The sequence below is a fragment of the Dendrobates tinctorius genome, unplaced genomic scaffold, assembly GCF_039654945.1.
Source record: "Dendrobates tinctorius isolate UK_male_01 unplaced genomic scaffold, ASM3965494v1 ptg000116l, whole genome shotgun sequence".
Classification (NCBI taxonomy): Eukaryota; Metazoa; Chordata; class Amphibia; order Anura; family Dendrobatidae; genus Dendrobates; species Dendrobates tinctorius.
In genome coordinates this window covers 25,984,679-26,056,767 of record NW_027361784.1, presented here as the reverse complement: position 1 = coordinate 26,056,767, position 72,089 = coordinate 25,984,679, and the positions used below count along the sequence as shown (strand labels likewise).

General features: G+C 44.0%; 2 protein-coding genes across 2 annotated transcripts; both read right to left on the bottom strand.

Moving 5' to 3' along the window:
* Positions 1–3,551: 3,551 nt before the first annotated feature.
* On the bottom strand, positions 3,552–19,960 carry KLHL38 (kelch like family member 38). The gene is made up of 4 exons (XM_073590285.1): positions 19,659–19,960; positions 11,497–12,964; positions 9,376–9,481; positions 3,552–7,288 (listed from the first exon to the last, which is right to left on the bottom strand). The coding sequence occupies exons 2-4, from the start codon at positions 12,844–12,846 to the stop codon at positions 7,005–7,007; spliced, it is 1,740 nt and encodes a 579-aa protein (XP_073446386.1). The 5' UTR covers positions 12,847–12,964; positions 19,659–19,960; the 3' UTR covers positions 3,552–7,004.
* A 3,966-nt stretch (positions 19,961–23,926) lies between these two features.
* Positions 23,927–70,005, bottom strand: ANXA13 (annexin A13). The gene is made up of 11 exons (XM_073590284.1): positions 69,914–70,005; positions 53,932–54,007; positions 48,672–48,766; positions 45,695–45,865; positions 44,568–44,601; positions 44,406–44,485; positions 39,267–39,335; positions 37,348–37,449; positions 37,121–37,196; positions 25,986–26,098; positions 23,927–24,174 (listed from the first exon to the last, which is right to left on the bottom strand). Exons 1-11 carry the CDS (start codon positions 69,926–69,928, stop codon positions 24,055–24,057), a joined length of 951 nt encoding a protein of 316 aa, XP_073446385.1. The 5' UTR covers positions 69,929–70,005; the 3' UTR covers positions 23,927–24,054.
* Positions 70,006–72,089: the final 2,084 nt, after the last annotated feature.

The window sequence follows — 72,089 nt, the reverse complement described above, 5'->3', positions numbered from 1 at the left end:
ATACATTATACTATTTGGAGAACTATGGGGTGCATTATACTGTATGGAGAACTATCGTGAGTGCATTATTTTATATGTAGGAGTATGGGGAGTGCATTATACTATAGGCAGGATTATTGGAGGCAGTATACTATATGGAGGACTATGGGGCCCACTATACTTTATGGATGGCTATGTGGGGGCTATAAAACAGTATTTAGAGAGCTGTGTGGGGACCATTATACTGTTTGGAGAGCTAGTGGGGGGCGATTATACAGTGTGGTGAGATGTGGGCCCATTATACTGCATGGAAGGCTGTGTAAGGGTCACAGTTGAGGGATCATACTGTTTTCGGGTCATCATACTTTGAAGGGGGAGTTGAGGTGGGGTACGGTACGAGCATCATACTGTGCATGTAGAGGGTACTGTGGAGGAATTCACTGTGGGGTATCATACAATATTTATGTGGCTTTTTTTTGCATCATACTTCATGGGTGCAATGAAAGGGAAATCTAGTACTTCAGTAGGACGAAATTTAATTTATAAGGACTGCAATGCAAAGTTGTGAGATATGCTCTTCTGTAACCCTACTGAATATTAAGGGTTTTTTTTGATTGGGGGTGTGGAGCCCATGATTTCTATGTACGCCCCTGATATGAATCTATACATTTGATATCACCATAGTCTTACTAACCTGAAGAATCATATTGAATGCTGTATAAACCCCCCCAAAAAACAATGGTAGAATTGCACTTCTTCTCCATTTTATTCCACTTACATTTTTTCCCATTTTCTTTAGTATATTATATGGCAAAATGAATGGAGTCTTTCAAAACTACAACTCGTTTCTTAAAAAAAACAAGCCATCATATGGTAATATTCATGGAAAAATAAAAATGTTTTTGCTCTTGGAGGGGAAGAAGAAGCAAACGTGACAGCAAAAAAAAAAATTAACTCTTTAACCCCTTAAAGACCACTGATACGCCTTTTAACAATGGCAGTTAAGGGGTCTTATTCCGTAGCGTGCTTTTTAATAGCGTTGAGTAATGAGGGGTTATAGTGCCTCCAGCATAGGAAAATCTCCGGACTCTCGGCTACTGGGACCAATGAGAACATGACCAAGGCTGGTTTTTATGGTCCCCTGTTACGTGATTCGGTTAATAACAGTGATCACAAAAAAGTCTGATTTACAATTCATTTCTCTCTCCTCTGATATGATCTAGCATATCAGAGAAGAGAGAAATTGGGTCCCATACCTCCACCATCGCCGGGCCCTCCTGCTCTGTCCCTCGGCACTCCACGTCATCTTCCTGGAAGAAAATGACAGTGCGCCCACCGAGATCTGCCGGCTGGTATCCTGCAAAAATAGGAAATTTTTCCTATTGGTTCTTTTTGATCACTGAGATAGACCCTATCACAATGATCAAAATAAAAAAAAAATAAAAATCAAATCCTCCTTAGTCACTCCCTTAGTTAGAAAAAAAATATAAAATTATTTTTTTTTATTTTTTTCCATTCATTGCAGGTAGGGTTAGAGTCGGGGTTAGGGTTGTGTTAGAGTTAGGGTTGTGCTAGGGTTGGCTTTAGAGTTGGGGTTAGGGTTGTGTTAGAGTTAGGGTTGGGGTTGTATTAGGGTTAGGGGTGTATTAAGGTTAGGGCTGGGGTAAGGGTTGTGTTAGGGTTAGGGATGTGTTAGGGTTAGGGTTGTGTTAGGGTTGGGGTTGAGTTAGGGTTAGGGGTGTATTAGGGTTAGGGCTGGGGTAAGGGTTGCGTTAGGGTTGTGGTTAGGGTTGTGTTAGGGTTGGGGTAAGGGTTGTGTTAGGGTTAGGGGTGGTTAGGGTTGGGGTTAGGGTTGTGTTAAAGTAATTTTTTTGTGAATAAGTTAAATGCTAATTTTTTCCTTCCACATTGCTTCAGTTCTCATAAATTTGCCAAATTTCCGTTTTTTATTTCAAGTGCAATATGTCTCGAAAAATAATCTAAGAATCGGTGGGATCCATTGAAGCATTCCTGAGCTATAACCTCATAAAATGACACTGGTCATTAAGGTCCATTAAGGTTAAAGGGATGAATTCGGGAATTGTTTGTAGTGTAATTCCTCGATATTATAAGCAGAATTAATTGAAGATGGAGCTTCAGATGGCGCAGGATCAAAATATGAGCAAATAGTGGACACTTTTGACCTGACGACTGTGGAAATTACATATTTTTATCTAAGGGCTAAAGTCATATTTGAAGAATGTACCTACTAAGAATGGTCACTGGATGCGTGTACTTCCCGCTGCTACTCGGCGTCAGTGCTTTGGCTGCGGAGGTGACATTATGTTGACGGTGCACATCACCACAGAGCTCTGCGGCTGTGCCGAGGTATATGACGCAAACTGCTTAGCTTAGTGACTGGCTACAGTGGTGATGCGCGCTTTAGACGTGCCGTCACCAATGCAGCCATAACACCTAAAATAAACATTTTTGCAGTATTATCGGAGTGTTTAGGACAACTTTCCTAAAAATGGAAAACCCTTTACAGTGTGTAATGACATTGTTGTGTCCTGATGGGTGTGACATGAGCATCAATATTCTGCCAGTTGCTGCCTCCTTTACAGATACGGTCTAATATTACTATAATCTTCCTGTACTGGGATTTGTGATTTATATTACCAGTTCAAAACAAATGTCAAACCAGTGTTTGGACCAAATTCTAGCCAAAGATTACTGTTCCCACATCTGGGGGGATATAAGGGTCACAAATATGAGAGCTGCACTTATCAAGCATTTAAGTCATATGCGACAGACATGTCACGACTGCTTAGAGGGCTTTTCCATATTAGAAAATTCCTATTGGTTATTGGCTTTTGTTAAGAATACTTGGCAGTAAGTGTTACATTTTCAAACAGCGCCCCCACAGGGCAAATTAAGTAATAAAAAGTCACTATTCAGATCATATGTGTAATGAAGGACAGGACAGGTCCTCTACTCCTATTCTGTAACTGTTTCCCCAATGTATATAGTTCAGGTAATATTGCCTAATTTACTTGTTCCTTTATATCAGAAAATTCTTGGATTTTTTTTCTCTTTAGTTTGGTCATGTGGTAACATGGTGATTCCTTCCGTGGTAATTTTGTGTCTTATGTTCTCTGAGAGGGGTCACCATCACCAATCCAATCAGCAGAAGTTCCCGTATGATGAAACTGCATGGACTGTAATGTGAAATTCACCATAGGGGATCAGAAACTTCTATCACAGTTACTGATGATGATTAAAGGGGTTGTCTCATTTGTTAATAAAGGCAAACCCAGCAATCAAATTATCCCTATCAGTTAACTCTAATGCTCAGTTGTTATTGCTGTGAAGGAGGCACATCAAGCCATTCATCTGCTAATGGATAGCCATGTAATAAACAGCCTGGCTAGGTCCACTAGAGCAAAGTAGCAGACCCCCTATAGAGCCTATAAAAGATGAAAGTGGTTATTATCCTTGGACAGTATATGATCTTACATATCACTTAAATTAGGCTCTTAGGGTATTATTTAAGGGGTACAAATACCTAGAATAAAAAATAAAATACAATGATCTTTTTTAAAGATATTTATTGATAGAACCAATTTTGGGGGAAATTGCAGACAGATAAAATGACGATTGTCGCTTAATAAAAGAGAAAATAGAGTTTACCAGAAAAAAAATCTTTATTAAAAATTCAGTACAATTTTTACCCTTGGTTGATGCTGATGAGCTTTTTTAGATAGTTGATATGTGTTATGTAAATTGAAAAATGTACTTTCCGATTTGTTAATGCATTGATCCAGAATAAGGAACACCAAACTTAAACTAGATGTGTATTTCCTGAAGGAAGTGCAGATAGTGCTTTGAAATGGTGCCCGGGCTGCCCCTTTAAGAGAGACTTGCCTGCTGCCCCAGCAAGACTTTCAACTCAGGATCTGTTTTAACTGTGGGTGCCTCTCAGGGGCCACTTTGGCCTCAGGGTCTGATTTGGTGGATGGGGCCCCTCAGTATCCGACTCGGTGGCCTGGGCTTCTCAGGGCTTGAATTGGTGGCCGTGATCTCTCAGGGTCCGATTTTGTGGGTGTGGCCCCTCAGGGTCTGATTTTGTGGGTGTGGCCCCTCAGGGTCCGATTTTGTGGGTGGGGCCACTCTGGGTCTGATTTGGTGGGCGGGGCCATTCAGGGTCCGATTTGGTGGGCGGGGCCACTCTGGGTCTGATTTGGTGGGCGGGGCCACTCTGGGTCCGATTTGGTGAGCGGGGCCACTCTGGGTCCGATTTGTAGGCCAGGGTCGATCAGCCTCCGATTTGGAGGCCGGGGTGGCTCAGCCTCCGATTTGGAGCCTGGGGTCACTCAGCTTTCGATTTGGCGCACCGGCCCTTTAAGACTCATTTTGGTGCGCCGGCCCTTTAAGAATCACTTAGGCGCGTCGGCCGTTTAAGAGCCAGTTTGGCTCACTGGGCTTCTAAATCCACTTTGGCGCACATTCTCTCTCAGGGGCATGCGTCATGTGATGAAGCTAGATTTGCATTTGTGCTGTGGGTTTCGCTTTAAGAGCTGATATTATCTGCCAGAATCTGTGTCCTGGGGGCGTCATGTGAAGTTCGTAGGCATTGGCATAGTAACTGGGTCTGCCTGCGCATATCAATGAGCTTAACTGCCATTTGAATCGCCTCAGGGCATGTTTTGTCTGTGGCAACATTTTCCCATTGAAAAGCATTGAGACAGTGCATTCCAATGACGGGAATTTTTTTTTTTCTAACGCAAATTGCGCAAAAACTACAAATCCGATCGACACGAAAAATACTCAGCACACTTCTCGTGGACGCTGGCTTCGAAACGACACCTCAACGGAGTCTGTGCGTGTAGCGGTTCGGGCCGCATTAATTGCGGAAATCAACTGAATAATAAGAAGAAGTTAGCAGCGTTCGGATTACAATATAGTGGTTTTTTCAAACCACTATAAAAATGTACATAAGTAGAAATGCTGACAAATTAATGGCATTGACATGCAACTAAATGGAGTTAATATTTTTACAATAACCATAGTCGTACAATTTTAGGGCAGCAGTGTTGTGTGTATGTATGTGTGTCCAACATGGAGTTTTGTGATACCTGGAAGCCTGTGGGGACACAGGATCATTCACACAAAGACACCACTATTCTGTGTGTTAATTTCCAGACCATCTTGTTCCAGTAAAAAGCAATATGAAGAGTTTGGTGCAAAAGTGGCGGAACACAGGACCCATTACCAATGCAAAACCATAGACACTATAGGTGATGGTTGTTGCACATGTCCAGGCGAAGATTATGAGAAGCCACGAAAATGTGCATAATAATTCATCATAATTCCAGCAAGAGCACAACAAAACAACAAGTCAACATGAAATCATTTCACCTGGAGCCTCAAGTATCAGCTTGTGCAAGAGTTCAAGGAGGGGGATACACAGAAGACTCTGGAGTACTGTAATTGGATGGTGGATATATTCATAGAAATTCATTTGGACCCGTCACAGTACATCATGTACGATGAGATGTGGTTCCATCTAACTGGACGTGGTAATTCACAGGATAATAGGTAGCGACACCAACAGCAACTCCATGATCCAAAATATTGGCTTTGGGTACACGGATTACGGGTCCAATATTCTTTGATATAAATGTGGACACAGCCATTTACTGGACATGGCTGTGACCCTCCATGCTTTTGATCCCTCTCATTCACTCGAGAAAACACTAGAAATTTTGTAGCATCAGCATAAAAAAACAGAGGTAGGGTTGATGCGAATCGATTCTCACAACCCAGTCCATCGGCCGCATCAGTAAATCTTTGGCCGATGGACCGGAGCAGTAAGAACCGGCTCTTACCTGATGGCATCCACGGCTCCTCTTATTAGCCGGTCTGATGCGACCTCACATGTTCGCCACGCCGCAACGATGCCTTTGTGCCAGATCGCTAATCAAAACAATGCAGATGTCGTCAGGTAAGAGCTAGTTCTCACGGCTCCACAGAAATAACTCGCATGGCCGATGGGCCGGGTCGCTCAAATCGAATTGCACCAACGTTACAAACAAGGAAAAAAGTAAAAGTTCCACAAAAAAGTTTTTAAGTGGTGTGGTGTGTGAATCTTTGCTATAGGCCGGGATCACACTACTGTGTGTGATGAGAAACTCACACGAGTGCATCAACACCCGACACAGCCGCCAGCACTCAGGACTCCTGTATTTCTATGCAGCCGCAGCTCCGGTCCTGAGTGCTGGCGGTAGCTCCGGGTGTTGATGCGAGAGACTCGTGTGAGTTTCTCGCATCACACACGGTAGTGTGATCCCAGCCATACTGTGTTTATTGCTCCACTACCTCGAATAAACAAGAACAATAATTTGTATAAAGCTTGTTACCGTTGCTATTATTTTTTTATGGTTGACTTTGCCCCCTTGTGTTTGCCTCTTTCCCCTTTTCTACTTTTGTGTAAGCAGAGCCGCTGCAGAACTTCTTCAGCGTTACTTGTGGCTTTAAGGCTGAAATCAGATGTCCGTGAAACACAGTCTGAGTACGGACCATGATGTGATGACTGGCTGTCGGTCTGTCGACCCGAACTCAACAGTCAAATTTGGGTCTAGCAGACAATCCATACATCGCGGCCTGTGCTCAGACCGGGACATCCTCAATGAAAGGGCAGGTAGACACATGGACAATTCCCAGACACCTTCTACCTCCTCATAACTCCAGGATCAGACTACAGACTGAGTTTGTGTGTAGTCGGCAACCATAACAACTGTAGTCCCTCTGTCTTGTTGGCTTACGATGGTGAAAGCCTGTGTAGGACTCTCCTCCGTAGGGGAAATGCAAAATGGGAAATGCTCAAAGCCTTGTGGAAAGGGTAAGAGGCGCCCTTCTCTCCTAGGTGGAAAAACAAAGCATTATTTTGGAGCAGCAGTTTTGATCTTTGTTATGTTCTTTCTATAAACGCCACTACTTGTCCCATAGCTCCTGAAGTATTTTTGGACTATACCAAATGACAGTACTTAGTGTAATTGTGTAGGGATACACTGCAGAGTGAGACAGCCATGATCAAATAACCTATGGGGCAGTTTTCCCTTTGAAGTCCATGTATCAGTATTGGGGTCATAGCAGTCAAAGGAATCAGAGTCCTCAATGGTGTTGTCCACAGTCAGACACCGGCCGCCTGTTACGTAAATTTTATTCTGCAGGACGGTGGCGCCATGGTGCATTCGTCTGTCTTTCATGTCGGCACATTTGGCAAATGTATTTTGCGTCATATCGTAGGCAATAATTCTTCTGGTGTAACCTGGAACGAAAAAAAATCAGATCAGATCTGGTGAAAAGTTAACTGCATCAATGGTAATAAAAATGCTGTTACATGGAAATTTTGATTTTAGATTGAAGCTTTTATGGAGTCATTTTCTACTACTGATGGATCGCCCGCCAGGGCAGTGGGGTACTCGGTACCGGGCCGGTATTTCACTGGGAAGTGTCACAGTAGCGGTGACCCGGTCCGTGGCCCTGGGCGTCCATGCGGAGTGAAGTGATGGAATAAAGTTTATGAATAGATGATTCGTGACGCCACCTGTGGTGTTCGGCAATGAAGATGTTAAGCCGACGCTGCAGACAGATCCTCTGGGACAGATGGTGTGGTGCAGCAGTGATGTTATAACCCTCCACAGGCAGGGCTGTAGTCCCAGGGCAGTGTAGATGGGTGTTGGGAAGGAAGGTGCAGTGTCAGGCACAGAGATGTAGCAGTGCCGGGGAGGTTGCAGCAAGAAGGCAAGGACACAATAGGTTGCAGTTTCTTTACCTTTACTTGGCACATGCAGTCCAGGGTCCTGAGTACAGATGGCACAGGAGCTGGTTAGCCTGGAAGCAAATCAGGAATCACTCTGGCAGTTGGGTTGTGCAGTCTCCTTACTAGCGCTCTCTATGAAGTACTCCCAGTACTGAGTTACACTGGAGTTCCTCCTTTCTGATGTTATCCACACTCCACTCTATGGCAGACAGCTGTAGCCTTCTATCTCTCTTGGCTCACCCGTCGCTGTTGTGCCTCCGAGGATTATGTGGGAATAGAGCAATTACAGCTTCCTATTCCTCTGGTTTCTGGTGCAGGACCGTTAGTATCCATACACCCGTGGAGACCAGGCTCCAGATCATGCGCTATCACTGGGACTGAGCCCTGCACTTTCCTCAGTCTCCCCAGCTCTTCTCCTCCACATGTGCACACAACCCCTCCTCACACTAACTACCCACTCCTTCCTGGCCCCCAGAGACAGCTCCTCCCCTCAGTTCTGGGTTCAGAGCTCCCTCTGCTGGCCCGGAGTGGGAACTGTGTTGCATGCAATGGTTAACTGCCAGAGAGACCCTTCATTGCTTCCAGGCGTGACATCACTCTCCCTAGGAAGAAGGCAATGCCACTGTAGCAACCATACTCCTGGGGGCTCCACACTGATATGATATATTTAAGTCACATCTGAAGCTGAAATTATAATTCCACCTATATAAAATACTCTTTACAGCCAATGATGTAGTATGGACAGCTGTGAAATGCAATCTGGAGAGCTTTTGTGAAAACAAGCAACTTATTAAAACCCTCTCCATCCTAAAGAGCAAAGGTGTTTTTAATTCTATAGTGTGCTGCTCATTGCCTGAGTTAATGGCCACCTCTGTAGTCTATCAGAAGTGGCTGGTTTCCTAGTCAAGGAGTCAGCGCTTACAAGCTCTTTGCTATAAAGCTTGCATGCACTGCTCTGAAGCTGGATGGATCACTGGATATGGCTAGCTTCAGTCCCCCTGTGCCCATGACAGTGCGACAAACACCCGGTGTTCGTGGGGCCAAACCCAACAGTAGCACGGACTTCCTGGTGAAGTCCGTGTTCGGTGTCCGTGCCCGAATAGCAGGTGTTCAGTATGGATGCCAAACTTTACTGTTCGGGTTCGCACAACTCTAGTCCTGTGACCTTAGTCTCTGAGCCATTCCTTTACTTTGTGGAGGGCAGGAGGCGCCATTGGCTTCATCTGCCTAGGGCACCATAATACTTTGTCCCGGATCTGAGTACAGGTGCCATAATTTAATCTTTGACCACAATATTTATCTTTGCCTGTGTGAATGGAGGCATTATACTGGGATGGGTTGATTGGTGGCATTATTGTTCATGGAGGGCAGTCTACAAGCAATGAATATAAGAGGCATCCCGCTAGTACTGTATTATGGCAGCATTTTTCTTGCACGCTTCCTGAGGGGCAGTCTGATTGGTGCAATTGAGGTGCATAAGCTACCATTACGGGGGTTTAATTTGTACTTCTGGAGAAACATATTTTGACGCTTCTCTTCTGTGGAAACTCGTTTTATAGTCATTGTGCTGAAACCTGCCATTAAGAACTCACCTCCGATTATTATAATCTTTTCCCCAACAACAACGGCCGGGGCGCAGACGTTTTTTACCATTCTGGTCTCCATCCTGAACCACATGTTTCTAAAAACATGATAGACCTAAAATGTAAGAACGAGAATTTATTATTACATGTTCACTGTGTGTATGTATATATCTACTATATAATCGTCTAATTATGCCTGTCTGTCTGTAACGGAAATCCCGCGTCGCTGATTGGTCGCGGCCGGCCACGGCCAATCAGCGACAGGCGCAGTGCGCAGACACAGTCCGGAATTCGAAGGACGCACGCTACCGCTACCATTGGGAGATCAGTGGCACTCGCGCGGGTCATCTCCGGCCGCAGTGACGTCAGCGGCGACGCAGCCGGGAGATGGGAGACTCCTCTGGACCCTGGGTACCATAAACCTGTAAAAAACAGAATTAAAATAAAAAATAGTGATATACTCACCTTCCGACGGCCCCCGGACTCTTTCCCTCCTCTCACCATGCACCCGGCATCTTCCGTTCCCAGTAATGCTTCGCGCGAAATACCGCTGATGACGTTGCGCTCTCGCAAGAGTGTGACGTCATCCCCGGTCCTTCGCACAAAGCATTACTGAGACCAGAAGATGCCGGGAGCGTGGAGAGGAGATTGGGGACCGTCGGTAGGTGAGAATAACCTTTTTTAATTTTTTTTTCATTTTTTACATTCTATGTTTTACTATTGATGCTGCATAGGCAGCATCAATAGTAAAAAGTTGATTCTAGAATACCCGATGCGTTAGAATCAGGCCACCATCTAGTATATATACTATATACACACACTATCTCTAGTTATGTCTATAATGTCTTAGAAGATGGAATCCAATTTAAAAAGGTATTTGGGAGGAGAGCTCTGTCAATCAAATGCTTCCAGCCAATTAGCATTGATGAGAACACTCAAGTCAATGCTCATTGGCTTATAGGAACAGACTCATAGATTATAGCTCCTCCCTAATGTTCTTTCCAGCTGGATGCTAGACGCAGAATACAGCTCCGGAAGGTCTAGAATTGGATTTATTATCCCTACCACTTATTTAGATTGGTCTCTGATTCAAGGAGTTTTTTTTAAGATTACAAAAACATGGCTGCTTTCTTACAAGCACAGTTCCAAACTGTTTGGTATTGCAGTACATCTCCGTGCACTTCAGTGGGGCTGAACTGCAAATACCACTCAACCTATAGACAAGTGTTTTGCTGGAATTGGAAGGAAGCAGCCATGTTTTTTTATCATTTGGAACAATCAAATTAAATCTTTATAAAGTAGGAAATATTCTGTTTGGCTGATCACAGATACTGTAACTTTACGGTCACCCAGAATATATTCACTGCGGATTTCATGCCAGGGATTTGCTGCACATTTACCCTCTTCAAAAAGTCTTTAGACCACCTGTAATTGGCTTCAGTGGTCACATGAGACGAGACATCATTACAGGAGGCTGGGATTTACAGGGACTGGCTGGGAACCAGGAAAGAAGCTCTGGAAGTATATGGGGCCATAATATAGCACTTTGTAAAAATCTATGGGACTATACTAAACTTCTTAAAAGTTTTCAATGACAGCAAAGTCATAAAATCGAGAATACCCCCATAAGGCAATGCAATATAGGGTTACTATACAGCAGCATAGTCATCGGGGAGGGTCACAGCCAAAATTCTGGTCTGACTTTGTGTGTATCCGGAGAAACCATATAATTCAAGCAGTGCCAGTAACAGGCATGGACCCGGCCCGATGGCCAGTGTCTCTTTTTACGGCTCCTGTTTAAACCATGTTTTATACAAAACATACTGTAAGTGTCTACAATTCAAATTTGACAATGGGAAGCCATCCTGACAAAAGAATAAGACAGTCCACACTCAATTCCGGCACTGCCACTCCAATAATATTGACTTTCCAAACACCAGTATCCTGACCTTGCAGAAAATCAGTGGTCTCAGCGGTCAACTCACTGGTGGCTGTGAAGTCATCACTTCTGGTCCAGTAAAAACCGTCAGAGCGGCGACAATGGACAGAAGGTGTATTTCGGGGGTAAGCATGGCCTCTTTTACTCTTTGTGGCGCATTTATTAGGTTCCATAGGAATTCCATGAATTACCTGTATAAGCCGGACTGGATTCTGCATTTCATCCTCTCCACCAAAAAGATATATCCTTTCATCTTTGGCAGCTACTGCAGGATGGAGGACAGCGACTGGCATACTAGCCATTTCCTCGCAAGAGTTATAAATGCTATCAAACCTCTCCACCGAGCTAAGAATGTGTTGTTTTGCTCCAATCCCTCCTATTGAGAAGATATAGTTTCTGTACCCAATACTCTTGTGAGAGTATCTAGGAACAAGCATGGGTTCACCTTTGCGCCACTGATTTAATTTCAGGGACAGTATGAAAACACTTGATGTGACCGTGTTCTCTTTGTTGCCAATGGATAGCCCACCTAGGACATACACATTACCATGCAATCCAACTGCCGAAGCCTTGTGTAGACGTGTTGGCAACTTCGCAAGCCTCAACCATTGATTGGTTTTCTCATTATACAGCAAGACGTCTCTTGTTGTCTGTTGGTTGTCCTTTCGGCCTCCTATGTTGATGAGGAATTCTTGATGAGAAAATCGACGCGGGACATGACATATTGGCTTGATATCGGGGGAGATGGATGTGTTATGAGCAAATAATACTCTACAGGCTGATTCTAACATTCTCCGACAAGACAGTGAAGACTGAATCAAAGGTTCATTGGCAATGAAATGGAAAAGAAAAGTTGGATGGACATACTGGAGCCTGACTTTCTGAAATAATTCTTGTATGTAGCACCTTCGACCATGTTCGTTGTGTCTTATCCAGGTCATTAGGGCCTCAAACACTTGTTCTTCTTCAGCACAAAGATCATCATCTCCAATATAGTCCAACAGTTCCGAGACACCGAGATCCTTCAGATCTTCAGAAATGGACACGTCTTTGAAGTATTGCAAAGCCATTCGTCTAGCCTTCTCTTTGAGGTTCTTACAGCTAAAGAATTCAGAAAGTCTGATCATACTTAAACAATTTTGAGGAGTCATTTGGTCCTGGAGGAATTTCGAGCAAGTTCCCAATAGTTTTTCATACTGTAAAAGTGAAGCACCTTGAAAGATACTGAAGACGTTGTCCAACGTTATGAGGATCTCCCCCGTGTAGACGTAAACGATGATCCGATGAAGCGTGTCTGAATCTATGCCCATCAGAAACACCTTGTCCTGGGTACTTTCCTTAAAATTATTGCAAAACATTGCCTTAAAGTATGGACTGCTGGAGGCCAAAACATTCCTATGGCAAGGAAATTCGCAGTCATCGCTACAAATGGTAACGTCAGTAAGCAACCTGGATTCTCTCAAATTGTTCAGCTGCCTCAATAAGTCGCTGGAGAAGACTTTATCATGAAAGAGTAGGACTTCACTGGTTTTGCCATCCATATTGCCCCAATTATTCCAATTAGAAAAGTTCCCAAGAAATGAAACGCAATAACTTGTGTTGGACAGACGCCATGTCAGCAGCCGCACTGGAGCAGAAGTCCTCTTATCTTCTTCCAGCCTATAAAAATAAAGTAATATTCTGAGTCTCATTCATTATAAGATGTGATTTCTAGTTGATGAACTTAGAACAAGTCATAAAATGTGAAACTTCTCACAAAATCTTCGGCTATGGGATTTTATAGGAAACAATCCACTTTCTTAAGTTTCAGTAATCATTAGAGCTATGGACTGGATTTTTCTTCTTCGAGTAACTTTATAAGGGACCATAAAAGTTTTACAAGGCATATTAAAAAGAACGAAAGCTTTTGTGATTTTGGAATTTCAACTGTGGTTTGATCTTAGTTTTCCTCACAAATACGAACTTACGAGGGGAAAGCATGCACCTGCATAACGATTTTCTTCATAGTTAATTGCTTGTGTGGGTTTATACCTTGAAGGCAAGCTATCATCAGAATTTCCCCTCTTTGCATGTGTTCATACTGAGTCTTTTTCCTGAGTTTTTTGGAGCAGAAACTGAGCAGGAAACTCTCCAAAATCCTCCTGAAAAAAACTAAAAAATTCCTAAATATTCTTCCAATTCTGCTCTAAAAATTCAACATTTTCATGGTCATTTCCTGAACTTTTATTTTTGCATTTTTCCAGCGTCTTTTTTAAAAACCTGATGCTTTTCCCGATACCATTTTTGTGTACATATGTTTTTTGATAAAATTTAATTGAATATTTTTGCGGACGTGGGGCAAGAAATAAACAGCAATTCTGTCATTTTGATTTTTTTTTTCTTTTTTATGGCTTTTACAGTATGGGTTAAGTTATTTTTATATTTTAATAGAGCAAATATTCATAGATGCCGCAGTACAGATTTTTATTTTTAATGCAGGAGAAAGGGCTTATTTAAAATTTTTAGTGCTTTTAATTTGGAAATTTTTTAAAATTCTTTTACAATGTCTTTAATGTCTTTAATAGTGTAGGACTAGGGTGCCAATGACCCATCCGTAACATTGATTTTTGGGGCTCGAGGTTCTGCTATGCACAAATATTACATCACCCTCATTCACAAATGTATCTATATAGTAATAATAATCTGGGTAGTTTGGAGGATGAATGATGAGATGCTGATTTGTCCTTACGTAGAGAATCAAATATATTGTGCCCATTACTGCTTATACATAGGGTAGAGGCGCCACTCCTTACAGGGGTCCACTGGCAGGGCCGGCGTTGGCGGCAGGCAGAACAGGCAGCTACCTAGGGCCCCCGCTCCCCCTGGTGCCACCAGCTAGCGGCGCATCACACAGCCGGGAGCAGCGCGGGCACGAGGTGAAGTGAGGAGTGTGGTTTTTTTAATGTACCAGTAGTACTTGACTGTGGAGCCATGCTCGGGGGGGGGGGAAGGAGTCATATGCTATGTGGTACTGTTCTATATACCATGTGGTGCTGTGCTATATACCATGTGGAGCTGTGCTATATACCATGTGGGGCTGTGCTATATACCATGTGGGGCTGTGCAATATACCATGTGGTGCTGTGCTATATACCATGTGGTGCTGTGCTGTATACCATGTGGGGCTGTGCTATATACCATGTGGGGCTGTGCCATGCCATATACCATGTGGTACTGTGCCATATACCATGTGGTACTGTGCCATATACCATGTAGTACTGTGCCATATACCATGTGGTGCTGTGCCATATACTATGTGGGGCTGTGCCATATACTATGTGGGGCTGTGCTATATACCATGTGGGGCTGTGCTACATACCATGTGGGCTGTGCTATATACCATGTGAGGCTGTGCCATATACCATATGGAGCTGTTCCATATACCATGTGAAGCTGTGCCATATAACATGTGGGGCTGTGCTATATACCATGTGGTGCTGTGCTATATACCATGTGGGCTGTGCTATATACCATGTGGGGCTGTGCCATATACCATGTGGAGCTGTGCTATATACCATGTGGTGCTGTGCCATATACCATGTGGTGCTGTGCTATATACCATGTGGGGCTGTGCCATATACCATGTGGGGCTGTGCCATATACCATGTGGTACTGTGCCATATACCATGTGGGGTTGTGCTATATACCATGTGGGGCTGTGCTATATACCATGTGGGCTGTGCTATATACCATGTGAGGCTGTGCCATATACCATATGGAGCTGTGCCATATACCATGTGAAGCTGTGCCATATACCATGTGGGGCTATATACCATGTGGTGCTGTGCTATATACCATGTGGGGCTGTGCCATATACCACGTGGAGCTGTTCCATATACCATGTGGGGCTGTGCTATATACAATGTGGGGCTGTACTATATTATATCATGTGGTGCTGTGCTATATACCATGTGGGGCTGTGCTATATACCATGTGGGGCTGTGCTATATACTTGCTATATACCATGTGGGGTTGTGCTATATACCATGTGGGGCTGTGCTATATACCATGTGGGGCTGTGCTATATACTATCCGGCTGTGCTATATACTATGCGTCTCTGCTATCTACTATGTGACTGTGTTATATACCATGGGGTTACATTATATTCTATGGTAGAGGCTGTGTTATATAATATGGGGGGGCTACATTATATTCTATGGGGAGGTGGGCTGTATTATATTCTATTCGGGGCTACATTATATTCTATGGGGGGCTGTATTGGTGATTGCATCATACTCTATGAGGGGGCTACATTATACTATATGAGGAGACTACTAGTGATGAGCGAGTATACTCGATGCTCGGTTTTTCCCCAGCATGCTCGGGTGATCTCTGAGTATTTTGTAGTGCTCAGAGATTTAGTTTTCAATGCCTCAGCTGCATGATTTACGGCTGCTGGATAGCCTGAATACATGTGAGGAATGCCTGTTTCTCAGGCAATCCCCTCATGTATTCAGCCTGTCTAGCAGCCGCAAATCATGTAGCTGTGGCGACTGAAACTAAATCTCCAAGCACTACAAAATACTCAGCGATCACCCGAGCATGCTGGGGAAAAACAGAGCATCGAGTATACTCGCTCATCACTAAGAGGCTACATTGTATTCTATGGGGAGGCTGCATTATATTCTATGGGGGCTAGATTGCTAGATTATATTGTATGGGGGCTTCATTATACTTTTTGAGGGGGCTACATTATATTCTGTTGGGGCTGCATTATACTATATGAGGAGGGCTACATTGTATTCTATAGAGGAGCTACATTATACTATATAAGGGGGGCTGCATTATATTCTATGGGGGGTTACATTATATTCTGTGGGGTGGCTGCATTATGCTCCAAGGGCTGGCTGCATTATACTATAAGAGGAGGGCTGCATTATATTCTATGGGGGGGTTACATTATATTGTATGGCGGGGCTGCATTATATTCTGGGGTGGCTGCATTATACTCTTTGAGGTGGCTACATTACGCTCTATGGGGTGGCTGCATTATACTATATGTGGGCTGCATTATACCGTATTGAGGATTATGGGGAATACATTATACTATATGAAGAACTATAGGGTGCATTATAGTATGGGAAGTGAATTGTACTACATGGATGACTGGCGGTGTATTATACTATATGGAGCACTATGTATTATACTACAAGGAGGACTGAGCAGTGTATTTTAATATCTGGAGGACTATGGGGAGTGTATTATATGATATGGAGGACTGAGTAGTGTATTCTACTATATGGAGGACTGAGTGTATTTTAATTTATGGAGGGCTATGAGGAGTGTATACTATATGGAGGACTATAAGGAGTTTATTTTACTATATGGAGGACTATGGGGAGTATATTATACTATATGGAGGACTGAGGACTGTGTTATACTATATGGAGGACTATGGGGCACATTATATTATATGGAGGACTATACGGAGTGTATTATACTATATGGAGGACTATGAGGCACATTATATTATATGGAGGACTATGGGGTGTAAACTGTAGATGTGCTGCTGATAACATGATACTGTATGGTGATCTGTTAGTGATCCATTAGTGATTGTTCTGTCCCCATCATTCTTTCTCAGACGGTGTAAAGAGACCGGGAAACAAGTTGTTGAATGACTTCAATATTGTCGCACACACTCATTTAGCGGCCTGAACTCAGCGCATATAAATGCAATTGAAATGCTTCTGTGTGATGTGCAATATGATAGCACTTGGGGCCCCATTTTAAACTTTACCTAGGACCCCACTGTGCCTAAAACCGGCCCTGCCCACCGGGGCATTCATCTGTTGTCCGGTGGGCCAGTCCAAGTCTGCCCATTAGGTTATTAGGGTACTTGAACCTGAGATTGTCTGATTTCTTCTTCTGTATAAAGCAATACAACTGAACTGTGGTATAGAGCAGGGGTGGGCAATTAATTTTCCCGAGGGGCCACATGAGAGACCATGACTGTTGTGGAGGGCCAAACCTATAGCTTGAAATTAATTCTACTCAATATTCATTTATTAATATTAATTGTATCACTTAATATTGAGCAGAATTAAGTATGCTGACACCCCCCCTATATTTCTATAGACCCCCACAGCCCCTTCTATACAGCATGAGCCTCACACAGTCTACTACATATGCGGCATGAGCCTCACACAGCCTCCCTATATACAGTACATCATGAGCCCCACACAGCCTCCCTATATACGACCTGAGCCCCACACAGCCTCCGTATATGCAGCATGAGCCACACATAGCCTCCCTTTATACTTTTGAGGTGGCTACATAGTATACTGATTGAGCCCCACACAGCCTCCCCATATACTGCATGAGCCCTACACAGCCTCCCCATATACAGCATGAGCCCCACACAGCCTCCCCATATGCAGCATGAGCCCCACACAGCCTCCTTATATACGGCATGAGCCCCACACAGCCTCCCCATATATTGCATGAGCCCCACACAGCCTCCCTATATGCAGCATGAGCCCCACACAGCCTCCCCATATATTGCATGAGCCCCACATGGCCTCCCTATATACTGCATGACAGTATACAGCCTTCCCCATGTGCAGCACGTCACCCCCCCATAGAATCCACATGTTCTCCCCATGTTCTCTCCCACCATATTAATACACATGAAAAAAATTAAAAAAAACCCCACCACATACTCATCTCATCCCGCTCCCAGGCGCCCTGCATCTGCCTCTGCTTCCGGAACGCTGACTCTCCGGTGATACATGACATAATTGTGTCAGCTGTTTCACACGCTGATTGGTGGAGGAAGTGGCCGGAGGAGCTTAGGCCACGCCCCCAGCAGTCACATGCTTCAGGTCCTGATAGTCTGAGGCACGCATCGTCACCGCTGCTGTCCCGCTCCACAGGTATCTTTGAGCACTGTTTTTGTACTCAGGACACACGCCCTGGCTCAGTGAGCAAGTGCAGTGCGGTGTTCCTGACACCACCTATGCTGACAGCGGGCGGGAGACAGCGAGTGAGCGGGCAGGCACTTTGCCCAGGTCTGGTATAGAGCTAAAATGACCGCCTCCTATGAAGCCCAGCCTGTGTCTGTGCTTCCCAGGAGTGCCAACATGGCAGTCACAGGGCCTTCAGCGGGCTTCTAGCTGTCACGTCAACCTATTCGTACCCCTTGATCAAACTGCAGGGGAAGCTCTGGGCACCCTGAATGAGAAGGAGCTAAAAGCAGCAATCCGATCTTATCTGCAATTGCCGCTATCAGGGCGCGTTCACACATTCAATGTTTAGCCAGTATTTCACAGAAAAAAATGGAGCGGAACAATCAGAGGAAAAGCATAATAGAAACATGTCACCACTTCTGGCTTCATCATCCAATCCTGGTTTTGACTTACAAATACTGATGTAAAATACTGACCAAATACTGAACATGTCCTTAGGGGAAGCATATGTAAGCAGATCTCTATACAGGATATAACAAGGGATAATTTAAATAATTTATTCACAATAGGTGATGTCACAGCTCACCTCCTCCCTCTCCTTATATAAAGACTGATAAATTTATATACAGTAGATAACACAGGATCCACCATTCACAATAGGTGATGTCACAGCTCACCTCCTCCTCCTGTACAATGCCTGATAGCACCTCTATATACATTTTTTTCTCATAGACTTGTATTAGCAACGGATTGTGACGGATGGCCGCACGTTTCAGCCGTCATTTGACAGATGTGTCATAAAATCTTTGTCCGTCGGCCGGAGACAGCGGACAAAGTAATGTTTTTTGTGTACGTCGAAAAGTCGGACTGCGTTGGATCCAGCGCCATCCGTCGTTGGATATAATGGAAGCCTATTGGGCGCAGGATCCGTCGCTGTCCATCAAAAGACGGAATCCGGCGATGGATTTCGTTTTTTAAAACTGAGCATGTCCGGAATCATTTTTTTTTTATTTAACCCCTACTTCAGATTCTGGTCTCTCTCTCATAACATAATAGTTTAATAATAGATAGATAGATAGATAGATAGATAGATAGTGGTAGATAGTGATAGATAGATGGATAGATAATAGATATAGATAACACATAGATAGATAATAGATAGATGGATGATAGATACATAGATAATAGAAAGTGATAGATAATAGATAGATAGATGCCGGATATAGATAGTGATAGATAGTGATAGATAGATAATAGATAGATAGATACATAGATAGATAGTGGTAGATAGTGATAGATAGATAATAGATATAGATAACAGATAGATAGATAATAGAAAGTGATAGATGATAGATAATAGATATATAATAGATATAGATAACAGATAGATAGCTAGCTATGTTACCTGGCTCCATGTTCCTGCAGAGCTGCGCTCGTCTCTGAGGTTTCGGACCTTGTCCTGTCCAGAGCCCGGTGTTCTCCTCTCGGCAGGAGGACGGCGGCGGAGCAGATGCTAATATTAGCTGTATCTGGCCTCCGGTGTGGTCACGTGGCGCTCCGCTCGGCTCCCGGCCTTGTTTTTCCAGTTATTGTTGATAGACACAAGGATTTATCTGGAGTGATAGAAACTTCTCCGATCTCCGTCCCACAATAGCTGCAATAGGAGCCGGTGTAAACAGGGAGGATATTTATGGCGCAGGATGAAGCTCTTGTTTTCGTTTTGCAATGACAGCGATAACTGCTGACTGCAGCCGGATCTGTGGATTGTCAGGACTGATCCAACCAGGGGTTAATCTAGGAATAAGGGCCTGTGCATACAGTAAGCATTTGTTGTGGACATTTCTGCGTCTTTTGGCAGGAAGAGCGCGGCGTAGAATAGCTGTGTTTTTGCCTCGTTTTTGCCTCGTTTTTGCCTCGTTTTTGCCTCGCACTTTTGCTGCTGATTTCCCCGCTCATTACTGCGGCTGACAGACGCACGAGCATTCAGGAATCTCATTCACTTTGCTGGAACTAGGAAATCCTTCAGGTTTTGTGACAAAACTGCGCAGAAAAAAAAATGCAACAAAAATGCAATGTGTGCACAGGCCATGAAAGGGCCGCATACAATAACTAAATCGGGGACTCGAAAACAAAACTACAAGACACCGGGGGTCTTTCAAGATTTGTTGAACTGGAAAATGCTTCAGGAAACTCGATTTTTTGCTGCTTTTTCATTCGACTGTTCCTCGTTTGGGGAAAGATCCCATGTGAACAGGAAAGTGGATTTCCTATAGAAATGATTAGGAAAAGATTTCCAAGTGTTTCTTAATGGTTTTTGAAGAGGATTGATTATTGGGCGCAATTACCAGAAATGTTTCTACATATTATTTGTAACCTGGTTGACTAGGTGATGGAATAGGTTAATGGAACAGATTTGGAATTTACAGCAGTGAGGGGGTTAATTTTGACATTCCTCTTGGGCTAGAGTGGTGAAAGTGTTAATGGAGACATCTTTGGCGGTCTAAAGCAGTGCAGGGGTTCATTTTGAGATCCCTGGTGGTCGAGTGTAATAAAAAGATTATTGATTTCATATCAGATGGCCAAGAGCAGAGTAAATCTTTATTGTAAAATCCCTGATGGTCTAGGGGGACTGCAATAATTTAATAGTATAGTGTCTAGGGTAGTGACGGGATTAATAGTATAGTCCCTGGTGGTCTAGGATAGTAAAGGAATTAAAGTACAGTGCCTGGTATTCTAGGATACAGAAGGGCTTGGTAGTGTAGTGTCTGTTTCTAGTGGTCTAGCGTTATGAAGGGATTAATAGTATAGTCCCTGGTGGTCTAGGATAGTAAAGGAATTAAAGTACAGTGCCTGGTATTCTAGGATACAGAAGGGCTTGGTAGTGTAGTGTCTGTTTCTAGTGGTCTAGCGTTATGAAGGGATTAATAGTATAGTCCCTGGTGGTCTAGGATAGTAAAGGAATTAAAGTACAGTGCCTGGTATTCTAGGATACAGAAGGGCTTGGTAGTGTAGTGTCTGTTTCTAGTGGTCTAGCGTTATGAAGGGATTAATAGTATAGTCCCTGGTGGTCTAGGATAGTAAAGGAATTAAAGTACAGTGCCTGGTATTCTAGGATACAGAAGGGCTTGGTAGTATAGTGTCTGTTTCTAGTGGTCTAGCGTTATGAAGGGATTAATAGTATAGTCCCTGGTGGTCTAGGATAGTAAAGGGAATCAAAATACAGTCCCTAGTGGTCTAGGCTACAGAAGGGCTTGGTAGCATAATGTCTGTCTCTGGTGGTCTGGAGTAGTGAAAATTTGAATAGTATAAAACCTGGTGGTCTAGGGTAGCGAAGGCCTTAGTAGTATAGTTTCTATCTTTTGTAGTATATTTCCTATCCTTGAAAATACCAGAGAACAAGGAGCTTGCTGTAAAATGTATTTATTTATTTTAAATATTTATTAAGGACACAATACATTATAAAAGCACACGGATAATACAAAGACATGATACATGTTTCCAGGAACGTCCCAAAGTACGGGGGTATCACCCTCAGATCCCCTTGAGAAAGCTGCGTGTTAGGTCAGCGAAACGCGCGTTGTGGCTACATCTGCCGTGTGGGTCCCCTCTCTTAACCCTTCAGCACTCGGTAAGCTCTTCCTGCCCTTGTTTGTTTACTTTAAAGTACTTTTTTTCTGCACACTTTGTACTCTGGGCATCATATAGAGCGTCATTACCATGTGTTATGGAAGCCTTTATAGATGGTGTTTACAATCCTGGCGTTATGAATCCATAAACAGGAGCTGTTTAGGTACCTCTGTCTGAGGGTGAAACCCCCGTACTTTGGGACGTTCCTGGAAACATGTATCATGTCTTTGTAATATCCGTGTGCGTTTATAATGTATTGTGTCCTTAATGAATATTTTTCAAAAAAAAATTTTTTTTACCGTAAACTCCTTGTTCTCTGGTATTTTCAGTTGTATTGTGAGTAGGTAACAGGTGTTTGGGTAGTTTTTATTGTGCAACCACCCTATAATACCAATTATGCAGCTGGGTTGTCTGACATATTTCCTATCCTTGTCTGGTCTAGGATAATGAAGGTATTAATATGACAGTCCCTGGTGGTCTAGGGTAGTGAAGCACATAAAACGTTACTCCCATTTTAGAAGAATATTTAGAATTGAGAGTCCTCAGTGGTTGATACCTTTTAGTGGCTGACTGAAAAGATGGTAACACATTGCAAGCTTTCGAGACTACTCAGGCCTCTTCATCAGGCATCCCATTTTAGCAAGTTATAACCTATCCACCTATCCGTGCCCCATTTCAATGGAGTGATGGCCTCCACTTAGTGTCTACGGGACTTCCCGAAATAGCTTATTGCTTCATCCCCATTTTCAAGACAAGCAGGGGGTCCCCCAGTGAACAACAATAAGTGATAACTTTCTAAAATGGGAATAACCTTTTAATGGTATAGGGCCCAATATAGTGAAGTGATTAAATAGTACAGTCCCTGGTGGTCTAGGATAGTAAAGTGATAAAATAGTATAGTTCCTAGTGGTCTGGTATAATAAAGTGATAAAATAGTATAGTCCCTGGTGGGCTGGGATAGTAAAGTGATAAAATAATACAGTTTCTAGTGGTCTAGGAAAGTAAAGTGATAAAATAGTACAGTTTCTGGTGGTCTACAATAGTAAAGTGATAAAATAGTAGAGTTCCTAGTGGTCTGGTATAATAAAGTGATAAAATAGTATAGTCCCTGGTGGTCTGGGATAGTAAAGTGATAAAATAGTACAGTTCCTAGTGGTCTGGTATAATAAAGTGATAAAATAGTATAGTCCCTGGTGGTCTGGGATAGTAAAGTGATAAAATAGTAGAGTTCCTAGTGGTCTGGTATAATAAAGTGATAAAATAGTACAGTCCCTGGTGGTCTAGAATAGTAAAGTGATAAAATAGTACAGTTCCTAGTGGTCTGGTATAATAAAGCGATAAAATAGTATAGTCCCTGGTGGTCTGGGATAGTAAAGTGATAAAATAGTAGAGTTCCTAGTGGTCTGGTATAATAAAGTGATAAAATAGTACAGTCCCTGGTGGTCTAGAATAGTAAAGTGATAAAATAGTACAGTTCCTAGTGGTCTGGTATAATAAAGTGATAAAATAGTATAGTCCCTGGTGGTCTGGGATAGTAAAGTGATAAAATAGTACAGTCCCTGGTGATCTCGGATAGTAAAGTGATAAAATAGTACAGTCCCTGGTGGTCTAGAATAGTAAAGTGATAAAATAGTACAGTTCCTGGTGGCCTAGTTTAGAAGTGATTAATAATACAGTCCCTGGTGGTCTAGAATAGCAGAGATTGAAAGTGCAGTCCCTGGTGGTCTAGGGTAGTTAAGGGATTAATCGTATAGAGCTTGTCTCTAGTGGTCTAGGAGTGCTCTCCTCACTATGTTCCCTGGGTAAAGCCCACCTTGCCTCCCCAGCATGCTACCCCTGACTCGGAGGCAGATATCGTGCGCTGTGACGACTTACGCGGACTGCAGTTGGAGAGTCGCAGGATCTGTCAACTCCGTCTGTACAATGTATATCTGTACGATCGGCTTATTTGTGAATTGTATCCTGAATTATAACAATTTACCAGTTGTATGGAAGCGTCTGTATAACTATTGAGAATGAGGAGGAGTAAAATGAGCCACACCGTGATGGAGGAAAGTGTTTATTCAGTCGCTGTCAGTGTTTTCTTTTGGGTTTAGCATATGGAGATAACGTGGAGATTCCGAGAAATCAGCGTCTCGTCTTCCCTGGACGGAGAAAAATCTACAAAATAGGGTTTAATGCAGAAGAGCGAGGAGCAGTCTGCAGAAGTCTCCCGACGTGTCTGATTTAATGGCGTCAGCTAAAGTCTTCTTGTACAGCTCCTGGTATCTTTGTTTGATTGTCTCAAGGTCAATCTGCGAAGAAAGAAATTTGTAAAATTTCCAAAATTGCAACTTTCTGCAATAAACCGATCTAACGAAAACAAGAGTAAATAGTTCACACAACTAATACAGTATAACTAGTGGTTTCCACTGAGCCACCACCATGCTTTCCAATAGGTATTACCGAGTCACTGCCATGCTTCACTGTAACCACTGCTGAGCTAACACCATGCAAATCACTGAGTCACTGTCATGCTTCACTGTAACCACTGATGGGCCACCACCATGCTTTACTGACCTCACCGCTGAGCCACTGCCAAGCTTCACTATAGGCATCACTGTCATGCTTCACTATGGTCATCACTGAGCCACCACCATGCTTCACTGTAGTCATCACTGAGTGACCACAATGCTTTTCTGTAGCCATCACTGAGTCACTGCCATGCTTCACAGTAGCCATCGACGAGCCACCGTTATGCTTCACTGAAGGCAGCATCGTGCCACCACTATGCTTCATTGTTGTCACCACTTAGTCACCCCCATGATTTGCTGCAGATATCACCAACCCACCACCATGCTTCACAGTAGGTGATCTATTTAGCGTGTGCTTTATTCTTCCTCTTCCAGACTTATCTGATTCTTTAGCCCCAGAAGTTCAATTTTTGTTTCATTACTCCACTGAAAACAATTCCAAAACTTCTGACTTTTTTTTATGGCTCTTAACATACTGGAACAAACTTTTCTTATGCTTTTGGGTCAGTAGAGATGACACCTTGAAGCTCGAGTAGTTAGTCAGTCGTGAGTTTTTGATCACCGGCCTCCTCAGGAATCTGATGGCAGCCAGTGCCGGCTCCTTCTTTCTATAGTGAAGTCGGTGTGGATATAATTTTTTTGACCTTACAAACTCTGATGCTACTGTATCTCTAGGAACATTCAATGTCTTTTGTATTTTTTTTTCATTTTTTGCACAGGGCAGTGATCTCTTTTGGTAACTTTTTGGACTTCTCTTGAGAACCCAAGTAAATATCTCTGCCGCCCCCTTGTGGTCAACTAGGAAATAGACACTCAAAATAGATTCCACAACATACACCACATAATAGCGCTGTTTATCAGCAGCAATGATAAAAGACTGTGAATGGACGTAAAAAAAAAAAATAAATAAAAAAATTGAATTTTTTAATACGCTTTCCTCACCCTCCCCGGGTCCAGCTCTGTGTCTCCACCGCTGCTTTCGGTGTCTGTTATCGTCTGCAGTGCTGACGTTTTATCAACAGCGTTGCAGCCAATCCATGAGCCTAGCGGCTCTAAGCGGCTTGTGCTATCAATTCGGGAAGAGCCGCTGAGCCCAAGGATTGGCTGCAGCGTTTTCACAACGTCAGCACTGTACACAATCATTGAGCCCAACGAGTTGACGGCAGAGGGCCCCTTATAGCCGCTGAGCCCACTGATTGGCTGCAACGTTGTTGACTTGACGACAATACCAGACGCCGAGACCGAGGGAGGATGAGTCGGGCACAGTTTGTTTAAAACGATCTGCAATCCAGGGGACGGGAGCTTTTCTTAAGATGAAAAACCCCTATAAAGGCACTTGGCCACAAAAGAAGACACCACCATTACAAATGGCGCATATTCGTTCCTGTTTCGAGCTTGAGGTGTTGCAATATCTCATCTCTAGTTTTGTGTAAACAGCGCCACTCTCATCTATAGGTTGTGTCTGGTATTGCAGCTCAGTCCTATTACTGTACTCTGTGTATATGGCCATGATGCCGGATGCGGTAAGATTCCTCTGGCCCCTGTAAAGGTAAATTAAGAAATGAATCAACCCCAAATACTCGGTCTCGTACCTCTGCCCTGGTGACAAGGATACGGATCAGCGTGTCTTCATCTGTTCCAGCTCCCTTCATGGCTTTGTAAAGTTTCTTGGCAAAATATCCTTGTGCATCCTTAGTGCATTGTGCTGGAAATGAAAAAAATAAATCACATTTGGTTCATTAAAGGGGCAACTCGGTTTTTATCAGATTTTTGTTCCCCTGCACATTGCTTGGCTGCATACGGACGGAGCTTACTGACTGATGTCACTCTTTTATATGTCTTTTTTCTGTTCTCCTCTGTGCGGATTTATGACCACAGACCAAACAACCTGGTCCTGCAGTGATAATCTTCTGCTGATAAAACTCTAATTGTATTGAACCTACATCACACAGACACACAGCCCCAGTAAGTGACACATCGCTGGAATCAGGATCTCTTCCCCTACATCATGCTTCTCTCAGATTACATAGCAAAGACTTTCTGACGGATTTCATTTAAAGAATGGCATGTTTATCCTTAATATTCACTTTTGAGTAACAATCTACACCCCTCATTCTGAAACATTAGAATTGTAACACCGGGAAGGAATATTGGTGGAATGATGGAGATCACAGGATGGACAGAAATGTTACTGATCTGCACATGATGAAAAAGTAAGACTATGGACATGCTGGCCACGTTTCCCCCTTATAGAAACGGGTTTGATTGTTATGTGAATTGTGTTCTGCGTCTTTCGTAAATATTGTGTAGTGTTAATAGTATTGTGATGTAATGTGAATAGGGTCACCCTTGAATGCGGCACTGCTCACATTGGACTCTCAATCCTCTCACTCAGCACTGCAGATCCTATCTGTCTTCTTAGCACAAAGCACCAAGCAGTTACTTGCCCTTACACTAGCCCCTCCCACTGTGGGCTAGTCACAACCATTAACGCTTAACTTAATAGTTGTGACTAGCCCACAGTGGGAGAGGCTATTGTAGGGGAAAGTGACTGCTTGGTGCTTCTTGCTAAGAAGACAGATAGGATCTGCAGTGCGGAGTGAGGTTAGAGGAGGCCGGGTTTTTATAAAGCTGGGAAATGTACATCACCTGGCCTTTCCTAACGATGATAGTGAACAAACCATAACCCTAACAAGCTAATTATGGTCTGAAACCTCGAAGGACGCCCAAACTTTTGCATCGGCCCATTTTCCTTTTTTAAATATTTAAAATGTAAAAAATTATAATAGATAATATTTTATTTTTTTTTGCCTAAAATACAAAAGGTATGTGTCATCTGTAACTTTAGGCCTTTTAGCGATCATTTCAACTTGCTTCAATGTGCACAATAGCAGTAATTTTGACCAGGAGTGCCCAAACTTTTACATGCTGCTGTATTTATATCTTTAACACCTAAAAATCTGTAATTTCTATTCTGCATTCTATTCCGGACACGGACTTTACACGGATGTCACACATGGATGTCACACGGATAGTACACACGCATGTCACACGGATAGTACACATGGATGTCACATGGATTGTACATGGACTTTACTCAGATGTTACAGAGATGTCACATGGATAGTACACACAGATGTCACACGGATAGCACACATGGATGTCACACGGACTGTACACTGTTGTGAACACTTTTGACCTGGATTCTGAGTTTGGGCTCCCTCTGGTGGTTGCTGCGGGTAATGGATGTGACATCGGCGGTCGTGCCCGCCGATGCCTCATCAGCGGCGGCACCCGCCGCCGCCTCCTCTCACCTGCGCTCCTCCATCAGCGCGTCCTCGCTCCCAGCCTCCCGCTCTGTTGCAGATCTGCGCGCCGTCCTTAGGCCGCGGGTGCGCGCCCGTCTGTTCTCTTCATCTGGCAGTGTGCGTCGCTGATGGGCGGGGCTTGCGACCTACTTCCTGGCAATAAGGTATTTCAGGCGTCCTCCCTATGGGGAAGACGCCTGATGATTGTGTGGTATCCCCGCGCTGTTCTGGCCGCTATAGTTCCACTATAGTTCACCTGCCTTGAGTTTCTCTCGGTTCCTCCTTGCTTAGTCTCTGTCCCCGTCCTGTCGTCGTTCCCCCTGTCTGCACTCCTTCGCCTCGTCCTGTCCATTCACCCCACTCAGTGTCTCCCTGCCTATCATCTGGTATACTTTCCCCTGGTCCGTCTCCTCCCTTCCTGGGTCTCCTGTCCTCTGCTCGTCCGTTGCTATATGTTCCCCGGGGGCTTCCACGTCTGCACTCCTTCGCCTCCTGTGGCACTCTCCTGCTGCCCCTACTGGTAATTGCTGCCTGGTTCCCTCCTCATCTGATACCCCCGTTCCGGTACCCTAGTCTCTGTTCGGTGTCCTTCCTCTGGCCTTGCTAGTCCTCCGAGCTGTCCCTCTTGGTACCGGCTGTCGCGGTTCTGACCTCTGCGGTCCTGCCCCTAATGATCCCTGTATAGGGGTCAGTCATCACCTGGCGCGCTCGGCCCAGGGGCTCCAGATCCGCGACCCAGAGGGTCCACTCTTGGACGTTGTCTGTTCCTGAACGTCACAATGGAGCTGGTCTGGTTGACAAAAGTCAATCACCTGAAGAGGATGATTGGAGGTCAGGTGTTACAGACTGGGAAGATTTAAGTGAGCAACCTTCCTTCAGTTTTTGCTGGTGATTTAGTTTTCTTCCTGTGCATTTTGGAAGTCTTCTTGCCCCCTGCTTGGTCCTGCATCGTTCAGATAAGTTATTTGTTTGGTGGAATCTTTTTGCATTTGATCCAGTTTTTGCTTTCCTCTGATATCTGCTTTGCTCGCGTGGGTTTAGCCTTGTTTCCCTGCTGGGACCTGTGCTGGACCCTGTTCCATATGCCACAGCTCATGTCAGTCTGTACTGTATCTCTAATCCCCTGTTATATCAGTATCTTTGTTTTGCTTCCAGTTCACACCAGAGTTCTGATTTAGTGGGGGAGAGGTCGTGTGGCCTCAGTATTTTTGCATATCAGACGTGTTGGATTTTTCTTAGGGATTTTTGCGTGATTGCAGACAGTATCTTTCCTGTCCTGTTCTAGCTAGACAGTTTGGGCCCCATCATTTGCTTACTCTACTTTCTGCCTGCGTTTTGTGCCTCATCTTGTCTTTACACGGATGTCACATGGATAGTACACATGGATGTCACACGGACTGTACATGGACTTTACTCGAATGTCACAGAGATGTCACATGGATAGTACACATGGATGTCACACGGACTGTACATAGACTTTACTCGAATGTCACAGAGATGTCACATGGATAGTACACATGGATGTCACACGGATAGAACACACGGATGTCACATGGATAGTACACACATACGGACGATCAACAGAAAATCACAGGGATAATAATAACAGACCGTCTCTTGCGTATGTTTTGTGAAGGGGGCCTGAGTTGAAGAGACCGGTAACCCTCAATTACTGTAACAACTACTCCTCCCATCATGCCCGCGGTTCCTTATCATACTTGCATGTATCACACAGTTACTGACACATGTAAATATTAGGGTTTCAGTAACTACAGATAATATAAATTGCACCGGTACTGATCGCAGACCGGAGACTTCACCAAATGATTTCCACATTAATGTGATTATCAAGTCTCAGACATTAGCAGAGCTGCGGAGGGAGACGGATCCGGGTCAGGACAAGGGCAGGACATGCGTGAGACTGCACCGACATCCCAGCAAAATCCCCCTTCCCAAAATGGAATTCCTGGCCCATGTCTGTGTATGAGTCATGTGTCAGCGGGTACAAGGGGTCTGTGCCCCGCCGCCCCCGCAGTTTGGACTGTGTGCAAATAGTTTATTATTGTAAAAACAAGAACATTTATGTGAAAGAAATTCACATCCATGCAGCTAATAATGTAATAAACTCTATTAAAGGGGCTGTGTAATTTGCAGAACCCCTTCTCACATTGTGAGGTTCTTCACTGATTCTAGGTGGCCTTGGTGCTGGGAGGTGTCACAGACTGCAGGGGATTGAAGCAGGAATAATTTGTATAGCACTCCCGCAGATATAAAGAGGAATTGCAGGGGACGTACAGATGATGCCTTTTTTAAACTAAAGGTGAATAAACAGTGAAAGATTAACGTGTCATAATGATCTAGTTATCACAATAAGTGTAAAATAAGTGTAAATAGGTTGTGTGACCAGGATTTGCCCTGTCGATAACTATGGCAGCCTCTGTGCATTGAATGATCAATTACAGATCTACCACAGATCGCTCAGAGCACATTGTTTATCGCAATCCATCAGTGTAAACATTTATTAGACTCTGGCCTCCACCATATCTGCCTGTAAGTGTTGTGTTCTTTTATTTGTAGGCCTCATGGTAAACAGTAGAATGATGTGCTTTACCAAAAAGCTCTATCTTAGTCTCATTGATCCACAAGATGCTTTCCCAGAAGGATTTTGACTTTCTCACATACATTTTGGCAAACTGCAGTCTGGCATTTTTATGTCTCTGTGTCAGCAGTGGGGTCCTCCTGGGCCTCCTGTTATAGTGTTTCATTTTGTTCACATATGGATGGATAGTTCACACTGACATGGATGCACCCCGAGTCTGCAGGACAGCTTGTTTCTTTTGACTGCTTATCCACCATCCGGAGCTACAGTGAGACGGGTTGTAAACTTCTTGATTATGTTGTGCACTGTGGACAAATGAACAAGATCTCTGGAGATGGACTTGTAACCTTGACATTGTTGATATTTTTCAACAATTTTGGCTGTCAAGTCCTCAGTCAGTTCTCAGACCCACAATGCAAAGATTAAGTCAACTTCTCCCATTTCATCTGGTTCCAGCTGGGTTTTTTTAAATTGTGCACACCTGTTACTTGCCAGAAGTAAGTTTGAACAAGCATCACGTGCTTGAAACAATTTTTTTTTACCAACAATTTTGCCTCGCCAATTTTAGGGGTTTTGTGTGAAATTATGTCAGATTTACCTTTTTGGTCTTTGTATGTATTGGAACAACACAAAAAAACAAAGGAAATAACTATATATTACAAATAAGAGAGAGCTGTGGGAAGCACAAGTTCAGTGCACGTGTGTCATGGCTGTCGCTATGCAGAGTGCAGCAGTCAAGGACATAGGCAGAGACCAAGATGACAAAGTTCACTTCATCCTATAGGCAGCCAAGTACCACTCCAAGAAAAACCAGATAAGTGCAGTGGAGTTCTTGCTCATTTGACAGTGGCGGAGTGGGATAATTTTGCTTCCCATAAGATTTGTCACCTAGGTCTCTTGCTCTTGTGTCTCCCCTCCCACTGTCACTATATAGTGCAAAATTATCCCAATCCCTCAATGTCAAATGACCAAGAACTCCACTTCATTAATTTGGTTGTTCTTCTTTTCCGTTCTTCTTGGAGCGGAACTCGGCGACTAATGACCAATGAGATGTCAACGCTATCAGTATACTGAGGTGAACTTTGTCATCTCAGTTGCCGACTATGTAGAGAGCAGCAACTGATGACAAATGATTTTGATTGCTGCACTCTGCATAGGTAGTGCCGGTGCTGAATCATGTGCCCTGCATTGGGCTGTACTGTGCTCCCCAGCAGTTCTCCGCCTCATTTCCCATTTGTTATATCTACTTATCTAGTGATCTTTCTGTGTTAACTACAGCTGAGAGTCTGGCGCAATTGATGTATCAGGAGGATTGTGGATTTTTTTTAATTCTGTGATAGAAGAGATAAGAACCTGATGGGAGAGCTGTTTCATATTTTTAAAAAAGTGTCCTCTGTATTAAAAAAAAAGAACAAAAAAAAACATTATAATATATTTTATGGGCTAGAGCTGGTGTTACTGTTAATACTGTGTTAGGATTAGGGTAATAAAATAGCGACAGAGAAAAATATCTACCGCTATGTAACAATGGATAACTTAATTAATACATTTTTAGTTTCAGCAAAAAAAAGCAGAAAAAAAATTCAAACTATATTTCAATTTGTATTTTCCTAAATTACCATTATTTTGCTTTGGGGATAAGAGGTTCAACACTGGTAAGTTGTGGCAAAATACTTGCTTTGGCCCGTGTGCTGGCAATTCATGGGGACGCTCCTGTATACATAGGAAAATGATGATAAATAATAAAGTGTCTGAGATCTGTGTGAAATTATCTCCGTGCACAGGGTTATGTGAACCGAGCCAGCCCAGAGTATAGCGGTAATTATGTCTTCTGCCAGAAAAAGACAAAAACCCACACATAAGTGTGACCACAGACAGGTCCTACCGACGTTCTACCACGTTCCCGGAACTTCTTGTCTCCCAGGAATTACAATAGATTATTAATATTTAACTTATTCCCCAGAGCTGTGATATTCCCCCGGGCATTGTGTGCAGGCACACCCCTAAATTACAGGGGGGACGTACATTCAGATATACTGTATATATGTCAAAGGCAGAAGAAAAGTTATAGGTTTGGAAATCATTGTACAGGAGGAGAAGGTGAGCTGTGACATCACCTATTGTGAATGGCAGAGCCTGTGTTATCAACTGTATATGGAGGCATTATCAGTCATTGTACCGTAGGAGGAGGAGATGAGATGTGACATCACCTATTGTGAATGGTGGATCCTGTGTTATCTACTGTATATAGAAGTGTTAGCCATTGTACAGGTGGAGGAGGTGAGCTGTGACCTCACCTATTGTGAATAGTGGATCCTGTGTTATCTAATAATAATAATAATAATCTTTATTTATATAGCGCCAACATATTCCGCAGCGCTTTACAGTTTAACAGTTTCAAAACACAAGTCATAAGTAACCGTTAACAATACAATAATTAAAGTAAAATAAGATGACCCTGCTCGTGAGAGCTTACAATCTACAATCTACTGTATATTGAGTTGTTATTAGTCATTGTACAGGAGGAGGAGGTGAGCTGTGACATAACTTATTGTGAATGGTGGATCCTGTGTTGTCTACTGTATATAGAGGTGTTATCAGTCATTGTACAGGAGGAGGTGAGCTGTGATATCATCTATTGTGAATGGTGGATCCTGTGTTATCTACTGTATATAGAGGTGTTATCAGTCATTGTACAGGAGGGGGTGAATGGTGGGTCCTGTGTATTATCTACTGTATATAGAGGTGTTATCAGTCATTGTACACGAGGAGGAAGTGAGCTGTGACATCACCTATTGTGAATGGTGGATCCTGTGTTATCAGTCATTGTACAGGAAGAGGAGGTGAGTTGTGACATCACCTATTGTGAATGGTGGATCCTGTGTTATCTACTGTATATAGAGGTGTTATCAGGCATTGTACAGGAGGAGGAGGTGAGCTGTGACATCACCTATTGTGAATGGTGGATCCTGTGTTATCTACTGTATATAGAGGTGTTATGAGTCATTGTACAGGAGACCTACATTCATGGACTGGGAGGAACCTTATATGGTTCAGAAAGAGTAAATATATTAGAATGTAATATATTAAAAATGAACATTTTACTCAAACTTTTATGAAAAAATACCTCAAAGCTTTTGGCAAAACATTCATAGAAGTTTTACAAAATCTATATTCTAGAGTGGACTTCCATCTATTTGTGGTGATATCTTGGTTAGATCCACACAGATGGGAGATCTTAGCCTTCCAGACTGTAGAAAATATGACATGGTGTCCGTCCATGCTAAAGTTTGTGTTTTTTCCCCACGATCAGCAGTCTATTTGCTCAGAGGCACTGACCAGTCTCCCCCGATGCCCCCCCCATTCCCGTCTCTTAATCACATGTCGTTTAGCACATATTTCACAATTGTGGTCCTGAGACATGGCAACACGAATATTTCTCTGATTGACCCCTTCTTACGCCGTCTCTTCTGGCCTCGATAACTACCTCATCTGGTAACAGACCGTTGCATTGATCTGACTGGGGAAAAGGATTGGGGAAAGCTTTTGATGACTTGCAATGGGCTGAATGTTTTCAATTTGCACATAAATGTTCAATTGCTACCAAAGCCCAAGAAATTTCCACCAAAATTATTTCTAGATGGTACCGTGTACCGGTGATGATACATAAATGGCACTCCGCGGTATCGGACAGATTTTGAAGGGGACGATGACAAATATGGTGGAGTCGTCCTATAATAAAAAAAAAAAATTGACCCAGGAAATCCTACTTATCAAGAAGGTGACCGGTCTTTCTATAACTAAGGCTACTTTCACACTTACGTTTTTTTGCGCTGCACTGCGTGCGCAGTGCAAACGAGCATAAAAAAACCCGCATCATGTGTTTTTATGCTTTTTTTTGTTTTTGCGCATGCGTTTTTTTGTGCTGACGTGTGCATGACCATGCGCACGTCAGCGCACCCATAGACTTTAATGGGTATTTGGGTGAATTTTGTGTGCATGCGTTTTTTTTGAGACAGGTCGGATGCCCCAAAAATGCAACAGGATGCATTTTGTTCACCCGGGCGCACACTACAAAAAAACGCATGCGCATACAAACGCATGCCAATGCGCACCCATGTTATTAATAGGATAAAACGCATGCGCAACAACGCAGCGCAAAAAAACGCAAGTGTGAAACCAGCCTAACTCCTCCCGAGGATCTTCAGCTTTTTATGGTTAAAACTAGTCTCATTAGGTATAAAAGGTCCTTGTTAGGTTACCTCATACAGGCAGCTAAAAATATTATTCCTTGTCTTTGGAAGAGTAAGGTCGGGATTACACTACTGTGTGTGATGCGAGAAACTCGCACGAGTCTCTTGCATCAACACCCAGCACTGCCGCCGGCACTCAGGACCGAACCTGCGGCTGCATGTATTTCTATGCAACCGCAGCTCCGGTCCTGAGTGCCGGCTGCAGTACAGGGTGTTGATGCAAGAGACTCGTGAGAGTTTCACGAATCGCACACGGTAATGTGATCCCGACCTAATTCTTCCACTACCATGGAGGAATAGTTCTCAGAGATCACCTTGGAGGAATGGTTCTCTGAGACCGCCTTGGAGGAATGGTTCTCTGAGACCTCTTTGGAGGAATTGTTCTCCGAGACGTCCTTGAGGAATGGTTCTCTGAGACCTCCTGGGAGGAATGGTTCTCTGAGACCTCTTTGGAGGAATTGTTCTCAGAGATCACCTTGAAGGAATGGTTCTCTGAGACCTCCTTGGAGGAATAGTTCTCTGAGACCTCTTTGGAGGAATTGTTCTCAGAGATCACCTTGAAGGAATGGTTCTCTGAGACCTCCTTGGAGGAATAGTTCTCTGAGACCTCTTTGGAGGAATTGTTCTCTGAGAACTCCTTGGGGAATGGTTCTCTGAGACCGCCTTGGAGGAATGGTTCTCTGAGACCTCTTTGGAGGAATGGTTCTCTGAGACCTCTTTGGAGGAATGGTTCTCTGAGACCTCTTTGGAGGAATGGTTCTCTGAGACCTCTTTGGAGGAATGGTTCTCTGAGACCTCTTTGGAGGAATGGTTCTCTGAGACCTCTTTGGAGGAATGGTTCTCTGAGACCTCTTTGGAGGAATGGTTCTCTGAGACCTCCTGGGAGGAATGATTCTCTGAGATCTCCTTGGAGGAATGATTCTCTGAGACCTCCTTGGAGGAATGATTCTCTGAGACCTCCTTGGAGGAATGATTCTCTGAGACCTCCTTGGAGGAATGGTTCTCTGAGACCTCCTTGAAGGAATGGTTCTCTGAGACCTCCTTGAAGGAATGGTTCTCTGAGATCTCCTTGGAGGAATTATTCTCTGAGATCTCCCTCCTCAATAGGAGGGAACACTATCACTTGTTCACTTGCAAGTATAGATAGATACTGTGTGATATGGAGAGATTGGATTGAATTCCAAGAATCTGATGCTTATCACCTCACTCCAAACTCATCTACTAAAGGTACTGTCACACTTAGCGATGTACCAGCGATCCCGACCAGCGATATGACGCGGTCAGGATCGCTGGTACATCGCTAAGTGGTCGCTAGTGAGCTGCCACATAGGCAGATCTCACTAGCGACATCGCTGGGGACGGGGATCGCTACTTACCTGTCACACTAGGCGATCCTGCGTCCTCCCGCCCGGCTCCACGCGTCGCTCGTCCTCACAGCAGGAAGCGCCGCAGGAAGCTGACGACGAGAAACAGTCCTGAACGTTCTCGCGCGTTCAGCGATAAGCAGCGGGGGAGCCGGTCGCTGGTAAGTATCAGACACAGAGATATCGCTAGCAATATCGCTATAACGTCACTAGTTATAGCGATATTGCTAGCGATATCTCTTAGTGTGACATGCCCTTTAGTCTCTTTCTCCGGGACGTGATCTGGCTTTGTCAGTCCTGCGCCGCTTTGGGAAAACAACCACATGAGGTTTGTAAATCTTCTGTATTGGAATGTTGATGTAATAGCCTCCTCTCTCTCTTCTTCTTATCCATTCTCCCTCTTACCCCATTTATCTCACATTATTTTCTAATTCCATTTTAGAGTATATATCTGTTATTAACTGATTTTCTATTTTACCTTCTGTCTTGAAAATGTCATAATCCTTAAATAAAAATTGAATTTGAAAAAACCCCAAAAACATTTACATAAAAACCTAATCTAAACAATAGATCATATTCTAATGGTTTATTCTCTTTTAAAGCAGCACTTCTTCTCCTCCCATCAACATTTGTATCCTCTTATTATATTGTGATCATATTATATATCATTGTGCACTTACAATTGCTCATTTTGCCTTTCTCCCCAATTCTTCTCTTTTCGATCAGGTCTATGACATCACGCGGTTAATAACTGATGAGCTGAATCCTTGTATGCTCTATGTAGAAACAGGAGGTCAATTTTCCCTGAATGAGTCATAAGTCACTGAAAAAGACAATGGCGGGGAGGAGGAGCGGAGCAGCTGGGTCAGGAGGTGAAGAGGGGGATGATAAATGCAGGGACAAGAGACTTCCTGTTTCTACATAGAGCAGAGAAATGAGAAGAATTAGCCGACTAGAAAGGAAAAATGAGCAGTTGTAAGTACACAGTTCTATATAATATGATGACTGTGATATATCAAGAGGATAATAACTTTGATGGGAGGAGGAGGAGGAGAGCTTCTTTTAAATCTGGGGGTTATATTCTACATTCAATTATGTCCAAATCTGCGAGGATGAGCTTCCAATGAGAAGTAACCATGTGGTCTGTATGAATCTGGTGAAAAATGAAGAAATAATTTCCATAAATATTCTAATCACACATACCAATTGTCAGATAAGCTTTTTTCAAGTCTCCAGATGTTTCACTTTTGATTGCATCCTCAATGTTTTTTCCATGCAGCTACAATAGAAGCAGAAAAAAAAAAAATTATAAATATTTTAGGGACAGACCCGGTCTCCTAAATATTGTGCTGTTTTAATGGACCTTGAAACATCATACATGGAGGAAGTCTTTATGGCCGACCCAAGATATCGACCCCCTTGATACTTACAATTTCATATGCTTTAAATGTGGCTCTTAGCTGCATGTAATTCCTTGTTGCCAAGATAACATTAAACTCCGACTCTTCTGTGCCCCATCGAGCTTCACCAGCCTGGGAAAAGAGAATTAGGAAAAATAGGCAAATATTTTCTGGTACACCATTGTATACAGTGTGTGCAGAATTATTGGGAAACTTGTATTTTTGACAATTTCATTATTGAAGATAAGGGCCCAACAAAGAATAGTATGAAAGGCTAAACAATTATACCGCCACACAGTGCTTGTACCACAACCATAATTTTCATAGCATGACCACTATGTGGCCATTCCTATAACTACACTGCTCAAAAAATAAAGGGAACACTTAAACAACAGATTATAACTCCAAGTAAATCAAAACTTCTGTGAAACCAAACTGTCCACTTAGGAAGCACCACTGATTGACAATCAATTTCTCATGCTGTTGTGCAAATGGAGCAGACAGCAGATGGAAATTATTGGCAATTATCAAGACACCCTCAATAAAGGAGCGGTTCTGCAAGTGGGGACCACAGACCACATCTCAGTACCAATGCTTTCTGGCTGATGTTTTGGTCACTTTTGAATGTTGGTTGTGCTGTCACACTCGTGGTAGCATGAGACGGACTCTACAACCCACACAAGTGGCTCAGGTACTGCAGCTCATCCAGGATGGCACATCAATGCGAGCTGTGTCAAGAAGGTTTGCAGCGTAGTGTCCAGAGACTGGAAGCGCTACCAGGAGAGAGTCCAGTACACCAGGAGACTTGGACAGGGCCATAGGAGGGCAACAACCCAGCAGCAGGATCACTATCTCCGCCTTTGTGCAAGGAGGAACAGAAGGAACACTGCCAGAGCCCTGCAAAATGACCTCCAGCAGGCCACAAATGTGCATATGTCTGCACAAACGGTTAGAAACCGACTCCATGAGGATGGTCTGAGTGCCCGACGTCCACAGATGGGGGTTGTGCTCACAGCCCAACACCGTGCAGGATGCTTGGCATTTGCCACCGAACACCAGGATTGGCAAATTCGCCACTGGCGACCTGTGCTCTTCACAGATAAAAGCAGGTTCACACTGAGCACATGTGACAGACGTGACAGAGCCTGGAGACACCGTGAAGAGCAATCTGCTGCCTGCAACATCCTTCAGCATGACCGGTTTGGCAGTGGGTCAGTAATGGTGTGGGATAGCATTTCATTGGAGGGCAGCACAGCCCTCCATGAGCTCGCTAGAGGTAGCTTGACTGCCATTAGGTACCGAGATGAGATCCTCAGACCCCTTGTGAGACCATATGCTGGTGCGGTTGGCCATGGGTTCCTCCTAATGCAGGACAATGCCAGACCTCATGTGGCTGGAGTGTGTCAGCAGTTCCTGCAAGAAGGCATTGAAGCTACCGACTGGCCCGCCCTTTCCCCAGACCTGAATCCGATTGAGCACATCTGGGACATCATGTCTCGCTCCATCCACATTGCACCACAGACTGTCCAGGAGTTGGTGGATGCTTTAGTCCAGGTCTGGGAGGAGATCCCTTAGGAGACCATCCACCGCCTCATCAGTACCATGCCCAGGCATTGTAGGGAGGTCATACAGGCACGTGGAGGCCACACATGCTACTGAGCATCATTTCCTTGTCTTGAGGCATTTCCACTGAAGATGGATCAGTCTGTAATTTGATTTTCCACTTTGATTTTGAGTATCATTCCAAATCCAGACCTCCATGGGATATTAGGTTTTTGATTTACGTTGATCATTTTTATGTTTTATTGTTCTCAACACATCCCATTATGTAATGAATAAAGATTTGCAAATGGAATATTTCATTTAGTAATATCTAGAATGGAGTATTTTAGTGTTCCCTTTATTTTTGTGAGCAGTGTACATAGGGGCTTCATATTTTGGTTACTCACTTCATATAGTCTCTTGGCATCCTGACCGGCAAGATCCTTATCAACATCCAGACCTTCATCTCGGTTTGCCTAAAATAAATAATTATATGTATATATACTGTATATATAGCACATTGGAGGTCCAGATCTTCATTGTTACTAAATTTCAACATATTTAGGAAAATTAATGACCTCTATAATTACAAATGACCCCCTCCCCTCCTCCACTGCCACATTTGGCCGACTACATACAATGCCGGTGGTGTCCTGTATATAATGATAATTTTGCCACTTCTTGTCCGTAGGTCATTAACTATGTTTGATTTTCCAGCTTCTTCCCGCCATACCCCCTGTGACTGACCGGTCTCTCCCTGTGTGTGTGTATAGAGGTAGACCTGTAACTTCTGCAGCCAATCAGCGAGAGACCTGCCGCCGACATTGCCAAAACATCGACTCTGCAGGAGGTTAGTATCTGATTTTTTTTTTTTTTTACGTTTACAAGGGGGAGTACTTCTTTTAAATGGGGCTGTCCAGGTAGTTTGCAACCCCCTTTAACACCTCTTTGATCTATTAAAAAGATTTTCTTATGTGGACATTCTCTACTTTTTAGAAGTCTCCCTCAGGAAAAGCTTATTCTCACTGGGACATCCAGTGATCAGTTGTAAGTGTTCAGTTCCCCTGCAGCACTCCAACAGGAGAAAAAAGGTTTTGCATGATGCCTTCTTAAAGAAATGGTTGTATCTCAAATGCAGGACACGACAGGACCTCCAGAGCGAGAGACCCTCTTTATAACCATTTTCCTATCTGATCAAGAGATGTGGTAGACCCCATCTATTCACTTCTCCAAAGAGAGTATATGAAAATGGTGGTTCTAAGCTGAGCTCATTCCATACACGACAGGTGCCGTCTGCGTCGTACATCCAGCATCTGCCTCCAAGAGCAGCGATCACAGCGAATGAAAGCCACTGTCAACCTCTGACAGCTGCATATATGTGGTGCGATCCCGATGCATTTAAAAGTTCCCTTAGGGGACTTGAAGCTGTGAACTATGAACGTCAGCCACTGGCCGACATTCACAGGAGGGTCGTAATAACAGGCATAGGAGTCTTCAGCAGATCCCAGCTGTCATGGCCACCTGTCGGCGCCCTGCGATCACATCATGGGTGCGCCGATGGGAACGTGGAATAACACGCCACCTCCTTCTGGCACATGTTAAATTCCGCTGTAAGATATTGACAGCGGGATTTAGCAAGTTAACTGCCACAGGCGGAACCAAAAAATTCTGGGAATTAAGGGGTAGAAAAATGAAAACGTAAAAATGGAATATCCCACTCGTCATAAAAGGGTTAGGCGTAGGATTTTATAACACCCTGATGAAAGCAGATGCTGAAACGCGCATCAAGGTGAATGCATCCAAGGGACAGTTCTCATTTGCATCAGGTATTATTTATATTAACACTCCTTACAGCAGCAGGTCACCTTTACCATAATTATCTTTGTTTAACTATTAACGTCATTTTTGTTGCCTCTGATCCACTTTATATTGCCTGCTGCTCCTCAGTCCTAGGCACCATTTGCACATGCACTTTAATTGCCTGTACATGCTTGTTTCATATTACTTTATATGTTTTTGCAGCAATTCGTCATTGTTGGAAGATAACATGGACGATCTATGTATCATAGGAATCACTGAACTCTATATTGAGTTTTTGAGAGCTGAAACCAGATACAAGACTGTGTACCTGAGAAGGCCTATGTTCTTGTGTGTTGTCCTTTTGTTTTAGACATAAGATAAAAGTGCATCTGCATACGAAATGAATACTGGCCTTCCAACATAATAGAAGATACAGGTGTAAACTGTGGAGGTCATGAATGAATAGCCTCAATCCTGTTGTGACCTATTGTTATCTACATAAGTACACAGCTCCTGTGGGTTTCCATTATGAACCAGTGGTCCTGAGATAGACATCATGTCTCCGGTCTATGGATATTTATATTGATACACAATGTCTGTGGTGCTTGGATGATAAACTAATGTTCTTCAGATGGACATCTAGTCTTGGCCTAAACTGAATACCCTCAGGCCTTTTGACACCAGGACTTTATGCTAAATACAAGGACGCCATCTACAGGAAAGTGTTGAATACTGCAGCCAATGACAGTGTTCCTATTACAGGAAGATGATTGGATATTTGCCACAGAAGATACCGGAAGAAGGGTGGAGTCATGGGTTGTATGTGGGTGTGAATGTGAAATCTGGGTATAAATGAAGGAAGAATCAAGGCAATCTCTCTCTCTCTCTCTCTCTCTCTCTCTCTCTCTCATTATTGCCATGAAGAACCATTGCTAAGTATACTTGTATTGCATAGATACTTGTATTGGTATTTATCTAATTCTAGGACATTGAAGAAAGGTTTTATTGTTATATTATTGTTTGAATTGTCTTATTACTATTTTATTTTACTTGTCATTAAATATCTTTGTCATTCTCCCAAACTTGAGTTATTGATTATATAGGAAATATTCAGGAAAGGAAACCACCTCCAACAGTCATTAACATGTTATACTGATACTATCAGGTTTTGTTTCCAATCATGCACATCGGCACTTTATAATTTGTGTTTACAGTTTATGATGTCTTTAATAACTTTGCTGCTATTATTCATATATCTATTAATATGTCCCTTGTGTATTGTGTCCGCTTTTTCACTGGTTATTCTTCCTCACTCCTACCTTATTTTTAGTGTTTCTTATAATATGAATACATTTGTAATTCTTTCATCTACTTTGAGCTCTTAAAATCATTTTTTTCTTTGTTTTTTTAATGTAGGATTCTATAAGGCTAGTGTAATGGTTTTTTTAGTTGTATATTAACCCATTGTGACCAAGACATGTGTACAACTGCTACCCCCCATAAGCTTGTGGTTATGATATTTATGCATAGGTGCAACTTGAAAGTTTCAAAGACCGGACGTCATATGCACATTGTGATACTTGCAGATAGTGATGGTGTACTGGAGCCATGTTGGATTTTTAAGGTACAAGAGATATGTACATGCCCTCCCAGACAAGACAAGCATGCAAGTTAGTTGTGTGTTTAATGCTTGGACAAAAAAGCAAACAGTAGTTGCATTTCTTTGGCCCATTCTGATGGCTGGAATGGCATTGGGGCAAGAGGGATACCCAATCATTTAGGCGAGCTTGCATAGGGCAATTGCAATACCATGGCTGTATGTACAGGTGGATGTTCTGGAAATAGGAAACTAAGGAGCCCTAGTTAGATCGTTGTACACCATAGTACAAGAGTACATTAATTGTGTCAGGTTAAAATACTGGAGCAGATCTGAATTGAGGTCAGGTCTCACTGGTTTGTCATAGTGAAAAAACAGGTCCTGTAGATTAACGGAGACCCTTGAGATGAGAGTATAATGATTGTAGGTCCATCTAAAACCTGAAGTGCTATTCATACACCCAGTGTTACTTTCAAGGGAAGGACCCATTGGGTTAATTTTATTGAGAAAATTATTCAGGAGCAGAGTTTCGCAGAGATGTTTCCACCTCTAGTGTGCTGCATGGGTGAGAAAATCTGGTGAGGAGTAGAGTTTCGCAGAGATGTTTCCACCTCTAGTGTGCTGCATGGGTGAGAAAAACTGGTGAAGAGTAGAGTTTCGCAGAGATGTTTCCACCTCTAGTGTGCTGCACGGGTGAGAAAAACTGGTGAGGAGTAGAGTTTCGCAGGGATGTTTCCACCTCTAGTGTGCTGCATGGGTGAGAAAAACTGGTGAGGAGTAGAGTTTCGCAGAGATGTTTCCACCTCTAGTGTGCTGCATGGGTGAGAAAAACTGGTGAGGAGCAGAGTTGTTTCCACCTCTAGTGTGCTGCATGGGTGAGAAAAACTAGTGAGGAGTAGAGTTTCGCAGAGATGTTTCCACCTCTAGTGTACTGCATGGGTGAGAAAAACTAGTGAGGAGCAGAGTTTCGCAGAGATGTTTCCACCTCTAGTGTGCTGCATGGGTGAGAAAAACTGGTGAGGAGTAGAGTTTCGCAGAGATGTTTCCACCTCTAGTGTGCTGCATGGGTGAGAAAAACTAGTGAGGAGTAGAGTTTCGCAGAGATGTTTCCACCTCTAGTGTGCTGCATGGGTGAGAAAAACTAGTGAGGAGCAGAGTTTCGCAGAGATGTTTCCACCTCTAGTGTGCTGCATGGGTGAGAAAAACTGGTGAGGAGTAGAGTTTCGCAGAGATGTTTCCACCTCTAGTGTGCTGCATGGGTGAGAAAAACTAGTGAGGAGTAGAGTTTCGCAGAGATGTTTCCACCTCTAGTGTGCTGCATGGGTGAGAAAAACTAGTGAGGAGCAGAGTTTCGCAGAGATGTTTCCACCTCTAGTGTGCTGCATGGGTGAGAAAAACTGGTGAGGAGTAGAGTTTCACAGAGATGTTTCCACCTCTAGTGTGCTGCATGGGTGAGAAAAACTGGTGAGGAGTAGAGTTTCGCAGAGATGTTTCCACCTCTAGTGTGCTGCATGGGTGAGAAAAACTGGTGAGGAGTAGAGTTTCGCAGAGATGTTTCCACCTCTAGTGTGCTGCATGGGTGAGAATGAGCTTATTAAAGTTCATTGTGTGTTGCTTGCATGTGGACTCCACTAGACTTTGGCCCCTTGAATGGACACATTAGGGAACCCTTTAAGGCTTCCATAACTTAAGACAGACCCATCATGTCAACATCAATAGAGAAAAACAGTGAGAAGTAGAGTTTCGCAGAAATGTCTCCACCCACTGCTTCTTAGGTGGGAATTTGTATGTGACATACACTAGACTTTGGCCCATTTTGCATTCTTTTAAGGCTTCCATACCCACAATCGTTCGGACGATAGTAACCTCCCTCCTACACATGAACATTCGCTCTCCAATGTTCTCTATGAGAGAGCCACTGCCAAACTCCTCTGGCAGTGGCTTATATCTGCTCGAAAAAATAAGGATCGGCCATTGGAATTTCCAACATGCTCATTCTTCTCTCTCCCAATGTCTGTCCATGAGCATAAATTATATGTAGCAGATGCACTTCTCATCAAAATGCACCGGCTCCCGTACATCCTAATTTCTGGTTTCCAACATGTCTTATCCCCGGAGGTCAATATTCCAAGACCTATAATAGAAGTACCTGCAGCAATGAGATGAGTATCTTCCGGAAGTAACCACTGGTTTCACTATTCACATCAGCCTCCAAATCTCGTCCGAACACTGAGATACAGACACATATGAATGTCACAGCTGCGGGCGGCATCACTGCCTGGCATTACTGCACGGGAGCGATAATACTTACATTTCTTGTACGACTCTTTTATGTTTCGAATTTGCTGAAAAACAAAGATGGATATAATGGAGGATGGCGACTTGTAAGAGATCAGTCACAGAGTCACCTCGCTTCTGTAGAAACGCACAATCCCTGCTTGGTCCCTGATACTTATTTCATGCAATAAAATGCAAATTAATAATGTAAAAACCATACAATGTGATTTTCTGGTTTTTATTTTAAGATTCTGTCTCTCACAGGTGAAGTGTACCTACGTTAAAAATTACAGACCACTCCATTCTTTGTAGGTGGGAAAACTTGCAAAATCAACAGTGTATCAAATACTTATTTTCCGCACTGTAATATAATATATATATATATATATATATATATATCACTATATCTTGAAATACTGTAGCATTTACAGTGCCCAGTAGAGCACACAAAATAAGCTGATAATTCCTGTTTTTTTTGCAGTTTACTTGACAGCTTTGCTGTGTAGACTGGGACAGAATCAGCAGAGAATTTAGGATTTCATTACAGCTTTCTTGTACTGCTGTCATCTAGATAATCCAGCATTGGATATGCTGTGAAGTAAACACAATGGACCCTTGTTATTCTCTGATCTTTAAGGGAAGGGCTGTACTTCAGCACCAAGTCTGTGGACAGACACTTTTCTGTACATCATCTCCAATTCATACTATACTATGCTGCACGGTTTATACAGACAAGCAGGAGTAAACTGTATATAGTCAATATTTTTCCCTAAAGAGTTATTAAAAAAAAGAATAGTATAATAAAACTTTAAATTATGTGTATACATCTCCTATGCAGACCTGTCTGTCTCCTTGATTACAGACATCAAATGAACCCTGTCCAGTCTAATCTTGAAGCCATTTATTAACCAATTCCAGTACTCTTTTTAGCAAAAATAAGTCTTAGCTGGCATGAACACACAACTGCATTTTTAGAATAATTGCAGTGTTTGTAGGCTAAAACCATGGAGATACATAGTTCTGCATATGGGCTGCATACATCTGTCATCACGACTATTTGAAAGTTGCTAGGTAGTGTATATTATTTAGCTGCATAAAATGGTTGCAAAGTTGGATCCATTCGAAAAAGCTGCACTTGAGTAATCTAAGGAGACGTTGTACCAGGTTGGCTCTTGTACAAAGGATTTGGATCAGCAGAGATTCGTTGGTTCCTGCCCCTTTCATGGCTTTTCTCAATTCTTTTGCGTCAAATTCACAGGGACGATCAAGCAACGCCAGGGCAGTCTTCTCAAAGTGGCCACTCAGTTCACTTTTTAATACACTATCTAAGTCCTGGAAAAAAAAACACCAAAAAAAATAAACACATTTAAGGCAAAACATAGAAAACCGCTTTAGTGCTTATTCACACATCAGTATTTGGGAGATTTTGGATAAGTGTTTGTATAAACCAGCAGTGGAACTTATAGAGAAATGATCCCAGCATAGAGCAAACAGATGAACGGCAAACTAGGGCACAGAGATCACCACATTACCAGCGGAGCTACTTATCTGAAGTATTGCAAATGCCAGAAGGGCCTGTCTGGTTGTGGGCTGTTTTATCTGCTACATTGTTAATAGAATCAGTGTTCTCAAGACAGCCATATGTGGCGCCCCGAGGAGTATGGTCGCCACAGTGGCTTTGCCTTCCTCCGGGGGACGGTAATGCCAGGCTTGGAGGCAATGATGGGTCTCTCTCGCAGTCAATCTATGCATGCAACACAGTTCCACTCCAGGCCAGCAGGGGGAACTCTGAACCGGGATTAAGGGGAAGAGTGCTCTCTGAGGGCCAAGAGGAAGGGGTGAGTAGTGAGTCTGCAGAGGGTGAAGTGTGCAGACGTGTGGAAGGAGCGCTGAGATAGAGCTGAGAGGAAGAGCTCATCTCTGGAGAGAGCGCATGAACTGGAGCCTGGTCTCTACGGTTGTACAGATACTAATGGTCCTGCAACAGACACCAGAGGAGTAGGAGGCTGTAAATGCCCTGCTCCCATCTAAGACTTGAGGGCACAACAGCAGCTTGGATAGTGAGCCGGGACTCAGGAGAGAGAGGGTCCCGAGAGAGGCTAGAGCTGTCTGCCGTGCAAGTGAGGTTCTTGAGAACATCGGACAGGAGGAACTTCAGTGTAACTCGGTACTGGAGATCCCGCAATTAATCGCTAGTAAGGAGACTGCACAACCCATCTGCTGAGAGAGAATCCCTGAGCTGCTTCCAGGCTAGCTTGCTCCAATACCATCTGTAATTAGGACCCTGGACTGCATTTACCAAGTAAAGGTACAGAAATTGCACCCCGCTGGGTCTTGTCTACTTCCTACCTTTCCGGCACCGCTACATCCCCGTGCCGACCACATCTACACTGCCCTGGGACTACAGCTCCGCCTGTGGGAGCTTTTACTTCTTTGCTGCACCATACCATCAGTCCCAGCAGATCTGTCTGCAGCGTCGGCTTAACATCTCACTTGCCGAACACCACAGGTGGCGTCACGAACTATTCATCTAACTACATTCCACCATTCACATCTCCCTATTACTTGGGCGCCCAGGGCTACCGCTGCTGTGACACATCCCTCTGATACCGGCCCGGTACCGAGTACCCCGCAGCCCTGGGAGGGCGACCCACATACTGTTAAGAGTTGTGACTGAGCACAATGTCGCTGACTACTCCAGCAGGCCATGGGTATCATTAGAAATATTGATCTTGTAGTAAATCTTCCTTTCCTCCACCCAGGGTAATATTAGTAATATATCCGCATCTAGTGAATTTTAGTTCCAGTCCGTACCTGGTGTTTGCGCTCACTCTCCCCGGAGCTCTCGTGTGTTGTTGTGACACGTGACGCCGGCATCCAATCAGCGCTGGCGTCACTGTCTCTGCCTTCGGACAAATTGAACATGAAGAGGAAGTCCGGGCTGCAGCTGATCTTGGACTTCCTCTTCCTGCTCAATTCGACAGAAGGCGGAGACAGTGACGCCAGTGCTGATTGGTGCGCCGGCATCACGCGTCATAACACCATGGGAGCCTCGGGGAGACCGAGTGCTGACACCGTGGGAACGAAGCCCGCACGAGAGGTGAGTATAGGCTTTGTTATTTTATGGGGGCCAAGTGAGAAGAAGTGAACAACTTTAATGGAGTGAAATTCGAGAATGCGCAGTGCGACATTCTCAAGATCTCTGGATGTCCCAGCAGTCCGAACCTTCAGAGATCAGAAAATTATCCCCTATCCTATTTTTGGATTCCTGGTCCTTAGAACCCAATTTGGGAATGTACACCTTGTGCATTTGTCTTAGGAACATCGACTGACTTAAATGATGGTGGGACCAACGGCTCTGACACAATGCTCAGCCAAAGTCAAATCTATAGAAAGAAATGACAGTAGATTCGGGAAAGCTCCATACGTTGGCTATAATGATCCAACTATCTGTCTAGCAAAAAAAGCCAACAAGAGATGACGTGGTCACAAAGATTGTTAATGGGAATCTGTCAGTACATTTTTTGTGTACTGGAGTAATGGTATGGCTGAATAGGTACTTGTCCCCTATTCAATATTATTATTTTTTTTTTTTTATAGATGTCCGATGTGCCAGTCATGAGAAAGTTAGTGTAGAAGCTATATATAAATTAGGCTTGAAGTGCACTGGAGGTGTGTCAGTGCATTCGGACAGCTTTTTTTCCATGTGCATTGACACGCCCCCAGTGCACTTCCAGCCTAATTTTCCTATGGCTCCTATACTAGACTTCTCATGATTAGCACGTCAGATCTCTATGAAAAAATAAAGATATAATGTTTCTTGAGTAACGAGCACCTACACGACCATAGCAATGTCGCCATATGTAAAAACGCCTTCAATGATGAATCCCAGCAATATCATAGTTACCAACACTGATGATGGTAATTTTGGGATGTTTTAGACTCACAACCACTTCTTCCCAGGACTGTGCCCGACCCCACCAGCGACCACTTATGGGTTCGGTTTGTATGAACCCTCCCCTAAGTTTTGATTCAAAAATTTTCAAAAATTTGCCTGGACTGATTCCACAGATAAATATAAACAATCCAGGTCTGCAGACGAGTATATATGTCACTGTGAGCGCACGAGGTGCAGTACCTTGCCATACATTGTCTTGTATTTCTGTTTTATTTCCTGCCGCTGATCAGAAGATCTATTTGACAGGACTTCAATAATTGCTTTTTCATCAGTTCCTGTAAAATAAGAAAAAAAGAAATAGAAGTCATTCGGTGAACGGAGGAGAATATATTCAGTAAATTGTTGGCTTGATATTATTTTTTTCTGTTTGGATCACAATGTAATCATACTTTTATAGCTAGTTAGATCAAAACTTTAGAAAAATAAATAATAATGACAAACTTGTACATGCTCTCCCCTGTTAAAGCTAAAATTACAGGTTTTCGCCACGTGCGTAAATCAGATCAACAAGAATCATTTCAGAACTTTTTCGACCTTTATTGTCACCCATAAACTGTACAAATCCATGGGGAAACAAACTGAAATCATTTTGAGGTGGAGAATAAAAACAATAAAGCTAAAATAATGTGGTTGCATAAGTGTGAACACCCTCTTATAATTGGGTATTTGTTTGTGTTCATAATTAGTCAATCACATTTACACTCATGTTACATAGTAGTCAGTACACGGCCGCCATCATCTACAGTGATTATGATTTCCCCCATATCAGGTTTAGCTGTTCTACCAGGATTTTCCTGACTTTTTCTTAGTTGCATTTTACAGCAAAAGTCGTGGTCTGTGAACAGCTTACAACACAGCAAAGGGATCTCATTGCTAAAGGTTATCAGTCAGGAGAAGGGTACAAAAAAATTCCAAGGCAGTGGCTATACCATGGTGCACTGTGAAGTCGTCATCGAGAAGTGGGTACAATTTGGCACAACAGTGATGTCACCTAGAAGTGGACGTCCCTCAAAAATTGATTAAACGACAAGAAGTAAATTAGTCCTGGAGGCTACAACAATATTAAAGGAGCTACAGGAATTTCTGGCAAGCTCTAGCTGTGTTCTGCATATGACAACAATCTCTCATAGTCTTTATATGTCTGGCCTGTGGGGTAGGGTGGCAAGATGGAAGCCTTTTCTTACAAAAAAAACATGCAAACCTAGCTATGATTGGCCAAAACCTACATCGAGTCTGTCAAACCATGTTAGAAAGCATATTATGGTCTGATGAGACCAAGGTGGAACCTTTTGGCCATGATTCCAAAGTGCATGTGTCACGGGGATACTGCAACAGAGAGGTTCAGAAGATTGTGGCATCTGGTTACACAAGCTCCTGCACTGTTAAGAACTGTTTCAACAGCCTATTAAACAGTGCCCTTTTTTCCTTGCTCTGTCACTGCAAGAGTTAATCAGTTCAGCTGATCTCCTGGACCTCTCCGTCCTGAGTTGTCTCAGCTGTTCTGTGTTGGCCACTCCCCTCTGGTATATATGGTTGTCACTGCTAATAGGGAGTTGCCAGTGATAGTTCTACTTCCTGGTTTGGTGTTGACGGAGAAGTTCAGTGTTTGGAGTTGGCGGTTGCAGAGTTTATCAGGAGATTGCTGCATGGGGTTGGTTTGTGTGTTTATCATTTTCATCTCCTATTTGGTTTGTGCCTCCTATTCCTCATGTTTCCAGCTCTGTTGTTTTATGAGTGTATTTGTATGATTGTAGTTTTCTTTTATCTCTGTTGGTTAACCCCTGTTTGTCTAGCTAGTTTTTTCCAATACACATCAGCCTCACACCTCCCTGGATGGAGCAAGAAACATATAAGGGTTAAGATAGGAGCATAGCAAGGTAAGAGACCCCTGCATCTCCACCATCTGGGGTAATTGGGAGAGGTTAGTCTAGTGTTTCCACAGTGCACTGTCACTATGTGACAGTATGTTTGACAAAAAGCCAATACTGCACATCACCAAAAGAGCACAATACCCACAGTGAAGCATGGTGGAGGCATATTTATGTATTGGGACTGTTTTTTGCCAGCTGGAGCTGGGACTTTAGTCAATGTGGAGAGAATTTTGAACAGTTCCAAATATCACTCAATTTTGCAACACGACCATCAGGTCTCTTAAAAAATTGAAGGTGAAGAGGAATTTTGCCTTTCAGTGCAACAACAATCCTAATCAAAACTCCAAATCAATAGAAGAATGGCTTCACTAGAAGAAGATCACAGTTGTGGAATGGCCCAGACATGAATCCAATAGAAAATCTGTGGGTGACCTGAAGAGGGTGCTAATTTTGATGGTCTTTATGAAAGAAGTGTGGCTGATGGTATGTATGCAGAGCATCTTAGAGATACCCCCCCAAAGAATCTAGTAAGCCACACCCAGCGCCGGCGTTAGCGGCAGGCAGACCAGGCAGCTGCCTAGGGCGCCCACTGCCCCAGGAGCCCTGAGCCACTGGTGTGCTGCTTATAGCAGCACATCACGCAGCTGCTATGGGTCTCATGAGTCATGGGGGCTCGCCTGCCACCAGCGCCTGCTCCCCCCACACCACATTCAACTATACTGGCTCCGGTACAGTTCAAAGCAATGATGGAGGTCAGAGCGTCAGATAATGCTCCCTCTCCCATCATTCTCCTCAGCCTCTGACACTGCAGGTGCGCGATGACGTCACTTCATCGCGCACCCACTGTGTGCCGGGAAGTGCAGCTGCTGAGACCGGAGCAGAGCCAGAAGCAGCGCGGGGCACGAGGAGAGGTGAGGATTGTGCGTTTTTTTTTTTTAAATATATGAGTGCATGAGAACTGGACTGTGGGGACATTTTCGAAGGGGGGGGCTACATTATATTCTATGAGGGAGGATTGCATCATACTCTTTGATGGGGCTACATTAATGTATATTCTATGGGGGGCCGTATTATATTCTATGAGGAAGGATTGCATCATACTCTGATGGGGCTCCATTATATTCTATGGGGAGGTGGGCTGTATTATATTCTATGGGGGCTACATTATATTCTATGGGGAGATGGGCTGTATAATATTTTACGGGGGGCTACATTAGAGTCTATGGGGTTTGTATTATATTTATTATATTCTTTGAGGGGTGATTGCTTCATACTTTGAGGGGAATACATTATACTATGAGGCTACATTGTATTCTAGGGGGATTGCATTATATTCTATGGGGGCTAGATTATATTGTATGAGGGATTTCATTATACTCTGAGGGGGCTACATTATGTTCTATGAGGGGTTGCATTATACTATATGAGGAAGGTTACATTGTATTCTATGGAGGGGCTACATTATACTATATAAGGAGGCTGCATTATATTCCATGGGGGCTGCATTATACTCTATGGGGGGCTACCATATATTTTATGGAGGGGCTGCATTATATATTCTATGGGGCTTACATTATATTGTATGGCGGGGCTGCATTATACTCTGAGGGGGCTTCATTATATTCTGTGGAGTGGCTGAATTATACTCTGTGGGGTGGCTGCATTATACTCCATGTGGGCTGCACTATACTGTATAGAGGACTATGAGGAATACATTATACTATATGAAGAACTATGGGGTGCATTATACTATGGAAAGTGAATTGTACTACATGGGAGACTATGGCGGTGCATTATACTATATGGAGCACTGTGAGGAGTGTATTATACTATATAGAGGACTAAGCAGTGTATTTTAATATATGGAGGAATATGAGGAGTTTATTTTAATATATGATGGACTATAGGGAGTGTATTATACTATATGGAGGACTATGGGGAGTGTATTATACTATATGGAGGACTATAGAGAGTGTATCATACTATATGGAGGACTATAGAGAGTGTATCATACTATATGGAGGACTATGGGGAGTGTATTATACTATATGGAGGACTATAGAGAGTGTATCATACTATATGGAGGACTATAGAGAGTGTATCATACTATATGGAGGACTATAGAGAGTGTATCATACTATATGAAGGACTATGGGGAGTGTATTATGCTATATGGAGGGCTATGAGGAGTGTATTATAATAATAATATAATAAATTTTATTTTTATAGTGCCGACATATTCCGCAGCACTTTACATTTCAGGCTATATGCACACGTATGCAGAAAATTTCTGCATAAAAACAGGACTCCTTCCCAGAAAACGCGTGTTGTTTTCTGCGATTTTTGCACGTTTTTGCCGCGCATCCCCAGACACATAGAAAATACCCAGAAATGCGGAATTTTCCGCGAAATTAATGAGCATGCTGCGTTTTTTACCGCGAAGCGTTTTTTTCGCGGAACAAAAACGCATCAATATGCATAAAAAGTGCAAAATGCATTAAAATGAATGGGAAGCTTCTTTTATGCATTGTTTAATCGGATTTTTGGTAAATCCGTGAAAAAAATCGCGAAAAAACCCGCTGTGTGTGAACACAGCCTTATGCTATATGGAGGACTATAGGGAGTGTATTATACTATATGGAGGACTATGGGGAGTGTATTAGACTATATGGAGGGCTATGAGGAGTGTATTAGACTATATGGAAGACTATAGGGAGTGTATTATTCTATAGGGAGGATTATGGGGAGTGTATTATACTATATGGAGGACTATGGGGAGTGTATTATACTATATGGAGGGCTATGAGGTGTGTATTATACTATATGGAAGACTATAGGGAGTGTATTATTCTATAGGGAGGATTATGGGGAGTGTATTATACTATATGGAGGACTATGGGGAGTGTATTATACTATATGGAGGGCTATGAGGAGTGTATTATACTATATGGAAGACTATAGGGAGTGTATTATTCTATATGGAGGATTATGGGGAGTGTATTATACTATATGGAGGACTATGGAGCACATAATATATGGAGGACTATGGGGTGTAAACAGTAGATGTGCTGCTGATAACATGATACTGTATGGTGATCTGTTAGTGATCCTTTAGTGATCGTTCTATCCCCATCATTCTTTCTCAGATGGTGTAAAGAGGCCGGGAAACAAGCGTCGAACAACTTCAATATTGTCGATCGCACTCATTTAGCGGCCTGAACTCAGCGCATGTAAATACACCCAAAATGCTTCTGTGTGATGTGCAATATGTTAGCATTTGGGGCCCCATTTTAAACTTTTGCCTAGGGCCCCACTTTGCCTAAAACCGGCCCTGGCCATACCCCCTTAGTAAAGACTGTAAAAAAAAATTAGTAATGAATTAAAAAGTCCCATATCTCAGGAACCGTCTGGCGGATTTAAAAAACAAAAATAACAGAATACTCAGGGAGTAGCAGGAATAAAATAACTCTGGACGCTTTGACTTGCTGACAGGTCCTCTTTAAATTACACCTCCATGTACACCCTGGATCACTTGGGTCGGTGGAGCGGTTTATATAGTGGACACCCACCCATTCCTTTACAAGCTTTTTGCAGCTTCTTGCAATCTCGCTCTGCATTAAAATCATGATGGTGCTTGATGGTTGGCTGAAAAGAAAAAGAAAAATTGATTAGTAAAGAGTATTTGACAATGGATTATTGGTCTTATTGGGTGATTAGGCGCTAAATATGGCGGGAGATTGTAGCATCTGAACTGGAAATATACATTTCATTGCTGTGTGTATCAAGGATATTGATTGCGTTACTTTTTTGTAGGGGAAGTTTAGACAAAATGTGTTTTGTTTTTTTTTTGCGGATGCTGAAAATCTGTGAAATGTACAATATAATCCGTGTGGATGTTCATGCTACAAATTTTGAAAACTATTGCCAAAATCTCACCCTAAATTTCACAATTTGCAATGTGAAGGGCAAAATTATCAAAAAATTCTGTATGTCAAATGTGCATTTCCCAGCAGTTTAGTTGCAGATTTTGGAATCTGGAGGAGTGTCGATTCATGGAAAGAGCCTCAGTGCATTTCATTACTCCCCACCCTGCTCTGCCTACTGATGGGCATACAGTTAAAGGGGTTTCCCACCTTTGAGGGGAATTTTTTCTAACTGAATTCATGTATCTAAGGCTAAAAATCATTTTGCAATTGGGTTTCATTAAAAATGTTCCCAAAGTTTGCTTTTCGCTTTTTGCCTTTTTATTGTAGGATGAAGAATGAGTTAACTGAGGATCCATCAGTGAGCTCATTCGGATTGAATGACAGGGTAGTGGATTATCTCCGCCCTAAAAAGAGGATTGGTCATTGGAATTTAAAAGATGGGATCATCGGTGGGGGTGAGACTCAGGCGGTCCCCCTGCACATTGGGAATAGGGGCCTTTCCAGTCCTGCTGGCTCCACAGTGGAAATGTCACGGACAGCTCCATTATCTCGGGATATTTGCACAACGCATAGCTTAACATAATGTTTGCTGACTGATCGCCTCCACTGCCTAATCTCATGCAAACAACAGTAATAAAGCGACGTCTGCTTCATGCGGCTGGCAGATGATTTCCTCATAAATTATCTGTTCCCTAGAAATGCGTAGCATTAATCAATAACTGCTATTACCTTTCCTGCAGGGAGGGAACCCTTTATCTGTTGTATATCCTTCACAAGTATAATGGCCCTTAATAACTATGGATTATAGAAGACATACCCCTTTCTAGTTATTTCAAGTAACTTTAAAGGGTTATTCCCATCTTCATAGATAGAATATAATTGCAGCACACATAGTATATATGTGGAGGAGAGAAAGAAGAATTTTTTCTTCCTCAATTTAAATGGAACCCTCGAAAAACAGCAGTGATGATGTTGAGGCCTTCACATATACTAATATTAGGACTGATATGGGCAAACTGCAAACTAGATACAGAGCACATAGAAGACCAAGCAGTCAAATAGTCCCATAAAACTCCACTTTTATTAAATATGTTCTATAAAATAATGGACAACAAGGTACATGGAGTAATGGGGAAGAAATGCGTACACCCAATGGCACACAGATACCGGAGTTGAGGAAGGAGCTTAGCGCTCCGAAACGCGCGTCGGGGTGGGCCAGCTCCCCTCTGCTTCTACAGCACAAAGGTAACACGTCATGTTGAATTGCCCTCGGGCAGTCTGCCTGTCATTTATGACACAAGCACTTGCTCTATGATTGTGACAATGTTGTTGTACCTGCATATTAGTCTATATTGGCCCCAAAGGGGTATATGCTGTAGTATGCTGGGTGGGTTACAAGTTCGGTATCTCTGTGCCATTGGGTGTACGCATTTCTTCCCCCGTTACTCCTTGCACCTTGTTGTCCATTATTTTATAGAACATATTTAATAAAAGTGAAGTTTTATGGGACCATTTGACTGCTTTGTCTTCTATGTGCTATCCATCTTCATAGATGGATAGAGCATGTTAAAAGAAGCACTTTTGCAATTTACTGTTTATTAAAATTTGCATCCGTTCTTGAGATATTAACACTTTTGTTTACAGCTTGTTGTCTAGGAGACCGACCACCGCTGCTGTCTAACTTGTAAGCTCTGCACCGAAGAAAGCCAGAATTAAGGGTTAACAAACAGTGCTCTCCAACCTTCCTGGCCAGCTTTAAAACAGATAGACAAGAGCTAGTGAGCACTAAACACAAGTTCTACAGTTTGGCAGCGGTGGTCGGTCTCCAAGGCAGCGCGCAGTAAACAAAAGAAAAGTGTTAATATCTGTGGAATGACAGAAAATTTTAATAAGCAGTAAATTGCAAAATTGCTCGTATTTACAAACACTATCTGATAATACCCATTTAATTTCTGCTCTGATTATTCAGTATAGCATTAAGTGTTGCCTTGGAGCATTTGGTCTTGTGTCATTGCCTTTGTGACATATGTTATATATTTATATTTCACCATGCCAGCTCATGTGAAAAATAATGTACAAATAAAGGATTAAATATTACAGTTTTCATATAGGGAGACATTTAGTGGCCAATCTGGCTACTCTGCAGACTACTCCATGCTAAATATGTCTATGCGATTTACTGTTTTATTCAATAAAGATTATGTTAAAAAAAACTGTGTTTATTGTAATTGTTTTTGTATTTTTTTCATTAACTTTTTTTTTACTGAAAATACCGTATATCCATATATACCAGTATATTGTGCCTGCAAAGAAAAATACTACACAGTTGATTAGACTAAAAAAAATCTTTTCATGGCTAGAAATGCAGTCTGTGGCTCACTGTTAGTGTTACTGCCTCTCATACTGCTTTCGCTTTCTGTTAGTGTTACTGCCTCTCATACTGCTATTGCTCACTGTTAGTGTTACTGCTTCTCACTGCTTTTGCTCACTGTTAGTGTTACTGCCTTTCCTTTTGCTCACTGTTAGGGTTACTGCCTGTCATACTTCTTTTGTTCACTGTTAGCATTACTGCCTCTCATACTGCTTTTGCTCACTGTTAGTGTTACTGCCTCTCATACTGCTTTTGCTCAGTTAGTGTTACTGGCTCTCCTACTGCTTTTACTCACTGTTAGTGTTACTGCCTCTCCTGATGCTTTTTCTCACTGTTAGCTTTACTGCCTCTCATACTGCTTTTGCTCACTGTTAGTGTTACTGTCGCTCGCTGCTTTTGCTCACTGTTAGTGTTACTGCCTCTGATACTGCTTTTGCTCACTGTTAGCGTTACTGCCTCTCATGCTGCTTTTGCTCACAGTAAGCGTTATTGCCTCTCATGCTGCTTTTGCTCACTGTTAGCGTTACTGCTTCTCATGCTGCTTTTGCTCACTCTTAGCGTTACTGCCTCTCATACTGCTTTTGCTCACTGTTAGGGTGTGTGCAGACGCTGCTGAATCCGCTGCGGATTAATCCGCACGGATTTTGCAAAAACCGCAGGTCAAAAGACCTGCGGATTATCTGCGGTTTTGCCTGCGGTTTGGTCCTGCGGATTCACCATCTCCACAATGGTGGAGATAGGAACCCGCTGCGGATTCCGCAGAAAGAATTGACATGTCAATTCTTTCTGCGGTTTCAAAACCGCAGGAAATCCGCGCGGATTTTTCTGCACCGTCTACACTGCGGTTTTTGTTTACCATTCATTTGAATGGTACTGTACACCGCAGCTAAAACTGCTGCGGGTCCGCAGCGGCCAAAACCGCTGCGGAACCGCAGCGGAATCCGCAGCGTGTGCACATACCCTTAGCGTTACTGCCTCTCATACTGCTTTTGCTCACTGTTAGCGTTACTGCCTCATGCTGCTTTTGCTCACTGTTAGCGTTACTGCCTCTCATACTGCTTTTGCTCACTGTTACTGTCTCTGATACTGCTTTTGTTTACTGTTACTGATTCTCATACTGCTTTTGCTCACTGATAGCGTTACTGCCTCTCATACTGCTTTTGCTCACTGTTACTGTCTCTGATACTGCTTTTGTTTACTGTTACTGATTCTCATACTGCTTTTGCTCACTGATAGCGTTACTGCCTCTCATACTGCTTTTGCTCACTGTTACTGTCTCTGATACTGCTTTTGTTTACTGTTACTGATTCTCATACTGCTTTTGCTCACTGTTAGTGTTACTGCCTCTCATACAGCTTTTGCTCACTGTTAGCATTACTGCCTTTCATACTTATTTTACTGACATTAAAACCAAGCAGAAAAATAATAATAATAAAAATATTTTTAAAAAGTTACAATTACCATAATTAAGTCTATAGAGGCATCAACCTCCTTAACTTCAGACCTCTCCAACTAAAATACAATACAAGTCGGTCACTCTCTTTCACCCACCTGCTTTCCCTTTCTCTGCTTCTTCTCACTGCTGGTGACATATCACCCAATCCTGCCCCTCTCCCGCCTCATACCTCCCACTAATCCTCACCCTTATCTTTCTTACTCTAAAGGGGGTTTTACACTAAGCGATATCGCTAGCAATATCGCTAAAACGTCACTGGTTTTGTGACGTTATAGCGATATTGCTAGCGATATCGCTATGTGTGATACTTACCAGCGACCGGCTCCCCCGCTGTCCATCGCTGATCGCGCGAGAATGTCCGGCTCCATTTCTCGTCGGGCGCTTCCTGCTGAGACTTCCTGCTGTGACGACGAGCGACGCGTGGAGGCGGGCGGGAGGACGTCAGGATCGCTGTGTGTGAATGGTAAGTATCGTGCGCTGCGTCGCTGCTGTATCGCTGTGAGATCTTTCTGTATGAAAGCTCACTAGCGATCATTTAGCGATGCACCAGCGATCCTGACCGGGTGGGATCGCTGGTCGGATCGCTGGTGCATCGCTAAATGTAAAAGGGCCTTAAGAGAAACTACCGCAATCCCTCACACTTAAAACCTGTGCCACTGACCCCCACCCTCCCGCACCCTCTCTCTGGAGCACTTTGGAATGCCTGCTCTGTCTGCAACAAGCTCCATGTGATCCACAACCTCTTTACCTCCCACAACCTTTCCTTCCTGGCCCTCACTGAGACCTGGCTGACACCCCCTGACACGGCCTCCCCGGCCGCCCTGAGTTATGGCGGCCTCCACTTTACCCATACTCCTTGCCCTGGCAACAGACATGGTGGAGGAGTGGGTTTCCTCCTTTCTAAAAACTGCTCCTTCAACCCTATCCAACCCCCACCCTCCCTTATCCTTCCTTTCGAGGTTCACTCTGTCCGTATCTACTCTCCCTCTAATCTCCAAATGGCTGTTATATACCGACCACCGGGCTCAACCACTACCTTCATCGACCAGTTTTCCACCTGGTTCCTCCACTTTCTCTCTGCTGACATCCCCACCATCATCATGGGGGACTTCAACATCCCCATTGACACCCACTAGCCAGCAGCCTCCAAAATCCTGTCTCGTACCTCATCCTTTGGACTTACTCAGTGGTCCTCCTCAGCCACCCACACAGATGGATACATTAGACCTCATCTTCACCCGCCTCTGTTCCCTATCTAATCTCACAAACTCTCCATTCCCCCTATCTGACCACCATCTACTCACCTTCTCATCCTTGTCCTGCTCACCTGCCCCCCATGTCCAGCCACTAGCAAATCCTCGCAGAAACCTCGCACACCTAGACATTCAGACTCTCAGACTTTCTTCTACCTCTGTCCTCCATATCTTCACTCCACAACACGGACAGTGACACCGCTTTCTACAACACCACCCTCACATCAGCCATAGACTCAGTCGCCCCTTTCATGCATGGCAAAGTGCGACAAACCAATAGGCAACCCTGGCACAACAACCTCACCAAAAAACTTCGACAAGCATCCAGGGTCGAGGAGCGGCGTTGGAAGAAAACACGCCTGCCAGACGACTTCACTGCTTTCAAGCAAGCTACACTTGCCTTTAAATCAGCCCTCACCTCTGCTAAACAGACCTATTCTACAAACCTTGTATCTTCATTATCCCACAACCCAAAACAACTGTTCAGCACATTTAACTCTCGCCCACCACTGCCACCTCCAACTCCCCTCATCTCTGCTGGAGGACTTTGCCACCTACTTCAAAAACAAGATTGACCAAACAAGGCAAATCTTTACAGTTCCACCACCCCAACCACTCCACATACCAGACCTCTGCCCTTCCCTAATAACCACCCTCTCCCACATCACTGAAGGAGAGCTTACTCACCTCCTTTCCAAATCACGCCTCACCACCTGTGCACTTGACCCCATCCCTTCCCACCTGTTCCCCCAACCTCACTAACATGATCATTCTAGCCCTAACCTATCTCTTCAACCTATCCCTAACTTCTGGTACCTTCCCCTCTGTCTTTAAACATGCCACCATATCACCCATCCTCAAAAAATCAAACCTTGACCCAACTGTTATGCCCAGCTATCGCCCCATATCACTGCTCCCGTTTGCTTCCAAACTCCTTGAACAGCATGTCCATGCTCAACTTTCCTCTAACCTCTCATCTAACTCTCTCCTTAACAACCTCCAATCTGGCTTCCGCCCCCACCACTCTACCGAAACTGCCCTGACCAAAATTACTAATGACTTACTCACAGCCAAAGCTAACAGACAGTTCTCCATCCTCCTCCTTCTTGACCTGTCCTCTGCCTTTGACACTGTCGACCACTGTCTACTGCTACAGATTCTTTTTTCCCTTGGCATCAAAGACCTCACCCTATCCTGGATCGCCTCATACCTTTCTGACCGCACATTCAGCGTTTCCCACTCCCACACTACCTCCTCATCCCGCCCTTTCTCCGTTGGAGTCCCCCAAGGCTCTGTCCTGGGGCTCCTACTTTTTTCCATCTTTACACTTGGCCTAGGACAACTCATAAAGTCCCATGGCTTCCAGTACCACCTGTGTGCAGACGACACTCAGATCTACCTCTCTGGCCCAGATGTCACCACTCTGATGTCCAGAATCCCGGTGTCACGGGGCAGTTGGGACAAAGCAGGAGACGTGGAACCTGGGCCCCTGAACTGCCCCTCAGGCTAAGGAGGTGTCCTGACTTTCCTTAACTTGGGGGTACACTTGAAGGTAGTGAGGCCCAAGTCCCCGACCTGTCCCTAACTCCTGTTTAGCCCTGAGCTAAACCACCAACCCCATCCCCAGGAGGTGAGACAGGGAATAAAGTGTACTGCACAACACCCAAAGGAAAAAGGGAAAAACACCAAAACACATATCTTGCTCTGCTGCAGTCATCAGGCAGCAGAGTGAATCACCGGATAAAATTTTCGCAGTGGCTCAACACCTAAGAGCCAGCTGCCACCTTCACAATCTAACTCTGCTGCGGACACCGGGCAGTCAGAGTTCACACCAGTTTCAGCAGTGGCTCACTTCACTTCACTGTGGTTTGCATCCAAAAAGAAAATGCTGCTATTACCAACACCTGCTCATAGACCATGTGACCCTATATAGGAAAAGGGAATGGTCAAATGATCAGGGGCCAAAAGCTGCTATAACCCCAGTGACCACCGGGGGCAAAAGGCAAACTAAAGAAAGTATCAGATGTAATGACACTTGTGGCCACCGGGTGCAAAAACCCATATCAAGCCCCCAGAAGCCTGAAAATAAAGGTTTTCATGAGGGAACCCAGACTCTGACACGGATCCAAGAATTGGACCGTGACACCCGGAGTGTCTATCAGCCATATCCTCCTTTTTCACCTGTCGCTTCCTAAAACTCAATGTAGACAAAACTGAACTCATTATCTATCCTCCATCTCACGTATCTTCCCTACTCGATCTATCTATTATGGTAAACGGCATCACGCTCTCTCCCGCACCTGAAATCCACTGTCTTGGAGTAACTCTCGACTCTGCCCCGTCCTTCAAACCACACGTCTAATCTCTTGCCACCTCCTGTCGCCTCCAACTCAAAAATGTTTCCAGAATCCGTCCTTTCCTCAACCCTCAATCTACTAAAACTCTTGTACATGCCCTCATCATCTCCCGCCTTGACTACTGCAACACTCTCCTCTGTGGCCTCCCTGCTAACTTTCTTGCACCACTCCAGTCTGTCCTCAATTCTGCTGCCCGATTAATCCACCTGTCTCCTCGCTACTCCCCTGTCTCTCCCCTCTGCAAATCCCTCCACTGGCTCCCAATTCACCAACGCATCCAGTTCAAACTACTAACACTGACCTACAAAGCCATCCACAACCTGTCCCCTCCCTATATATCTGAACTAATCTTCCCTCATGTACTCTTTGATCCTCCCAAGACCTCCTACTCTCCTCCACACTTATTCGTTCCTCACACAACCGACTCCAAGATTTCTCCCGAATATCCCCCATCCTCTGGAATGCCATGCCTCAACACGTCCGATTATCCACCACCCTCGGATCCTTCAAACGGAACCTGAAAACCCATCTTTTCAGGAAAGCTCACAGACTGCAATAACCATTCTGCCGCCTCACCACTGCCCGAGCGGTGCACCCCCGACCTTCTGTCTCTTCCCCACTATCCCATAGAATGTAAGTCCGCAAGGACAGGGTCCTCTCCCCTCTGTACCAGTCTGTCGTTGTAAATTTGGTTACTGTTAACGATATCTATAACCCCCCTTCTCATGTACCGCACCATGGAATTAATGGCGCTATATAAATAATAACAACCCAGCATTTTTCCAATCTTTATATAGCGCTAACATATTACGCAGCCCTTTACCGTTTGCACACATTATCATCACTGTCCCCAATGGGGCTCTCAATCCAAATTCCCTATCAGTATTTCTTTGGAATGAAACCAGAGTAGCCGGAGGAAACCCACGCAAACACAGGGAGATATACAAACTCCTTGCAGATGTTGTCCTTGGTGGGATTCAAACCCAGGACTACAGTGCTGCAAGGCTGCAGTGCTAACCACTGAGCCACCGTACTGCCCTAACCACTGAGCCACCGTGCTGCCCTAACCACTGAGCCACCGTGCTGCCCTAACCACTGAGCCACCGTGCTGCCCTAACCACTGAGCCACCGTGCTGCCCGTGTTTTCCCTCACAATGAAAATAAGAACACTTAGAGGTTTGATTTTTTTTCCACATACAAGAAAAAAGGACCGATTATTCTGATCAGAGCGTGGTACAAGTGTCGCTCGTTATTTTTGAACATGGAGAAATAAAAAAAACCCTCCACTTTCTCCAATGTGTCAGTCCATGCAAACTGGTCAGCACTCGGACGTTATCCTAGTGCGATCCGATTTTTTCATAGCCCCATTGACATGCATTGCTAATTTTGATCTGATCCTTGGATCAAAATCGGACTTGTTTCGGAATTGTCCCGTAAACTATCACAGATGCGAGCGCTATCCATGAGAAACACAGATAGCCCTTGTACGTGAAAATTGGACGCCTGAATCAGCCCTTCCTGCTATTCCTTGAAAGAGACACATTTATTACACTTTTTTATCACATAAATTTAATTTTTATTTATTTTTGGTCCTTTTATATTGCACTTTCTTTCCTTTCTTTTTTTTTTATGACCGGATGAGCTGTTTGAGATCCTTATAAAAGCCCGCGGCCCGCCTGTTCACATCTGCTCCCTCCTTGATCAAAGTTTGGACTTATCTAGTTGCCGATAAGTGAAGCCATAAATGTGATGGTCGCTCTAATTAATAATTAAAAGGCGTATAGGAGTAGTCATTGTGTGCGCCGGACTTTTCCACCCCATGTCACAAGTGAATGAATGCATCGATCAGACACAGAAAACACAATGGGCAGGATTGTGCCCACAGGATTACAGACTTTATCACTAATCCAGCTGCTTTGTATCAATCAATATGTATTTCCCCAATGAAAATCATTCACTGAAACCCACGAAAAGGGACACTTTTACCCGTTTTATAGGCCTTTAACCCCTTAACGACTGGAGGTATTTTCGTTTTTGTGCTTTCGTTTTTTGCTCCCCTTCTTCCCAGAGCCATAACTTTATTTTTTGATCAATATGGCCATGTGAGGGCTTTTTTTTTGCGGGACGAGTTGTATTTTTGAACAGCATCATTAGTTTTAAGATATCGTGTACTAGAAAATGGGGTTAAAAAATCCAAGTGCCGTGAAATTGCAAAAAAAAAGTGCAATTCCATAGTTGTTTTTTTTTTTGCAGCCCCGCCATACAATATAATGTAACCCCCCATAGAATATAATGCAGCCCCTCCATAGAATATATGTTAGCCCCACACAGAATATAATGCAGCCCCTTGTATAGTATAATGTAGCCCTCCTCATATAGTATAATGCAGCCTCCCATAGAATATATTGTAGCCCCTTCATATAGTATAATTTTATCCCTCTCATAGAGTATAATGCAATGACCCCCATAGAATATAATAAATATAATACAGCCCCCATAGAATATAATACAGCCCACCTCGCCACAGAATATAATGTAGCCCCCCAAAGAATATAATACAGCCCACCTCCCCATAGAATATAATGTAGCCCCCCATAGAATATAATACAGTCCACCCCCCATGCTGCTGGTTGATTGGGCGGCCAGGGCCTCTGGGCGGGCGCTGCAGGGTTAAGAAACCTGCAGGGTGTGCGCCCGCGGCCTAGGGCGCCTGCGCGTGACAACCACGCGCCAGGAGGGCGGGAGCAAGGAGGAGGCGGGCACAGCGCGGCGAGATGTGGGCAGGTGAGTACAGACGCATGCGCAGTAATGATTTTTGGCTTTGCCTGCAGTTGGGCAAAGCATACTGCGCGTGCGCGAAGCAAGATTGCTTTGCGCACGCGCGAACTATGGAGTTGAACTTCTCTAATACCAGCAAAGATCGCTGACGGGGGCCACGGATGGGGTGGAGAAAGAAGAAGAAACCCCGCCCATCGGACCAGACACAGGCCATTTACATAGGCCTCCAACTTCCGGTGACAGATTCCCTTTAAGAGGTTTGTGTTTTCTGTGCGTTCCTGGTCTTGTATTCTGATCTTTGCTGCTTGACCTTGGATTTGCCCTGACCATCCATTTGCCTAGCCCTTTTGTCGTGATCTGCTACCTTCTTGGAATTCAGACCTCAGAGTGTTACCTGACTACGCGCTTGTCTCACCCCTCTGTCTATGATGTAGTCTCTTTGCTTTTGACCTCGGACCTCTTGACTACCCAGCCTCACAGGCACTATTCTATGACTACATCATCATAGGACTATATGGTAACCAATTGATAGCCCTATATAGTTAGTTCCCAAATAATAGCACTTTACTGTGACTAAAAGATACAGCTATACAGTGCCAATAAAAGGACTTGTGTGCAACGTCCATAGACGATGCTATGACCTCAGGCGTGATACATCCAATGTATGTCCATGACTTACTGCCTAACCAAGAATATACCCGGGCAAAAAGCAGCTTTGCTTGTATTTCCCCAGTCCTCCCAACTACACCTCTGCCCCAGCTACTTTGCCCCAATCTGCGTCAATTTTATTACTGCAAATATCTAATTGTAAAAAAACAATCCCGCTAAGTCTAAGGATGTAATAATCGCTCCATTACTGGCCGAATGTATTCGCATCCGTTCCCATCTGATAAATACTTATGTGTTTTCCGTGACTGTCGCCTTGGGCAGATGTTGGGAAATTCCAATGACGTGACTTTTAACAGCGGAATTTATTATGGTAAAAGCCAGAAATAAATCCATACACCAGGCTTCGGGGTGTATTACTGAAATGCTACTGACAACCATTGCCCACGACTTATTGAGTACAATTTTACCAAAATTGGGGCAGAGGAAAGTGAAGCACACTGACGTCACTATAGGGACTTCACCCCACACCCAGAATGATAATTATAAGAGAAAAGGTAGAGAAGTACAATGTCCTTATCGGGGTTGTCCCAGAATTGACAATTACCACCAATCTCTAGGGTTGGTGATAAGTGTCTGATCGTTGGCAGCCTATCCAATGGGCAGACATATGCCACCGCTCTAGTCAAGGTCTATGGGACAGACAGAGATGGCCGAGTGCTGGACTCGGAGACCTCCGTGAGCCTCATCGTCTTAGAATGGAGGGGAAGGCTGCAGTCTCAATCAATGCCCCCTACTATGGTGGTCACACTCTTATCACCTGTGGATAAGTGACAAATGGTCATTTTGGAAAACAAAGATCAGTCTCTATTCATATTGGTGAATTGTGAGCTATTACAGGAGTCAGCCTTATAGAGGGGTGGTCTCATAGTCTATATTAAGGAGCGCACCGCTCCCCTGATTCCCGGTTTCCGGCTTGTCAGGGAGGGGATGCGCTCCTGAAGATTGACAGTTCAGACCAGCGGTATGCATGCACCTCTATTGCGTACTGTGTGCTTTCCAAAGCTGCCAGCAGAGAGCGTAGAGGGATGGAGGCTGGGAGGATCAGAGCTGGATGGAGGCTGGCAGGATCAGAGCTGGATGGAGGCTGTGGGGATGGAGGCTAGCCGGATCAGAACTGGATGGAGGCTGGAGATATGGAGGCAGGGAGGATCAGAGCTGGATGGAGGCTGTGGGGATGGAGGCTAGCCGGATCAGAACTGGATGGAGGCTGGAGATATGGAGGCAGGGAGGATCAGAGCTGGATGGAGGCTGGAGAGATGGAGGCTAGGAGCATCAGAGCTGGATGGAGGCTGGAGAGATGGAGGCTAGGAGCATCAGAGCTGGATGGAGGCTGGGGGGATGGAGGCTGGCTGGATCAGAGCTGGATGAAGGCTGGAGAGATGGAGGCTGGGGGGATCAGAGTTGGATGGAGGCTGAGGGATGGAGGCTAGCCGGATCAGAACTGGATGGAGGCTGGAGATATGGAGGCAGGGAGGATCAGAGCTGGATGGAGGCTGGAGAGATGGAGGCTAGGAGCATCAGAGCTGGATGGAGGCTGGGGGGATGGAGGCTGGCTGGATCAGAGCTGGATGAAGGCTGGAGAGATGGAGGCTGGGGGGATGGAGGCTGGCTGGATCAGAGCTGGATGAAGGCTGGAGAGATGGAGGCTGGGAGGATCAGAGTTGGATGGAGGCTGGGGGATGGAGGCTGGCCAGATCAAAGCTGGATGGAGGCTGAAGAGATGGAGGCTGGGGGGGATGGAGGCTGGACGGATCAGAACTGGATGGAGGCTGGAGTTATGGAGGCTGGTCGGATCAGAGCTGGATGGAGGCTGGGAGGATTAGTGCTGGATGGAGGCTGGAGGGATGGAGGCTGGCCAGATCATAACTGGATCAGAGCTGAGGCAGGAATGGGTGGATCCATTCCATCCATTGTTTCTAGTGATACTGAGTACTATGCAGCAATGCGTCTATAGTGCTACAAATACTGTGTATATATATATATATATATATATATATATATATAATCTCTATGTGTCATTAGAGCTGTTGGCAGCCGTCGGCCCTCGGTGCTCAGTATCGGCAGAGGTGAATCTAATGATTGAGGGAGATGACCTCTTTGCTCTCTGCTCTGGAGTGATTTCCCTTCTTGCCATAGCTTTCCCTCATTTGTAGGGTTACTCTACGTTTATTCCCTCTGATGAGATTTGTCTCTAGTCAATTATTGCAATAAAATATTAGCCCACTCAGTGATACTCGGTGCCGAGAATATAAAATGGATTCACACTTGTATTACATACATCATTCTGGTTTATCCATGAAAAAGCGACTTCTACCCTCAGTTTTTTATGTTCCGGGTAAAATTTATCTGGACAGCATCTGCAAGGACTTTGTATGTTCTCCCCATGTTTGCGTGGATTTCCTCCGGGCACTCCGGTTTACTCCCACATTCCAAAGACATACTGATAGGGAATTTAGATTGTGAGTCCCATTGGGGACAGTGATGATAATGTGTGCAAACTGTAAAGCGCTGCGGAATATGTTAACGCTATATAAAAATAAACATTATTATTATGGAAATGTACTGATACAATTATGCAGTAATTCCGCTGCTGACTCACGAGTTGCGTTATTTCAGCCGTGTATATCCCATGCCCCCCATGCACATTTGATCAATCACCAGTCTTGGCCATCTTTCCCATACACAGTAGCGCTTGTTTGGCCAAGCGCTCCATGGCACACTTTGAGAAAGCTGCCAACAGACATCTCTGCTTTTCTCCTGGAGAACAAAGCGATCCGCAGTCTGAAATCGGTCATACCCAATTGACATCTCTCCCCACCCTTCGACAGCTGGCACCCCCATAAGTGACCCTTTGATAATGGCGGGTGCGGCTGACATTGGTCTAATGGGCTTTACACCGAGAATATGCTTTCTACTGCAACCTCCTACTCTCTGGCCTCCCCTCCAGCACTCTGGCTCCTCTCCAGTCCATCCTACACTCTGCTGCCCAACTAATCCACCTGTCTCCCCGCTATTCCCCAGCCTCCCCCCTATGCCAGGCACTTCACTGGCTTCCTATTGCCCAGAGGCTCCAATTCAAAACCCTAACCATGACATACAAAGCCATCCACAACCTGTCTCCTCCATACATCTGTGACATGGTCTCCCGTTACCTACCCGCATGCAACCTTCGATCATCTCAAGATCTCCTTCTCTACTCCCCCCTTATCTCTTCTTCCCACAACTGAATACAAGACTTCTCCCGTGCTTCCCCCATACTCTGGAACTCTCTGCCACAACACATCAGACTCTCACCATCAACGGAAACCTTCAAGAAGAACCTGAAGACCCACCTATTCCGACAAGCCTACAGCCTACAATGATCCTTGATCTACTGAACCACCGCCCGACCTGCTCTACCCTCTCCTACTGTATCCTCACCCATCCCTGTAGACTGTGAGCCCTCGCGGGCAGGGTCCCCTCTCCTTATGTACTTGTGTGTCCCTTGTCTTACACATGTTTATTATACTTGTCTATATTTCCCCTTTTCACATGTAAAGCGCCATGAAATAAATGGCGCTATATAAATGTATAATAATAATAATAAGCCGGCCAGGAACTAGTCAGATGCTGTCGCCCAACCCACCTCCCAAAACTGGCAGATCTTTCCACTTACAGACACTTAGGAAGAGACCTGTCAGTCTAGGAGACCTGAACATAGGGAGAAGCCACCAGGAACCGCAGCCAAGATAGTAAAGGATGGTTTTCCTGAAATACAACAGCATACATGGCTACGTTTGCACAGTCAGGGTCTGATTCAAGCTGCCCGTGGTTCAGACACCATCAAATTCCCATTAATAATTCATTTATTTTCTCATCCTAAATAAAGACTCATGCAGACATCTTGGTCCAATCACGGACCACAATGCACTGGATGGCTGCAGGTCTCCAGATTTCCAGATCCTTCATGTATTTCTATGAGGCTGTCACACTCGGGAGACCCGCCGGCCAACCTGTGCATTTTGGTCCATGAGGAATGAGATCCATGGACGTGTCCATGAGCCCTTAGGCCGATTTCACAAGCCAATTTTTTTCTCATACATGAAAAACAATCCAAGTCTATTTTAGCGCGCTACATCCATTCTTTTTTTCAGTCCTTCAGTCACTTTTTACAATCCTGGTTGTATTTCTTAGCCTCTCTCCTACCCACTAAACAGTATAATACGAATAACATCCATGTGCTTTACGCTTTTTTGTTCCAGGGGACCATCGACTTGCATTGGCGAAATTCATCCGCAACAACTGATCAAAATGGAACGTGTCTTCAACTTCAAGGACAATCCGCAAAACCCCCCCAATAAAAGCGGACATATGAAAAGACATTAATTGTAACCGATCTATGATCTAGCTGTAAAAATAACAGAGAGCACAAGAAAAAAAACTGGTGTCAAGGACACGGAGGACAGAAAGTAAAAAAACAGCACAAATATTCTTAGATTGGGTTTCACAAAAATGCAAAAAATATATAAATTTACATAAAATATTAACATTGAAAATGCATAAAGTAATATTAGTGAATGATATTAATATATTGTGCGTATGTAGCAGAGCTGAATCTCAGTTTCTGGATAATATAGCAGGGCTACCTGCAGTCCTATGTAAAACTCAAAACTATTTTGAACCATTTTTGATTTTAAATCAATGTCGAACAAGTCCAGCTCTGCTACATCGCAATACCGTGTCAGGCATAGAGAAAGCTTACATGGAAGTTGCCCATGGTCCTGTTTGTTGTTCTGCAGGAGGAGATTGCTGATAATGAGTCTGCTGGGAATTGCCAGAGTCCAGTTTTATGAGATGAGCCAGATTAATGAATAACTCCCTCCATTATCTAATAGGTTACTTTACAGAGTTTTGGTGAGGGCAGAAATAATCTCGGTGAGTAAAGTTTAGAGCCGCCCATCACAATCCAAGCCAAAATAGGTGAGAATATGGGGAAAGGAGTAAATGGAGGAATGGAGTAGCCGTAAATAGCTGTCATTTATTATCCCGAAGGTAAACTCCAGGGGAAACCTATGAAATATTGTAAGTGCTTATTAGGCTGGGTGCACACGCTGCGGATTGATTTTGGAAAATCCACAGGTCAGAAGACCCGCGGTTTATCTGCGGATTAGCCTGCGGTTTTGCCCTGCAGTTTATCACCTCTAAAATGGTGGAGATAGGAAACCGCTGCGGAATCCGCAGAAAGAATTGACATGTCAATTCTTTCTGCGGTTTAGAAACCGCAGCAAATCCGCGCGGAAAAATCCGCATCGTCTGCACTGCGGTTTTTGATTTCCATGGGTTATAATGGTACTGTACACCGTAAACTGCTGTGGATCCGCAGCAGAATCTGCAGCGTGTACACACACCCTTACGGAGATTTTTCTTCAACCTGTTAGGATGCGGCCAAGTTTATCTCCTTAAAGAGGACATGTCACCAGGTAAAAAGTGGTCAGTTTTTGCTCTTTAATTCCACTGTTACAGTTTTTTTTTTCTAAAGTCCACCATACGGTTCCAGAGATACAGTGGGGAAAAAAGTATTTAGTCAGCCACCAATTGTGCAAGTTCTCCCACTTAAAAAGATGAGAGAGGCCTGTAATTGACATCGTAGGTAGACCACAACTATGAGAGACAAAATGAGAAAACAAATCCAGAAAATCACCTTGTCTGATTTGCCAAGATTTATTTTTCAAATTATGGTGGGAAAAAAAGTATTTGATCACCTAAAAACATGCAAGATTTCTGGCTCTCACAGACCTGTAACTTCTCCTTTAAGAGGCTCCTCTGTCCTCCACTCATTGCCTGTAGTAATGGTGCCTGTTTGAACTTGTTATCAGTATAAAAGACACCTGTCCACAACCTTAAACAGTCACACTACAAACTCCACTATGGTGAAGACAAAAGAGCTGTCGAAGGACACCAGAAGGATGGGCATTCTCTCTCCCATCTGACTCCCAGGGTTATATATACGACTTTCCTGACCATGTCTACCTGGCTGAGTCAACACTACATCAGCTTCAGCAGGGAGACCGGCCGGCGGAGTATGGCTCCAAGTTTTAGAGGTGGTCCACTTACACTAAGTGGAATAACCCCGTGCTTTGTAGCCAGTTCTGTCAAGGGCTATCAGTAAGGGTGAAGGATGCCTTAGTCCTGTATGAGACTCCAGTTTCCCTTGAGTCGGCCATATCTCTGGCTATCCAGGTGGATCACTGTCTTTGCCAGAGACATAAAGAGACACCCCAATGTATGAGAGGTCCGGGGCCAAGAGAAACCTGGTCTGAGTCATCTAAGGAACCCATGCAGTTGGGTGGGGTGAAATGTTCAGGAATCAAACTGTAGTTTGGCGTAATTCTTACTTTAGGAAAAAGGGCCATTTTGTGGGTGCATGCCCTTCCTTCCTCAGTGTAACCAGCTGCCAGAAAACTAAGGAGCCCAGGTTGTGGGGAGGTTAGCAACCTGGGTATACATATCTCCTCCGTAGGTAAGACACAATTTTTTCTACCTGCTGAAATCCAGCTGGGCAAAAATAAGGTTGTTATTTCTGCCTTCCTTGACAGCGGGGTTTAATTTGATCGACGCTAGGTTAGTCAAGGTCTGTGGCTTCAAACCACATACACTGTCCAGACCAATACCAATAGTAGCCATCTATTCCGCACCACTGAGAATGGGGTATTTTACTCAAGTCGTCCAAGGGTTACATCTACAGGTAGGGGCCATGCACTCAGGAGGTATTAACTGTTATGTGCTAGAGGGTCTGTCCTCTCCAGTGGTTCTTGGACTTCCTTGGTTCACTCTGCAGATCCCTGTGGTAGATTGGCAGACTTGGATGGTGGTAAAGTGGAGTGAGTATTGTCAAGGACACTGCTTGAACACCCGGATTGCAAGGGTGGTAACCAGTC

What these genes read in the sequence shown, in the direction of transcription:
- ANXA13 (XM_073590284.1), bottom strand. An exon ending in ACAAGACAATGTATGGCAAG is followed by an intron (nt 45,866 to 48,671) that starts GTACTGCACCTC and finishes TTTTTTTTCCAG; the next exon opens with GACTTAGATAGTGTATTAAA. An exon ending in TACTCATCTCATTGCTGCAG is followed by an intron (nt 39,336 to 44,405) that starts GTACTTCTATTA and finishes TATTTATTTTAG; the next exon opens with GCAAACCGAGATGAAGGTCT.
- KLHL38 (XM_073590285.1), bottom strand. Translation starts at nt 12,846, where the DNA reads ATGGATGGCAAAACCAGTGAAGTCCTACTCTTTCATGATAAAGTCTTC. An exon ending in ATCCAGTCCGGCTTATACAG is followed by an intron (nt 9,482 to 11,496) that starts GTAATTCATGGA and finishes CTTACATTTTAG; the next exon opens with GTCTATCATGTTTTTAGAAA. An exon ending in AAAGATTATAATAATCGGAG is followed by an intron (nt 7,289 to 9,375) that starts GTGAGTTCTTAA and finishes TTTTCGTTCCAG; the next exon opens with GTTACACCAGAAGAATTATT.